This window comes from Schistosoma haematobium, chromosome 1, assembly GCF_000699445.3.
Source record: "Schistosoma haematobium chromosome 1, whole genome shotgun sequence".
Classification (NCBI taxonomy): Eukaryota; Metazoa; Platyhelminthes; class Trematoda; order Strigeidida; family Schistosomatidae; genus Schistosoma; species Schistosoma haematobium.
The window spans coordinates 52,286,768-52,358,856 of NC_067196.1; the positions used below are offsets into that span (position 1 = coordinate 52,286,768).

At 30.9% G+C, this 72,089-nt stretch overlaps 1 protein-coding gene across 1 annotated transcript; it reads right to left on the reverse strand.

The window, feature by feature from the left end:
- Window positions 1-3,814: 3,814 nt before the first annotated feature.
- MS3_00001562 (uncharacterized protein) lies at window positions 3,815-20,134 on the reverse strand (the record flags this gene model as incomplete). The annotated part of the gene is made up of 2 exons (XM_012942508.2): window positions 3,815-4,985; window positions 19,848-20,134. 2 exons carry the CDS (start codon window positions 20,132-20,134, stop codon window positions 3,815-3,817), a joined length of 1,458 nt encoding a protein of 485 aa, XP_012797962.2.
- Between the last annotated feature and the right edge of the window lie 51,955 nt (window positions 20,135-72,089).

Here is a 72,089-nt window from a genome sequence, read left to right on the forward strand (position 1 = left end):
AATCTAACAATAGTTTAGGCTATTAATAAAACTAGGCTAGTGTTTAATTTAATCATATTTACATTTTAAAATTGGCTCACGGGTTATGCCGTTGAAAAAATTCAGTATGTTCTTGTTAATTAAATAGTTGGATGTACTTTGTTGTTGATGGCTACAATGCTCGAAGTGAAAATGGGCTGATGTTAAGTACGTTTCTATCTATTTAATAAATTTATTTCTCAAGATGAAGCTGAATGGACCATGTTTTGTTTGTTCAGATATTTTAGTCTCCCGATATATAAGCGATTTCTGTCGTCATTCTTTTCTCCACAGGATGCAAATTTCTTCTGAAAAGTTTTGAACTTTGTGAATGTGTCTTGCTTCTTTTGAGCATAGTGTTGTCATATATTTATTCATACACTCTTATGCTTTCTAGGTATTCAGAAATGTGATTTAAACATTTTATTCCATATTCTTTACATTGAAGTTGTCTAGATTATCTACTTTTCATATACAAGCTTAATGAGATGATTAACTCACTTTGACTCCTAGAAACTATCATTATAGTGTAGATGATTTTTGAGTGAAATGATCATCTCAAAATAACTGTTGTTATCATCGTCTTGGATTAATCAGTCGAGAAGTACTGGTTTGTAAGTACTAGATATAACTTTCTTAGTAGAATGTTTACTCTCTGATATATTGATTTTGTTTTCAAAATGTTTATCTATTCCATTTAATTTAGTAACAACAAAAGTTCCAGTCAAAGTACGTCACATTTATGTAAGGCTTATAAATTTCATGTATTCATGATATATTGATTATTTATTACAGTTTACCAAAAGTGATAATAAAATATGAAAACTAAACAAACGTTTAAAATGTAGTTAAGTACATTAATGGATAAAACACATGATTAGTAAAATCTCTTCAGCTCTAGTTATGGATAATATAAAAATTATATTAGAAGAGCACGAAAGCAAAACTGAATCAGTTTAAGGCATGTGATAATTGGAGTGGTAGATAAGAGATAATAGTAGCAGAGAACAAATATAATGTTTTACTTGGTGTTAAGTTAATTGCTTTACTTATCTATGAGATAGAAATAGTTGTACATGGCGAATTACACATGGACTAAATATATATAACAATTATCACATCATAAAAGGATATTATAATTCTGCCAAAATATTAAAAAGGATTATTTCTGAGTAATAGAGAATACATATTTTTTTGATACAATTAAGTGACAGGATTTTTGAACTAACCGAACTAATCAAACCTTGATTGATGAAATCAAAGATAGAATCATCCATTTGAATGATGTAAAGTGGGAAGAATTACACATTATCACTTCATGAAGTTATAATGAAGTAAAAATTGTTTATCTGTAGAGTGATTTAATTAACAGGGTTAGTTAAATACAGAAATCTTTGAAAATATATAAACTGAACATTACTGTGAGTTTTAGAAACGTGGCTTATTATGTTAGTTTTCTTAGTGATCTACAGAAATACTGTCTACTATGTGATGGTCAGAAATTGAAATATAAAAATCTGATTACTTTACTGTATGTTGCATGAATATATGAGTAATTTGTCTTTATAAGCAGTTTGAAGATGACTTATATACAGTCAGACATGACTCTTTGTGGACGATATAGAAAAATAGGGGAAAATGTGGTACTAAGCAATGTACAAATATCAATTGTTCATGGATTGTAAAATTACCAAAACATACCGTGCTCGGAAATTTAAAGATAATGTTTTATAATTGCAATATGCGGTTAAACCAAAGTACTCTACTTGTTACAGTTGAAAAGTAGACATTCCGTGTCATCTCAACTATTACGAAACCTACAGCCTCGTTAATTTGGGATAAATCCTATCGAGTGTTAGTGTATCTACACAAATTGTATGTATTGCACACGCTCACTATCAGTGTTTTAAAATCAGGTGTCAAATAATGTTTATAACGCTTTATGTATTTTGGTCGGATGCATTTAAAATAAAGTATTTATGCACCAGTTCATTAAAAAAATTAGAGAAAAAGACCATAAAATATTAGATGACTAGTGAAAGTATCATCGGTATGTGTGTGGAATTCTGAATAATCCTCAGCAGGAGGATGTAAATTATTTGACAATATTGATAAATGTACTTAGCTGTCAAATTATGGTACTGTTATTAGTTTGGCTTATGAATGCTCTATTCCAGGATATTTATCGACTAGACTGACAAATCAATAATTTAAATTTGTATTTTCTATAGTTGAAAATGGTAAAATTCATTCTACTGACATTTTTCGATTTAACGTTATTACCCTTATCATCAAACCATTTAACCGATAAATTTACTACTGAGAATTTGATATGCCCATCAGTGATAACTTCTAATGAAAAAACAGTAAAAAGCAAAGTTGGTAGAAACGGTTGGTAAAACAAATTTTTTAAAAAGACGTATTGATACTTTGTACCTTGAATACGATAACAAAAACCCCTCATTTGTTTATATAATTAAATGATAGAATCAGAACTATTAATCAAATTTTAGGAAAAAGCAGGAAAGCATAAAATTGTTTAAATAGGTCGTTACCTATCATTTTGCAGACATTTTTTATAAATTGTGGCCTTGTACGAGGACAGAGTAGGTTAGAGAATGTTGGTCGGTGGCCTATGCACCATTGGGAGTAACAGGCGTAAGTAAATGGCCTTGTGCCCTATTAATGTATAACGTAATGATACCGCCAATTAGAGAACAGTGATTTACCGACCGGACCAATGACGCATAAAACCCGTACGAGCAATCTAGAGTCCTTATCGGTCCTGCTTCCTTCCTAACCCTGCCTGTTAAGTCCAGAACATCAATCTCAGCATCTGCGATATGAATCGTGTATTGCAAACATACTAGGTTTATAGATAAACCAAACAGACTATATCATACCACAAGATAGAAAACAACATTTGTACAAGATCTAGCCAAAAGTGGCTGTGAATGTGGGAGACTATAATTGATAGACTGGGCATAACTCAAGAACGGTAAATCGCATAATAATAGTCTATGAGTCAAAATGAAGCTGATGATAAGAGGAACATGAATATGCATAGTTTAGTTACTAAATAATTATACAATAAAAGTATATGTATCGTATTTATCCATAAATAGTTCTTAAGAGTTACCATTCATAATTGTCTTCGGGATATAACAACATTATTACGTGATCATTCAAAAATATGCTCTCAGTTATTCAGACAAAAATATTGTGAAATGAAGAAAATGGTTCTAGTTAGGGACAATCTATTTTGCTACTGTGCTCTGAAATTGCAACTTATGAATTTGATTACTAATGAATATGATGTGATATAAATCAATGAAGATGTGTAGAAGGAATGAAGTGTTCAGTGCCGGATCTTCACAGATTTTAGAAGGACAGTAACGTGATTGTAAAATTCGAATTACGAATTGTATGGTATTTTAAAAACACGTATCAGATTCTGTTTATCCCATAAAAGTAGGGTTATTTCTACATGTGATTAAGATCATTATACTTGCAATAAATGTTTTAGTGAAGATGCATGAGATAAGAAACAATGGAATCTTGATTAGGATGTTAAGTGGTTACTGTAGTCTATTAAAAGGTCAACATGTTTGGACAAATTTATTCTGACTCAACTTTTGCCTGACTCAAACAGGACAGCAAAAACAATCATTGTATTCAAACAACATTTATGAATAATTGAAATGACAGTAACAAACAAAATTATGCAGTATATATATCTAAGAAATTCCAAGTTGTTCAGTTAAACTGGAAAAAAGGTATATATATATATATATAGTTATTTCTGGAGATTAGGTGGTTCGCTAAGGTACTTTGTTTCTCTTAATAATCCTTGATTAGTTTCAGAAATTTTACAACATTTTTGACACAGACGACAATAAGTATACCTAAGTGTTTCTCGAAAATCTCTATTAAGAAATAAATAAAGAAAAAATGTTGATGCGAATGCAAATTGAGCTAAGTTAATTGTTATCATTCTATATAAATGATAAGTTACACATGTTTGTATTTGATCAATAGAGCATACACCAAGTGTAGTGAATACTCGAACATAAGCTAATGCTTGGGGTACTTGACCAATTAAAAATAATAAAATCACAGCTATTAACAATATAGTTAATTTTGTTTGGGCATTTTGCCTTCGTTGTTTAGAACGATCTTTCAATGTTGGTCTTTTGATTTTAATACTACTATTATTATTATCGTTACTATTATTATTATTATTATTATTATTATCGTGAGTACTCTTTCTGGAAGTCAACTCAACTTCATTTTTGTTATTCATTTTTTCTGGAATAGCAAGTTCATTTCCTTCAATTGACTGTAAATTAGATTCATTAATTAATTTTTGTTCACCGAAATAATTTATAGCATCTGTACAACTATCTTGTGATGCATCATCGACTTGAATTTGTTGTTTATGTGTTTTTGATTTGCTAAACATATTTCTAGATAATTTATTTTCTTTACTATTAGTATTATTCTTCATTTTATTATTGGTAAATCGACGATTATGATGTGATACAAGTATAAATAATAAACAATTTGAAACACATAAGAAACATAATGGAATAATTTGAACAAATACAATACGTAACCAAGAATAAAATGCATAATATGTTGAACGTGAAAAACTAGTTAAATCACTATGTAATTGTAATACACCATCAACATATTTTAATGATACTCGTTGAATTGCAAAATATGGTATATTAAAAATAAATGCTATTATACATATCGAAGCAATTAATTGACGTGTACTTTTACGTGTAAAATATCGTTTTGATAAAGACCAATGTTTCATACTGACATAACGTTCAATAGCAAGTGCTACAGTTAACCATGCACTGATATTTTCTGTCATATTTGATACAGGTGTTTCAACATATATACTGTACATATAAATATAGATAGCTGCATCCGTTGCATGATGATTCAAATGTGGAAGGCTAAAATGAAACAAAGTACAAAAAAATGTGATATACTCTTTTCAAATTCATAGTTATTCTTTTAAAAGAAAAGAAAATATGAAATGGGTTGTTCATAAAGGAAGATGCCCTTTATTGATACGTTTTGCTGAGAAAATTACTGCTTGCGATATTCTGATGATTCAATTCTGCGATTTCAATAGATAATTTCTCTTAATTAATAAATAGTCATAAAGACATTTATTTAAACTTCAACCAAAGATGTAAAATTTAAAAAAATATTTAAATGTGAGAATTCCAGAAGTTTTTGTTTATAACTTCAGTGACACTGCTCAATATATTCTTCAGGGTTTCACAAAGTTTAGGTGTTATGTGGAAGTTATCACACGTGCTTTGGATAAGTGTTTGGAATCAAAGTGATGATAATAATTAGAAGTAGAGTTTATGAATAAATGTAGTTAAGATCATCTTGGATTGCTTGAAGTCAGACATTAACACCGTTGGATGCCTTCTCAGTGGTTTAGAGGTTAAGCGTTCGCGAGAGACCGATAAGTCCTTGATTCGAATGCTTCGGGGCGGAGTCATAGATGCGCACTGCTGAGGAGTCGCATATTAGGACGAAACGGCTGTCTTCTGCTTCCAGGTTTTCCATGATGATCTAGCTTCAATCGACTCATGAATTGAACTATTAATTAAGAACAATTTATATTTCTGTGTTATAGAATAAAAATAAAATGTATGTGCTATAGTTACTATTAATCAAAATTAAGATAAAAGACGTTATTGGTTGTGTAATCTTTCAATTAGATCATATTTATATGTGAACATCAATACAATCATGCAAGAGATAAAATACTAAAAATTGCGAAAAGAAGGGGGTTGCAAAACACAAATAGAGATTATTTGATAAATAGTCAGTGACTATGGCAGAGAGAGGCTAATAACACTTTCCTTCCCTCTACAAAATTAATAAAATTAGTATTTTCTGTCTTTTGATTATTGTGAATGCATTACTTATATTCCCTTCATGTCCACTACTCAAAAGTAGCTTGACAACTATAATCGTAAAGACTTTACTCTCCTTCCAGATATAGGATCCTAGAAACAAGTTCATATAACTTAGTAGAAATCCTTCCTCTATACTTGCCACGTCGGAAGGGTAATGATCTACCTTTGTATGATGTAATAAACATTTTGTGTTATCTAGTGAAACCAGTTGAGTAGCAACGATGCTTCATTTCAGTACTGTCTTCATTCTTGATATGGAGAGCCAATCAGAAATGGCCTAATGCGAAGGTCAGTCGATGGCAATCAGAAGTTACCTCAATAACAAATGCATTTTATTGGCCAGGAAATTGTTCAATTTCCTAAGAATAAAGCGGTATATATGAATGAACATTTGTGGATTTTCTTCGGTAGTCCAATGCACTTTCTCCTTCAAATAATCAGTTGGATGGTTATTGCGTACCACACCGTGTATCACTAACAGATTTCGAAAATCGTCCGTCACAACAATTCTATCAAATTCATCTGAAATCTTAACTTTCTTGAACGAGAGACAGACAAGCTGAGGTTTTTTCAAACATTTATCTGTTTATCATTGCTAGTGTATTCTTTTGCATATTTCACAATAAATTCTTTCAAAATTCATTATTAAATAAAATACGTAAGAAAACGTAGGGTACTCTGGATCAAATATACCATTATTATTTACACATGATCTGGAGTAAAATAAACAGAAGTTTCAGTGAGATACATGTTACCCAATGGTATAAGTAAAGTAGTATTACTAGAAATGATTACAAAGGAAGTAATAATCATCAGGCATCTTAAATGGGAACCATTATATATCAACCTTTTTTTTCTATATTTCTTTATCATATATGGGAACAGTAATTATTAGTTAATTTTTTATTCTACTTAATCATATGTTTCATTTAAGGCAAAAATTAAGTCTATCATGGATTAACTTGTATGAAAAGTTTATTCAGTGTTATCTATTTCTATATGTGGGGTAATTTCTTACAGAAATGGTAAATAAACAAACAATTTCAATTTTCCACAAAAAAATTTTTAAAAAAAAACAGAACTAGTTTCTAATGTTATAAAACTATGGAAACTATTTTTTTTTTAATTTTATTATTTACAGTTCAATAACACTGACCTCATTTACACACCATCTTTGTATTTCCTAAGTATTATTTTATATAAACTAAATATTCTATTTTTCTTTAATAAATGTATTTTATTGTCCAATAATGAATCATGAAATAGATTGATCTTATATTAGAATAATAAATTTAGTTCTATTTAAATGATCGACATAATATAATGTGATCTGATTCATAATCTATTCTCTTTTTATGAACATAAAGTAGGTTCCATTCAAATGATAAATAAAACAAAAAAAAAGAGGGATTAACATAATCTCTTTGATGAGTTTATTGGTCATGATGAAGTATGAAAAAAAATATATCAAAAAAAAGAAAGAAAAATGGAAGTAGTTCACATTATCTATGATCTGATATACATAAGATTAAATAAGACAATTTTTATTTATAATACTTAAGTGTATGTACTTCATTAATTTAGTGAAAGACAAATGTTCAATTGATCAAGCCTATTTTCTTAAACAAGAGTCTCATTTCATCGATTGCGTTTGAAATTTTAATCATCTTTAAAAAAGAATAAATAAATTTCGTTGAATTCATTTACTTAATTATTTTCTTCAAATAACATTATAGAATAAATTCACTTGGAGTTCTTTTACTTGTATCTACCTTTTGTTATTTAGGACTGCAAATGATCAGTCTCTTATTGAAATATGTGCAAAGATGGATAGTGACTAATAGTGAAATCCAGGACTCGCGTTTCGTCATATTTGGGACTCGTCAGCTGGATGTACCTGCATCTCAACGTTGATGTTCAAACCGAGACTCGAACCCAGTACCGTTCGTTTTGAACGCTATTGCGTTATCCATTTAGCTACTGAGTCCTGATAGTCACTTGCTTGTGCAATGAGTGAGGTTTTAAATTCACCTGATTTTGCTTACTTGTATCTTCTCATTGATATTTATAGCTCGCCAATAAAAAGTGTTATTAGATTTTATGTATTACTTGATCAATGTGTTTTATTTAATCACATAAATATTTGTATAAGGCGGCACCAAATACGTATGCACTATCCTTCGTCATTCACTTTGTATGAGGGCTAGAATACCGCCCAGGTATACAAACCACTACTTATTTCTTAATCAAACGATAGGTCTTAATATAACTCATATAAGGAACTCATGATAATAATGTATCATAATAGTTTTATATAACTCTGATGAAGATGGTTTTTCCCCATACGCCACTGTTGTAAAACGCTTGGAACTTAAATAAAATCTGAAGATATTTGATTTAACTAATGAAACACTTAACTAAGGTATTGGAAATTTATAGAAAAATAAACAATTGTCATCGTTGATTTTTCCCATAAAGAAATAACGCAATGATATGTAATGTTATCATTTTTGAAAGAACAATTTATATGAATATGGAGCTTATTGAAGTATGTTTTACTCGAACTTAATATTCATCATACATAAAAGACATTCAATAGTGAACAAAAATTGTTTGATGATTGAGGAATTAGGAATTACAAAAATTATAAAATCTGTAATATAAATAGAATAAGAATAAAATTTTAATTAATATCAGAATGGGTTTTTTGTGGAGATTTTAGTAAATTCAGTAGTTGAGATCATGAGTCATTTGAAGCTAGACCACCATAGAAAACCTGGAAGCACTGAACGGTAGTTTCATCCCATTGTGAATTACTTGAAGTTAGACATTAACACCTTTGGATGCCGACTCAGTGGTCTAGTGGTGAAGCAAAATCGCACGAGATTGACGTCACGGGTTCGAATCCTGCTAGGCGGGGTCGTGGATGCGCCCTGCTGAAGAGTCTCACAATAAGACGAAACGGCCATCCAGTGCTTCCAGGTTTTCCATGGCGATCTAGCTTCGATTGATTCATGATCTGAACTACTAAAATTTAAATTGTTATTGAATAATAAGCACCAAAGTGAAAGTCTATCTTCGATGATAGAAAACTATCAAAATAAATGTGAATGCATGATTAGAAATAATTAATAACAAAAAAGATATAAGTAGCTATTTATTCATTATGCACAAGAATTCTATATATTCTAATTAAATGATAGTTGGTGGATATCAATATAGGTTGTTCTAAATATAGAATATTAAATTACAGAAACCATTTCAAGGGATATGTGATACTGGCAGCACATTATTTTAGATAGAATAGTTATATTTTGACTTATTGAAAAGATCTGATCACCAGTCTTTATAAATCATGGACATTTAGAAGAATTGATATTGGTTAATGCGGCAAAATAGCGGCAACATATGTGTTACGCCTGTTACCTCTCAAGGAGGAGTATCGGCCTCCCATCAGCACTCGCCATCCAACCCTGTCCTGGACGACCCTTTCCAGTTTTTCCAGTTGTTATTCTTCCTTTTCATGTCTGCATCCAATTCCCAAGGCAGTGTGTTCTTCGGCCTTCCTCTTTTCTGTTTTCCGTTCAGGATTCGTAGTTGGCGCTTGACTCATGATGTGGTTTGATGATTCCCTTAATGCATGTCCATCCACTTCCAACGTCTTTTCCTAATTTCTTCTTCAGCTAGAAGCTGGTTTGTCCTTTCCCATCTGTATCTCTCCTAGAGTTACTGTCTGTACCAAGCCTGGGTTAAGAAGTAGGGTTAGGTATGGGGTCGGCAACCCCGTCCGGTAGAAAAAGTCTTGCTAAAAAAACACCAACCAGATTAAACAAATTAAAAACGGCAACATATATAAAACATTTTATAAATATTTAAATTGAACAAATTTATTTACAAATGAAATACCTTATTATTCTTATTCTGATTCATAGTGTATAAACGTTCATGTGTGAAAGTGTAATATAGTAGGTTAAAATCATTTAAGTATACTACTTAATGGGTGAAATATTCTGTTCTACTATTCATCAGTTGGATTTTAGTTCGCATTATTAAACCTTGATATTCTATCACTTTCTTCCTTAATTTATAACGTTTAGAAATAAATCATTATTATAATCATTACCAAGGTTTGATTTGATAATTTCGAATAAATTGAGCATTAGGATAATTGTTATAAATAATAATAATAATCATATATTTGTGATATCCCAATGAATAGAAAAATTAAATTTTCTAAGTTTCGTGACTCAATGTAAGCCACTCCTTTAGAGAATAAATAAGCAAATTCATTGGGATATTGCAAATATATTATAATCATTTATGTAATGTATGTAATGTAGTAGTTTTGATTTTATTATTAAATATAAATATAGAAAAAATTTTTTGAATCGATGACAATCCTTATAGAATAAACAAAATTATAGATGAAATTCATCTATGAATCTGATTTGTATCACTCAGGAAATCAATCATTTGAATATGTGCTCTATTATTTAATTGATGAGCATATAATATTATATATTGAGTATATTTATACACATACTACTCATTTATATTAGAGAATTTTAGTGACATTTTAATTAACGATTTTCAATCAATTTATGATATAAATGAAAGATTTTTATAGGTTGGTTTCCTGTTTTTAATATTATAAAATGGTGAGTTTTCCAGAGATTGTTCTAAGCCAATCATATGATTTACTCTTCTAATAATTATAATATATGCCATTATATATATGCGAGATAAATTTACTTAATTTTCATTGAATTACACTATCCTCACTCATTTATGTAATTAACTTGTGAGAAGTAGAAAAATAAAGATAATATCTAATGCACAATTGTATGGATGAAGAATATTCTTTTCCAATAATTTCTCATCAGGTTCTACAATTATAAATCCAAATTAGTAATTCATAAAGTTGGCCAGATGTAAGGCAGGGTACATCATTTGGAAATTGTAATATATGAATTGAGAAATGTTCTTTGTTATATAAAATTAATGGTCTGAACTGATTATATTTAACAAACAACAATCCTTAATTCACATATATTACGATTTCCAAATGATGTACTCTGCTTTAAATCTGGCCAATCTTATGGATTATTAATTTGGATTTACAATTGTAGAACCTGATGAGAAATTATTGAAAAAGAATACTCTTCGTTTATACAAATGTGTTTTAATATAATGGGAATTTTTCAGCGATTAAACTATCTAGTGGTCAAATAAACGAAATTTTAAACTATAAATATTTGCATAAATTTACATGAGTTAACATGAAACTAATGAAGAAAAACTACAGTTTGAATGATTTCATTAAAACGAATGACTATAAAAACGACTAGTAAAGTAATTAACTAATGTTCTTAAAGATTCATAGGTCCTGTTGTTTATCAAAAATCTCTGAGCTTGGTATCTATATGAAACTCTTGATAGACTTCATATGTGTCACAACAATTATATCAACTGAATTACGTAATAGTATATTGAAGCTAACTCAATTTTAAATTAAAACCATTAAAATTATCGTTTAGGAAAAAAATGTAACAATGATAAGCTATGATGTATCATTATGAATTAGTCTTCCGATTGACAGATGCCTAGATGCTATTATATTTTTTTTTGTAAGAAAGTAACTATGCTCTATCAGCTAGATGAACACTTAATATAATCTTCAGAACACAACTTGGACTCAATTTTTTCAAATTCATGTTGGTGGTATAGAAACCAAAAGAAGTTTTCAACATCAAACTAACCTAAACTATCTTTTCGAATAGTCACATCAACTTGTTCATCTCTCATTCTGCTAACACACATTTACTAAATCACTTGTTTACTGTATAAATATCGCATTTTTTTACATCGTACATTTTCACCAATATACAAGAACATGTCCCGTATACAATAACCTATGACTTGAATAACATAACATTAACGTGATCAGACTAGTTGGTATGTATTGATTAATTAATTTGTCTCAAGTACTGATTAAGCTTGTCTTAGTTCTAAAAAAGTCATTTGTTATCTGAAAAGATAACTTATACTAAGTTGAGAAACCCCAAACTTTCAATTTTTGTCCAGGTGTTATAAATGTATTTCTTATTTATTAAATCACTGCCATATGTTCTGAAATCACCTAAAATTATATGGGACTTCTAATTGTCATATACTACATGCGGTCTGGTAAGCTATATTAGACTTAATCTGCTTCAGATTGCGGTGGTATTTGGTTTGAAACAGATGTTAATTCAAACATATCGTTATAACGTATGTTGTGTCCAAACCGGTAGTCTCAAGCTAGATTCAAAATAATTCCATTCTGCATTGTGTCATTGAAGAGGAATTAAAGACGATTCATATTTCTGATGCGTGAATTATTTTCGTCTGAAAAGTTTCTTTAACCTCAAGATCATTACACAACCTTCTCAAGATAGCTGAACTATCCGAAAACTTCAAGTTGTAATCTCTCTCCTTTTTTAGGTAGATCATCACAATTGTTGAATCACTAGAAATGCAATCAATTAACCTCCATGTATGATATTTTTGGAAAACGTCCCTGAACTATCTTTCGTTTTGGTAGACAATAAACTATATGGGTTTGACCCAGTGAAGATTTTGTTTGATTAGCAGTCAGAAAAAAAGCACATTCACTTCGGTAAATGCATATTTGATGTGTACTTCATCAAGTAAATAACTTCATTATATGGCATTATCATTGAAATCAATGAAACCCATTTTATCCTAATTAGAATTCATCAGTTTGAAATATTTACACCTAGTGTAGATAATCACAGTGATAGTTCAACACTGTTTTAAATAGAACTAAACATGAACTCTAAATTCCATTCCAATTTTAATTCAAGAATATACTAAAATTCTATATCTGTATGTACTACCATAGAGTTCAGTCAGTGCTCACAAGTTCTTATAGAGAATGAGCTATTGTCTTCCTGAATACGAAAAGGAGGATGATACAGAGTCCTAGATATATTAAGTAAGTTGTTTTCATCAAGCTAGGTCTTATGATACTGGAATGATTAACATTATGTAATCTGTACACATTCGTTTTGTTTCCCATCCCACTTGGATTTATTATGTGTCTCGTTCGAAAAGGTCGACATTACATTACTTTCAAATGATTATCTGAATCCAAAAATTGTCAGGTTTAGTCAGAACAAAAATCTCATTAATACTACTCTTCAATTGTTAAACGGTTCAATCGACAGAAATTCACTTTATTTCTAGTACATGAACACTGAACATTTAACTACCCTTAACCTACCCTTAAATGGGTGAGTTATTTATCAATAAAATTTCCTGCTGCACAAAATACAAAATGAATTCGAGTTATTTTCAGCATACCAATACTCACGTTAAAAAGACAATGAATTACATTTCATGAAAAAATGTTTTATTTTAAAGCGCCAGTGAATAATGACAATTCTAGATTTTGAGCGGTTTGCAGTGGATAGTGTTTCTAAAAATCTAAACCTTGATCATATTGATTGTACAACTACATATAATGAATAGAAAGTACAATTTGATAGTAAGAACACAAGTGTGATAGTTGCACTGATAAGATTAATAAATAATAAAAGTTCTAGTCAATAGTTCAATATAGGAAGTAGGCTAAACTTGGATAAATAGACATTAAAATAATGATAAAAAAACATTATAGAAATTACGTGATACGAAGTGTATAAACAAATAGACTGGGAAAAATCAAAATAGAAGGAGGAAAAGAAAGACAAACAATTACAGAATTTGAAATGTCAGTAAAATTGTTGATGAAGCCATATACCGCTGATGAAGGGACGGGGATGTCAAGAGTTTCTTCTGAACACGTGCTACTAATATAAGACCGGATTCCTATAACTTTTGCCATGCGTAGGAGATGGGGTTGAACGTTATTGTGACAGGACAAAGATATACAATCATTTGAAAGGAATTGATTATATGGAGCCGTGTATTGTCTAGTCATTTCCAAACCAAGATGTTAGACTTCCGCTTATTCATTGGATTACTTGCATGGTAGTACACCTAATATAATTATCGCTACAGCATCAGCTAAATTTATAGATGAATATCGAAGAGGTGAACCTGTATAACCTAACTTTCATTTGAGTAGGCATCATTGGTCGACTGGGAAATGCAAATGTAAGACCAGTTGCATAAAACGTCCTTTTAACTGCCTTCCGTAATCTATCATATGGAACGTTATTAGCTAGAGTAAAACCTGATGACGGTTTCAAATATTATTGTCCGCTTATATATGTTGTCCTCATTTTTACAATAAATTTCTTTTATACTCTGTAAATCTTTGTTAGCTATTATCTACTCCACTGACAGTGGGTATTGTTGTTGACAAATGCATGGAAAAGCTCAAACGATAACGAAGATACAAGAGGATATGAGGGATTTTCATTCAAGAGTAAGGACGTGATGACCGGAAACTTCAGAACAATATTTCTTCACGTTTACTTAGTAGCCGTGTTTATATTTCAGTAATCAACTGGACTGCCATTGTCAATGCGATCCCACCTTTTTAACATTTACGGTATTCCGAAATAGTGGTGCCTAATAGGATAAAAACGAAGCTTACTGAGGCTAGTTTTTCTTCTGGTTAGAGTTTTTGTGGCTAGTTTGTCTTCTACAACATGGAGTTGCTGACTCCATGCTCAACTCTCCTCCTTTAAGCAGGCTTGGGGCTGGCAGTAATCCTAGAAATGGTACAGGTGGAGTTTGGTGCATCCGCTGAGCGTCAAAACAGTTCTACTGTATGGAGCTGAAACTTGGAAAACAATTACAACCATCATTCAAAATGTACATGTATCTATAGCCAATTGCCTACGCAAGATACTCAATGTTTGCTGCCCGCATACCATCAGCAACAACCTATTGTCGGAGACAACAAACCAACTCCCAGCTGAAAAGGTAATTAGTAAAAGACGTTGGAGGTGGATAAGATATACATTGAAGAAATCATCAAACTACATCACGAGGCATGTACTAACTTGAAACTCTGAAGGAAAATGTATAAAAGGCATAACAAGGAACACAGTGAGTCGCGTATCGGTAACTGACATCAAAGGAATGGAAGACAACTTGAAACAACTGGAAAGTATCGCCTAGAACACAGTCTTACGAAGAATGTTGGTGGATGGCCCATGCTTTTCCATGAGGGGTAACAGGCGTAAGTAAATAAATAAATAAATAAATAAAAAGCCAGTTCTTTAATCTTCACCATCAAGATCTAGATAGTAATAAGAAATAATATTAACATTCGGAAACATAACACTAAAAATTTGATTAAACTTCTAACTAAAATTTCTATTCATTTCGGTCAGTTATCAGAAAAGTGTTTTAACACTACTTATTTTTTCCGATAGATTAGCATTGTCCTTTGATATATTCCTATAAATATTTCAATTTGAAATTAAAGCTGATTTTTTTTATTTAGCAATTCAATCAAGAAAAAGAAAATTTAGTATATTAAATACATTTTGCTACTCCGATGATCTGTAAACGAATGTTTTATAGAATGTTTAATTGTTTAGAATGTTTATCACTACCTTTTTTTATTTCAAAACGTTAAGAATCGTTTTTCTTTTATTTTGTTTAAACTCAACTTAACTTACCATGAATTTTAAAACAGTGCTAAGAAATAACGATAATTTCTAACTAATCCCTTACATATTATCCTACAACACTATAAAATGAAGAGTGTTTAGTTTGAAGTATCTTTATCATTAAAAAGCAACTCTTTTATTTATACGAATCATTTAAACAAAACGTTTCGTTATTTCTTCTGTAAAGTAATTTCTAAAAGTATTGGACGGCCGTTACGTCCTATTATGGGACTCCTCAGCAGTGCACATCCACGACCCCGCCTCGCGTGATTCGAACACAGGACATCAGCCTCGCGTGTGAGTGCTTAACCACTAGACCACTGAGCCGGCATTCAGCGGTGCTAATGTCCAACTTCAGCTTACCCACGAAATTGAATGACACATCCACCATGGTCATCGGTGAGTTACGATCTTACAACAAACACTGGTCACTGCTTCTCACTCGAACTACAGGATATACCACTTGAAACTGATAGGTCCTAGGTTCAAATCACGCGATCACAGGGTCGTGAATGCGCACTGTTGAGAAGTTTCACACTAGAACGAAACGGCCCTTTAGCGCTTCCAGGTTTCCCATGGCGGTCTAGCTTCAATTGACTCATGATCTCGACTATTCAAATTACTGCATTCTTCACAAAACCCGTTCTGATATTAATTTCTAAAGCAATCGTGATCACCTTACAACTACTAACCTAACCTAGATCAAACTAATAAGCTTAGAGTCTCGTGGCTATAAGAATGCTATGTTTCGAATCACTATACATCCGTTAATAATTGATTTACAATATAGCAATATTATTCTTCAACACTAAGCGATACGTATCTTACTTCTAACATGAAAGAATCAGTCCTTCATTGGTTCTAAGTTATATTTCTTGGATTCTTGCTGAACCTATTTATGTGCTAAATGACGATTATACTTTGCTCAATTTTAACTACGGTGCTTACTCAAGACACCATTTCTTTGCATAGCTAGGAGTAGAGAATGTTTCACAGCAGATATGAAAGTATTAATAACTCAAGAAAATTATTGACCCAATATAGTGTGTTATATAATTATGCAAGTAGCAATTATAAGCTAAAATTTCATTTACATTTGAAGTATACAGTTATGTTTTATTTGAGTAATTAACTGATAAGGAAAGAATATATAATTAGATCTATCACCGTATATGACTGAACAAAAATAACTATTATGTTGTACCAGGTCAAACTTATGTACCCAATTATCAAAGAAAAATAACAGAGAAAAAGATTATATATAGATATCTATGAGAACAAACAAAAGAATATTTTGATGTGAATTAGGACATGAAATATTTTGAAATAAACCCATATGTTCATAACCAGGACATTTATTTAATAGAGCTGTTAGGAGAGTATATTTAATTCATGTTTCTGAAATGTACAACAGTCCGGATAAGTACAAATATTTGTTTAAAGAAAAATATTTTTGATAAAAATAAAGGGAGAATTGTAGGTAAATGAGACAGGTCAAGGATGGAAATCAGATAAAAAATATAATTGAGGTAAGACAAATCGTATATCATATAAATAGAGAAATAGTGAGTATATTCGCAGGAAGCATTTCGAAAAAATAGATGCTAAACTTTACTATATTACTCTAAGGAACACAGATCTGACATTATGACATACTGAAGTTGAATTAACAGTAGTTAAAAAACTGTATCAAATTAACGATTTAATGATGAGTCGTGAAGAAGTGCGAACCTTCAGTGAAAAATCTCATAACAGTACTTAAGCTTTCCAAGCAACTGTCAAAGGTTAGGATTATAAATGATCAGTATCAGACTGTTCTAAGCAGCTTGAATAATTCACTGAAAACACTATACAGTTATATTCGTAATGCCACTGTTTTGTCAACTGTCCTACTGGTTACACATGAAACGGGAACCACTATAATTCCTATAAGGTTACTATGATCTAGTGATAATGAAAATCTATTGACTTCCGAAAACATGTACGTAACACAATAATATCACTAGTGGGGAAAAATACATAGAGTTACTAAAAAAGCACAGCGAATATAGTTCACCTGATTTGGTACAGAGGATATAAATATCACACTGAAGTTCATACATGTCATACTGAATGAATTCCTTACTGAAGTGATACAAAATATATTGGCCTGAAATATTATCTTTTTTTATCCCGTGACCTCATAGACACATTAATGGTTTTATGGAGCTTACTAGATTACTGTTTTTTTTCTACAGCATTTATTCTGTTTTATTCACTGATTGAAACTATTCCACAAAACTAGATTTTGATTGACTTGAGATTATTACAATATTATCTCAACTAAATCAAACCTTGTAAATTTCAGTATTTTTAAGGTTATTACTGGACATTAAGTTGAATAATATTCCTAAAGATTTTATTAGTGTTAGCCACTAGTTCCATCCTGTCTATCGTAATATTTTTTGCATAATTTACGAAAAACATCGTTAAGAAATCTACATATAATATAGTAACTAACCAGTATTTAATGAGAAATTGTAATGATTTGAATGTCTGTGTAAATTATGTTCCTTGATTTCCTGTTAGTTTCTTTTTGTAAATGTATTACTTCACTATTTTAATGGACAATAGAAAATTGGACATTTTGTATTGTTTATTTGAATTATCCCAATGATGTTTAGGACAGCAATTGATCAGTCTCTTATTGGCATGTGTACATTTTCTGTGAATTGCAGATTGTCTTAAGTCACAAACATTATAAGCAAAGATGGTCAGTGGCTAGCGTTGGAATCCAGGACTCGCGTTTCGTCATATTTGAGACTTGTCAGCTGGACGTACCTACACCTCAGAGTTGATGTTCACCCCGGGGATTCCAAACCAGTAACGTTCGCTCCAAACGCTATCGCGTTATAAACTTAGCTACTGAGTTCTTGTAGCCACCAGCTTGCGCAACGGAATGAAGTTTAAATTCATTCTGTACGGTTGGTTTCAATCCTCTCACTGATGTTTAGGATTGCAAGTACATCCAACTGACGAGTCGAAAGCGGTACGAAACGCACGTCCTGAATTCCACTACTAGCAATAATCCATCTTTGCTTACAATACATTTTTGGTTTTATCTTGCCGTGTCTATTTGGTTTATTCTGTGCACTTTTCAAAGTGTTCCAAACCAATAAATATCTTTTTCTTCTCTTGAGTGAAACACTCACCTAGTTTATAATATGCTCAGATTTTATAAGAAAATCTCATTCAAATAGGTCATAAGATAGATGTTTTATTTAATTTTCTCATTACTGAAAAACAGATTATTTATTACTGTATTTGTCTTATTTTCCTGTTGATGTACGTTCTCTCTCGATATAGTTGTATTGGCTGGGGATGACCGTTTAAAGGAGTCAATTTTAGTCAGTGAGTGGAAACCTATTCTCCGATTCAGAGAGAGCAAAACTAAGAGTGTCCATTGAACCGACAGAAAGCGCTGTTCAAATGTCAGCAAACACGGTCACTAGTCATAATCAAGAACTTCAAAATGCCGAATACACACAGAATTAGATTGCTGAATATAATAAAATCTAAGCAAGCAAATAAATTCACATAATAAACGAAAAGAACTTTAAAATCTACAATATCATAATTTTTACAGTTCTTAAATGCAGAAACTCATTAAACTGTAGGTTCACAAAGATAAATGAAGAATTGTTTAGGGATGCCAAAATGTCTCAAATAATACTACAAAAACGTTTTCTCAGAATTTCGTGGATAAGGGGCGATACAACAGGCGAAAAGTAAACCTGATAGACTCAAACTTCATTGGTTTTTGAATGACTCACATAAGCAATGTAAATCAGTCATCGTCATTTCTTATGAATTCTGATCTTGTTTTCTTTTTTTTATTAAGAATTCGTTACAAGCTTATCATTTTTTTGTTATTTAAAATGACTCATATTGCACTGACCAGCGATTCGGTGTTCAAATACCCGTTCGTTGTGAGCTTTGGTTATTTATTTAAAATCCTAGCAACCATTATCCGGTCATTATTTAGCTAAGGGATGGATAACACTAATCCGACAACCGATAAAATTCATACAAATCTTTCGATAACACTCATTTTCGTAATTATAAAGCAGTTATAAATACGTAATTGATCTCCACTTTTGAAGACTAAGTTAATTAAACTATAACAAACAAAAGAAGGTTTTATAATTTCGTTTAAAAATATCATACATAATAAGAACAAAATGAATAGTTTTAATCAACTTACAAAATACAACCTTGAGGTATCCTAACTCCTAATGTAATAGCATCAGCAAGTGATAAAACTGTCATTAATATATAAGCAGACGCTGAAAATTTTCTGCATATGAATATACTGAAATTAATAATATTCAATATGAAACCAATTGAACAAATTGTTGTTTGAATAAATACATAAGCAATAGCTACTATATATTGATAATCAATTGATGTTTTATATAATAATTTATTTGTTTGATATGAATTATTATTATTATTGTGAGAGGTAATTAAGATGGTCTCACTTGTATTCATACTTCGTAGATATGAAATTTGTTTTATTTTTTAGAATTGGCTTTTCGTAAACAATTTAATGTAAAACATTACATTGATTCTATTGTTCTTCCTGAAATTTAAATGTACAAAGAGAATAATAAGCAAAGAATAGGGAAACAATCATTTTTCATACTGAAGAGAAAAGAATATACTTCCTATTGCAAGAATCATTTATACAAAAAAATGTTTAAATAGATTTAGCATAGAAATCTATTTCTGAAGTAAAACTTAAATGAGATCATTTCAACGAATGTATGATCAAAAATAGAAGTTCGTAATAAGTTAAAGAATCTTTTTCAGTCATCTATCCATATTAACTTGATGGTCTGAATAAGGTATTTTTTTAAGTTACTTTCATACTACTACATTTCAATCAATTTTGAAATCCATAAAATGAAACGAGACTTCGGAAATTGATACCGTGAAGTGTTATTGCGGTTTGCGTTGGTTAGGTTAGTAAATTTCATATTTATTTTACATATTTTTAAATGGTCATTAATTCATATGTCATTTATTTCCACTTGTACAAATATCTACTTTAAATATTGTTAACGGTGATTGGATGACCTATTCAGTATACAGTGAACTGGAGAACGGTGTATCTATTTCTATTTGATAATTTTGATGTTTGATTATATTTCTTTGAAAAACTTGAAACAGATTGACTGGCGAAACGTTGAATTTACTTCAAATTCATTCGCTGAGATTTTACAAATACATTCTTCCTGTTTAATGTCTCATATCAACTCGGCGCCCAAATACTGTGAAGCTATTCAATCAAATTCAGACAAAAGTTCTTATATATAATATATGACTGATTGTATATTAAACATCGACCTGTTGTTAAAGCTTCTTATAGGGTAAGACTGAGTGAACTTAGTGCAATAACATATGATGGATATATGATTTTTCGTTGCTATTGTAAATGTTCTGCATAAAAGTTACTTCAAATTGTATGATAAAATAATACAAAGAAAATTAAATATTTTCTTCAAATAGAAATATTATGGCAGCAGAAAAAATACTCGGTAATGAACATACAAGATTATTCTAAAAACAACAAGCAAGCATAAGTCAGTACGCAGAGAGATAAATAACACACAAGTAAGATTGAATAGAAGAAAGCACAAAGCTATAAGTAAACCGAATGCCTCACGTTTGAGAAACTGTTATTCTGAGTACATCATTTCTTAGTTTACAATAATTAGAACGGACATTACTGAACTTCTATTTAAAGGATTATAAAGCTTGTACTAAATTAGATTAAAATTATTACGTGTTGTTCTTTAGTCATATATATATTCATCAAACATTCGTTATTCACTACTATTGAATGGTGTTTAAAAATCGGAACACTATGTAAACTATTTTTCCGTGTTCAGACCAATGAAAATCAATAAGTGGAAGCAACACTACTTGAATGTTGGGCAGGACATCACCCTGAGCTATGGTTGCACCACCGAGGAGTTTGTTCAACTCTTGGAAGATGATGGCGCAATATGTTGGATTGAATGAGTTTAGACGTTAACACCGTCGGAAGATAACCTAATGATCTAAAGTTTCAGTGTCCAATTCCAAGTGTCAGAAGCTGGTAAGTTCCACACTAGGACAAGACGACCGTCCAGTTCTTCCAGATTTTCGGCGGGGGTTTAACTTAGATCTATTAGTGATTTCAGTGAAACTCGATAATCTTGGGAATCCCATACTGACAGCCATGTTATTCAACTGCATTAGTATTGTTTAACGTAATGTATTAAGTTGACAAAAAAATTATAAGGAGATGCTTTTTATGCATAGATTTCCTGCAAAATACAACAGCATATTAATGAAATTTACTATCTTTTTGAGTATTTCTAGGTAATTGCCAGAAAATCTTTTGCCTACATTCCGTTCAAATTGATGCTAATCAGGAGGAAACGTCCGAAGACTTGATGCAAATGCTGCTCCCTTTTTGATTCGAACCATCATCATACATCTGTATGAGATTCTTCAAAGCGTAATAAAGTTATTCTTACCTATTCGAAAGAGGTGATACAAGTATCGATTTGTAAAATGTAACGAGTGATTTCAGATATTTGCTTTATATTAAGACATCATTATCCACATACATTCTTTACTTCAAAGTTATTCTATTTCAGTATTCCTACTTCGTTTCAAAAATTCCTTTCATTTATGTCATAGGAAAATTAAACTGGTAAAATTACAAGGACTTAAATTCAATTACTTTTTTTACATAGTAAATGGTTTATAGAACTGGATTTACAGTGAATGCAAATGTAAACAATAATTTTAAATCTTTCTGTTAAACATTTCGTCAACCTATTGTTTTTTGTTTGTTTATTATTTTCTCATTAATGTATCATATTTCATTCCAAACGGGAAAAAATGTAATAAGGAAGTTAAATTAGTCTTTCGAAAAGCGAAATATCAACAATACGTTTGTTATATTTTATTTGTTCAAATCTGTTGTTGTTTGTTATATCCCGATAAGAATAATGAATGGCAACCTTTGGGATCCATTTATGAACCAATGCTATGAGTATATTTTTATCGTATAATTGTTATGTAACTAAACTGTTCATATTCATGTTCCTCTTATTATGAGTTTTATTTTAACCTATGAACTATTATTATAAGATTTACCATTCTTGAGTTTATGGCCTGTCTATTAATTACTATCTCGATCATTCACAGCTACTTTTGGCTAAATATTGTACAAATGTTGTTTCATATTTTATGGTACTTTGTGGTCTGTCTGGTTGATATATAAACCGAGTATATTTGAAATAAATGATTCATATTGCAGAGGCTGGAATTAACTGGCTGGGCTAGACAGGAAGCGAGACCAATCAGGACTCTAAGCTGCTCGCACGAGTTTACGCGTCACTGACCCGATCGATAAGTCGCTGCTCTCTGATTGGAGGTATCGTTGCGTTATACAATAACAAAGCACACAGATTCACAAGTTATAACATTGTCATGGAACATTAAGAAGGTAAATTATGATATGAATTGGGAAGTTAAGATATTTTAGAATATTTAAAACTATGATGATAATATAACCTTGTTTTTTTTAGAAATTTTAATGTTTCGTAACAGTTCACTCTTTATAGATACGTATTACAGATTTAAATGTTTTACGTGGGAAATTATTATAGAGACCTTAATGGTTATTATTTTTGCCAATATTAGATAAACTGTCAATTTAAATTACTTATGAAATAAATGACATTATGAAAAAATCATGGAAAGAACTTTTTTGACATAACCTAACAGTCTTATTTAATTGCCAATTATTAAGCTGAAGATTTTTAAGAATTGGATTATAGAGATAGATCCTAAAGACTAATAGTTTGTTTTCAAGTGATCAAATTATATGATTGTTTTGTATGAACGCATGGAAATCGCTTTTACACTATGTCTGTTAAGTAGTAAATGTGCTTTTCAATGATAAGTGAAATACAAGTTTCTAATAGAGACACACAAAGTGCTAGATAAGTGGGCACTTATGTTATATTCTACACAAATTTTAAGTTTATTTTGATAACATGAATTACATTTCAAGAAAATAACCTATTTTTAGCGTATGTAAACATAAGATTCTATCTGTTGGGTAACTTATCGCCTTCATAGAATGTATTAACTAGTACATTTAATACGATACGAACTTTGATCTAGTAAGGTATATTTTCTAATAAAAGGTTTATATTCGAAGTGAATCTAACCGGTTTGCTTATGTAACTACTGAGTTTCATTGGTAAGATTATTTAAGCTGTTTACACCAATTTTTTTTTATTCCAGTAAGTTTCTAAATAATGAGACAAGAATGTTTGAAGCAAGCGGATTTTTTTTAATAATAATGTATAAGTATCATAAAACAATCATCAATGATTTAAAGTTTGTTTATGAATACTTTAATTTCTAGTTTTAATGGTAATTCAAGAATTTTCTACACTAGAGTGATAGTAACATACTTTTATCATGATTATATTTCAAAATATATTTACTGTGTTAGCAACCTAAGTAAAAAAAACAGGTTCAAATGTATTGGTTAAAATTTCGTTTTTATTGACAGTTATCTCATTAGAATGAAGGTTAAATAAATAATATCGTTACAGATTGTTTTTTAAAAAAACTATCAACTAGAATAAAACCTAATTCAAAAATGTAGTGAGTTCCGATCCTCATCAAGATGACTAACGATTCAATAATCCGAATCATCTATTGAAACAGGTGATTATTAATATTGTATTGTATATGCACGTTTCTGACAAGATGTTTGCAAATCAAAATAGGGAAACTTAGCATTAATAAGTAATGTTCGATACACTACTGTAAAACCATGTTATACTTGTACAGGTTCTTTTAAATGATTGATAACAACTAACATGTTGATGTAGCATTCCAGAAAAATCTTTTTATGTTATTATTTTAAGTCATTGTGTGCACTATACACTTTATTGATAGCTTGCTTGCTGTTTGACATTAACTTCAATAAACAATAAATATTCCTTAATTTTGTGCAGTGAAATGAAGATATAACACAAAAAATTAATTGTTTATCAATCTGTCACAAGTGATTAATGCTATCTTCAGTTAGTTTTCCCATAAAACCAATTGCCTAATCAACCGTTCATTGTTTATATTTGTTAATCACATTAATTAATAACGAAGTGTTTAATTCCAGTAAATAAATTTTGATAATCTATTGTTAAGAGTTATCGGCGTATTACTTGTTGGTCAATTATAATCTATGAATAAAATTATTTTTCTTCAAAGTGATTGTTTTTGATTAGTCAAAATCGGTATTACGATAGCCAAAAGGATTAGTAGTAAATAAATGTCAACTTTCTTTTTGTTATTTGTTATCCTTTACAAACTGTTAAGATGTTATTCATGCTCCCAAATGCCCTGATACGGACGAAGGTGGGGAGAGTTATCTCTCCATATCGAAATGCTCTCACATAGCCACACGTATACAGACACTGTCAAGGAAGTCCTACTCACTGCCTTTTCGTGACGGCGTTGTTGATTATCAACTCCAGATGTTGAAAAGAGAATATCCGGCGCTTTAATCTGGTTGGCAGACACGTAGAATCCACCTATGGGAGTTGGGAAACCCTGATTCCAAACGAATGATGCCCTTGGGTTCCAGTATCCTGGAGGAACAAATGGCATATGAACCAATCATTTGCCATCGGTTACTGGGAGACTGTATCCCCTGACGTTGCTCCACTGCCTTGATAACCAGACCTTTAGGTCGAAGGCTCCAAGTGTCACCCTCTGAGAAAACCACCTGCTTTAGTCTGGGCACCCGTGTAGTATCACAACCCACACACAAATCAAATGACTTGTATGGCGCATATGTATTCGGTGCCCCTTTGTACCAACATTATTGTGTTCAAATAAATAAATAATATAGAAAATAAAGAACGATTTCACATTGTTACTTCAAACGTTCAATATAACAAGTGAGTGAAAAAATATGCATGAATATAGTTGGCAACCCATTTAGATAATTCTTTTAAATTGATAAAAGCTAAGAGTAAAATGATTTTTATACAAATTTTTCTAGTTGATTTTCACATGCATGAAATATTAAGTAATTGCAAATAGACTGTAGAGATTTTATATTTGAACATTTTTGCTTTAATAATAGCTACATAAAACGATAGGGTGTGTTTGTAAAGTCAGTTTCAATAAATTCAACATGTAAATAAATATTCGTTGTTACTTTGGATTCATAAAACAACTTAAATTCTCAAATTCACTTGGTGTTGTTTTTACTTGTATCTTCCCATTGTTATTTAGGACTGCAAATGATCAGTCTCTTGTTGGCATATGTGCATCCTGTGCGGATCGCCTCGATATAGCCTTAAATCACAAGCTTTCTAAGCAAAGCTGGATTGTGGCTAGCAGTGGAATCCAGGACACGGTTTCGTCCTATTTCGAACTCGTCGGTTAGACGTACCTGCATCTCAGAGTTGATGTTCACTCTCTTTACTTATAATGCTTGTAAATACGCAATACGCATATAGTATGCACATATAACAGTAAGAGACTGATCAATTACAGTCCTAAACATCAATGAGAAGATTTAAGTAAACAACATCAAGCAAATTTAAACTTCCTACCTCACAATCAGGTGGCTATCGTAACTCACTAGCTAAGTAGATAAGACAATGGCGTTTTAGTAGAATGGCAATGAGTTCGAGTCCCAGAGTGAACAACTCTAGGATGCAGGTAAAGCCAGCTGACGAGTCTCAGATGGGGCGAAACGTGCAACCTGGATTCTACTGCTAACGACTGCCCATCTTTATCTTAAACCTTCATTTCTTTTTACTGAAGTAAATGATAATGGACAATGTACAATCTATTACACAAACTATTGTTGATCACAATGGAACTACATTTCGGATGGTCTTCTTAGCTAGAATTTTGAAATTTAAAATGAGCAAAATGTAAAAGCTAAATAACAAATCTGAAGAATGACCAGAAGTGAGATCAATGATTTTCATTATTTCCTCGATTTATCTCAAGGTTAATGAACGGAAATATGATCCCTTATTACATAATCACTTGATGACAAACAGCTGGAGGATTTAACAAAATAATTTTGAAAAGCATTCAACATTGGTGTTCAACTTTAACTTTGAGCAATAAAAATTTATGTCTCCATTGAATGAAAAATAGTATCGATTATATAAAACATTCTTCCACCTATAATATTTGCTTTTTAACGAACACTAAGAAAGCAATTTATTTATGATCAGAGTAAACAAAACGTGATTCGTTTAGCTTACTGCTGTTATCTTCCAAGAATTTTATGAGTTATACCCTCCGTTGGTTGCATAAGATGGATGTTAGTAAGTAACGTTAATCCGTTGAATTTATCAGATGATTTTACATGCGTGTAGTAAATAAAACCTAGAAGTAGAATACTGCGAAAAGTGAATTTATTTTAATTTTCTTAGATAAGAAGATTGTCTTTTGAATTGCCATATTTCCAAGACCTTTAAATACATAGTAAATAATATAACTTGAACTTTTAGTGATATAACTCTAGAATTAGTTGTCAAGCAACTTCAATAAAGTAAAACATGTTTACTATCTTTATTCAAGAATTAACCTATGAGTTAATCAAATTTACACTTACCGGAATTCAATATGTCAAACTAACCAATTTTATCGAACATTTTTAAATATTTAGATTGACATGCTGATGAATTTAACTAGATAACCGTTGTACAACTTTGTATATCAACTCAGTTGCAAAGCCAAAGTGTTCAAAATTAGATTTCTCAAGTGGTCAGTGTTGTTCACTAAGAGTTCTATACTAGAATAAAACAACTGTCGAGTGCTTCCGTGGCTTTTAATTACTGTCTAGATAAATTCGGTTCGTAGTGCAAACGATATTCAAAATCATCGTAAGTTTACTTTGATATGTAAAACATTTTTAATAACAAATCAACGTTTAAATCAATATCATGATAAACAATTCATATTCATAGAGATGTGTATTCGATTAACTAAATATATATTTAACAAAGTGTTATATTTGACAGAGAAGTATCATGAAAATGACAATAAAACTGTGAGAAAATAAACATTTAAACAACCTTTTTTGAACACAACATTTTTGAAGAATTTTTGGTGAAGTTTTGCTCGTTGAATTAAACAGTTTGTTCCATTCAGTTCAGAGAGCAAAACTCCACCAAATGAATCTACCTATGCTACAAATATTCTCCACCATTTTTGAAGCCTATATGTCTTTTAAGCATAATCTTTTTTAAAAGAAAATTCATTTATTTCATCGTCTTATACTGTCTGGGCAATCAATAAATTAGCCATTAACCTGGAGAACATTGACCTTAAACTGATAAATAACATTTCCGTATTAAATTTTTTTTAGGTTTGTATTTGTTATTTTTGTATTTTGTCTTTAAAAAAATTTTCCTTCCAGAATTTAGTAGAGAAACATTGGTAAGCTCAGTTAGTTACCAGCATTTATAGTTTACATTCACATTTATTTCAGTAAAAACCACAATATTATATTACTTAGTCTTCATGAAAACCTTAACCATCATCAAAGATAATAAAATGCTAAACATTTTCTATAAATAGTGTCTTGTAAATAGCTGTTGTTGTTTTTTATATTCTTCGATGAACAAAAGATTCAATCTTTTCAATTTTCGGTTATGTATGAAAATGTTCTTCATTTTCTCTAGAATTCAGTTAAATCTAAATGTTGTTCCTAAAGAGAGTTTTTTTTCTAATATAATTAAAATAGGACATAATAAGTGATTTATTAAGATAATGGAAAATGTACTAATTCAATTCTGTGTTAAAACAATCAATGGATAGTAACATTTAGTGAAAATTATGTACCCCACTGAAAATACATTTATCTTTATATCTTAATTCCTTTTTGACTGATTATTTTTATTTAGGATAGGTAAGACTATAATTTATGGACGACAGTAGACTAACCTTAAGAGTGTTCACCTAATCATTAGGATTAAATGAGGATTATAAACCTGTGTAATGAATTAGAATTATAATATACATTTGATGATTGAGGTTAGAAATTTGAATTAGGGTTCTTTTTTAATCACAAACTGACATTAATTATAATGCCGTAACTCTATTTAATCAAATAGATGAGTGAAATTCGCGTCAAAATCCGAGATCTGTTAACTTATACGTGATTGGTTCGTTCATAAATTATAGTCTCCCTGGTGTTTCCAATTAAAATATTATAATACACACTTGTAACATAAATGTGCTAATTATTTTAAAAGATGAAATATAGAATTTGATTGTCACAAAACAGAAATGGCGTCTTAATTGTAGGTTATCAAGTCGTTTATTCATTTTAATGAATTTGAAATCTTTAAATTGATTCTTCCTCAATTTCCATTCACCAAGTTCATTTCGGATATACTGAATAAATATTGAATAACCAAATGGTGAGTACAATTATTATATCAATTACCACTAACAAATGGATAGGAAACAGCAGTGCTTAGTAATTTGGCAAACATCTAGCGAGTTGTTTTTGCTTTTATTCTCCTTGAGTGACAGAAATACACTGAGCGAATTATGCAAAGGGATGATCATTGTTGAACCAACTCTAGCTATGCATGAAAAAAAAAATTTCGATTGATTAGGCCTTTTGATTCAACTAAGATTTGGTTACCAAATTGATAAGATATATACAAAGCCATTTGCCAACATATGAATTAGTGTTTTCTGACAAAAAAATGCTTATGCAGATAAAGAATCCATTAGTCAATTAGATCAAGATAAATGAGTACCGAATTGTCAAAATATTGGGTTTTTTTTAGCTTAATTGAATTACTTTTCTGTTACTACAATTTCCAGAAATATAACGTGATTTTATACTTAGTAGAAATTGTGTTATATTTCCCAATTAAGTCTACCATTTATGTTGAGAATTTTTATAACATATGCTGATAATGATTTTACGAATGATAGAATTTGAATAAGAAACAAAAATACAATGAGATAATCTAATATCATTATGAATTACCTTAAATTCAACTTTTTACATATGCATAACGGTTTAGTGGTTTTGATTTTGGTAACTAATAGAAATACAACATTATCAGATTTATTTTGCCATAGTAACTACGTATCACAAAACGATTGAGAAACAAAGATTATATTACTGTAAAATAAATTAACAGTAAGTAGCAAATTCTGTATATAATTTTCTTAGATAACTCTACAGACCAAGCCTTTAAAACAAAGCATAATTATTGCTTATCAGTTTCAGTTTGTAAAGGACAAGAGGCTTGATAGCCTGTGTTAGTCCTAGCAAAGATAGTCTCTCAGTTGACCCAACTTTTTTTCAAAAGAGTCGATGGATGGAGACTCAACCGCGTGCTGAGGTCATGAATTCCACTCGTTGATGATTCGATGAGAAAGACGAATAAACGAAAAACCTTAGCAATAAGTCAAGCAGCCCAATCATATGAGTTTAAAGTTCATTAGATATTTTCATCCTGTTCAATGTGAGGTTACTGTAATACTAGTAGGATAATAAAGTAAAAAGTAATAAATTGTATTTTATAATACGTAATTTAGCATATCAATCTTTAAACAAAAATAAGATACAAAGGAAGCGGTATAAATGAATCGAATGATACAAAGTAAATATCATCAATTCTCTTTTATTAGAATGTCGTGATTACAAATTATCTGGTTTAAATCATTTAAACTTATCTACTGATATAAATTATATAATAATATTGTCAATCACTGTCAAGATGCAAATGTTATTTAGAACTAAAGAAAAATCATATATTTCTGATAAATAATTTGTCATTCAGATTTGATAAATATCACTTTGTTTGTTTGTTTATTTTTATTATTTTATAATAATATATAATATCTACTGACACCGTCCTGAGTGTTGATGTCTATATGCAACAATACGAGGGAATTTTAAATAATAACCAATCCTATCATCACTATATATATATATGAAACGATGTATAGTTTCAGGTAATGCTATTATATCAAGTTTCATTAACGGACTACTATAATATTCACTCAATGAATTATGTAATATTAATGAAAAAAATATTGCGCAGACGATTTTAGCATGTTCATCACAAGTATTATTAACATACAATTTTATTTTTATAAACAAAGTTTTGTGGTGAGACAAGTTCGTTTTATATAACTTGATAGAAATACTTTATGTAAACCATCTAAACCTAAATCTGTTATTGTATCACACTTGTGAAGCTTTTGAGTAATTAAAATATACAAGTTTTATTTACGTTAATTATCAATGAAAACCGTATTTTATTTGGGTATTCAAAGCTAGTGTTTAGCTTGGGGTGATCGTCGAAAATATGTGAAAAATTTATAGCCGACGTTTGTTGTGATTATCTGTTCCCTAAAGAGATTTTAATTCGTTTGACCATGTAGTATATACCGAACGTTTTCGCTGATTTACTTCGATCAGGGCAGAGGATCAAATTTGAACTTAAACATACAATTTGTAACAAAACATATAAAAAATTATTTTACTAAAGTAGAACGTAATAAATTACTTCAGAATCTAGGATATGATGGTTTCCGATAATCACTTCGGTTCTTTGCTACTACCATAAGTATAAGGGCTGTATCACATTAACAGAAAGTATTTACAAAAACGACTGAATAACGATGAACAGCCAAACTAGTTAGGTTCTAGATAGAGAAATCAATGTTCAAAATTTGAATGTAAAACATGTAACTATCACGATTCGCAGGTGAGAGTGGATGAACCATTTAAAGACGTAGGTCACAAGAGATTTGTTGTAATGATAATGAAAGTCGACAAGGAATACATCATATTTCATTTGCTTTAATTAACCCTTAAATTAATCCATTTAATAATGCTGTATTTAATGAATAAATGGATACATCTAAATTTTTCCTCATAAATAGTTAGAACGCTTTAACATTTTATCAAACTTGTAAACAAGCTTACATAAAACGAAAGTATAGATTATCACTTGCCACCTTTAGAAGCCTTGTTGGGGATTAAATTAAATTGAATGCATATGGATAGCTTATCAGTATTGAAAATAACTCAGCTTTGATATTCAAATTTTAAGACTCACTAATCATGTAAAGTCGATGTAAATAATTGTAATTATCATCAAACTAATAGTCATATTATTTAAGCTATATGTGTTATCATTGATAATAAGTACAGAATTAACCCTAAAGGTCACTCTAAGAGTAGCTTATTTTCTCTAGAATAATATAGTTGTATAAATGAATTAACAATATACAATCAAACAACATTCATTATTTTATGTAAATGTTCTCTTTTTCTCTTCTAATTTCTTCTTCTAATATGCTGCTTGATACTATACATTTATCATATTAGTTGAAATTAAATAAGTTTAGTCAAATCTGACAGTTAAAATTTTCATTAACCTCATTCTAAAATATTTTGATGAATCTTGTCCTTTCGTGTTACTTATCTAATACATTGATTATTCAATGACATATTATATTAATTCATTTAACATCATAATTTTATATATTAAACATTAAAATACTAATGATTACCATAAAAACCATGTTAAATTGTTTAAAGTAAGTTTATCGGATTATATCTAATTACGTTAACAATCCAGATGTCTTAAACGTCTATCCGGTAGCTTGGTTTGTTTCGATTCTACTAACAAACATTAATATCAGTTAAAACTATTGACAATGATTATTTTATCTGATGACATTTTAATAACTGGTTATACTATTTTCAAAATATCATTTATAAATGTAATTTCTATTCGAAGAATATTCAAAAATGAACCATTAATGTTTAAAATTACGATCATTGACGATCATTATTATGTTTCAATCGTTTATATTAAACATAATACAAGGAGAGGTGTCGATGATATCATTCAGAAGAACAACCATGACCAAACCATCTAGTTCAAAGGACAAAACTGTCAAAAACGTTATAAAAGTCGATATATATATTGATGTCAACTAAGCCTTTTATAACATAATATACGAGTTGATGAATTATTTGATAGAAATAAACGATAATGAAGCTTACGAAAGGATCATTATGAATTTATTTAACCTTTTTTATGCATTTTTTAAATGTCAAAATTACTTGTTAAAAGATTTTTTTAAAACTATGCAATTTTCTTAAACTTATCAACTTTACTCACAATTCACATAACATTACGTAACAAATGAATTCGCTATTCATATATATATTGGTTCACATAGTTGACATAAAGTATCACTAAGGGATTATCTAGAATAAAACATTGGGATGAAGATAGTCCAATAAAATAAACATTTTACTAATTTTACACATCTGTACGTATTTATGCATACAAATCTTGATATCGTTAATGTAGGTAGATAAATTTAGCCTAATATATTTTTGCTACATTTCTACACAATCGAAATAAATTGGATCATTAACCATCAAATATATGCATAACCAGAACCTAAATACCTATATAGTTTCATAATAATAAATTAGTTTATTGGTTCCGCTACTTGTTACAGATATTTTGAAAACAGTGAACCTTTCCAATATATTTTGTTTTAAAAGTGATTCATCCTATTTCCGATGTTGATTGGTCAATGAAAGAACATAATCATAGATATACTTCATATAGCTATGAAATATCTAATTCACTGGGATTCTAAATGTTTATAATAGATATTAAGTTTAACGAACTTATAGAACTCAATATCTCTTATAATATGGTATGGCATTCATTCATAAAGTTCCTATCATCATAGAAACATTTGTACATTAAATTTAATTATATCAAAATATATTATTCAATAAAAGTTTCAGGCAGGGTAAATCAAACCAAAGAAATTAGATGAAATTTGTATGAGTTCATCTTTACCTCATTTACATTTTGTTTTTAATAAAACTTAGATCGGTTATATTTCAGACTGTTATATTTTTCAAATGCTTTCAAATGATAAACTTTGCTTCCCCCCCCCTCAAATTATATGATACACTACACTCTTAACAGTATCCAACACATGGAAAAATTTTTTTGTTATTCATTACTATGCTAACTAGTTTCAGCTGACTTAATAAAATGTGTATTAAATTATGCACAGAATTCACATAACTATCAATAGCTTATTAATAAATATATGTATCTATGTAAATTCTCTAAGGGATTTTTTAGTCATTTGTCAGAGTCGGTAAAGTAACCAATATTCTTTTTTCTTCTATCTCTCTTGAGATATTTTCAGTTATGGTTTCTTTCTTTCTTTTTATATCTGATACAGTGTTCAACAAAAATAACATACTGGTTTTCAGACATTTCAAACGACTGAACATTGAAATTTTTTAAAATTATATTTTCTTACATATACAATATTTTGAGTAAATTTGTTACATCACAGTCTGGTTTTTTTTATTTTACTTTAATTAAACAAGAACAAACTATCATTTGTTAGTTAGCTTAATTCATAAAGTTACAAAAAATGACTGATCATTAAATAATGTTAACAAACTGTTAAACTGAGTAACTGAGTCTTTATGAGGAAGTATTTTTATTGATGAATAGTTTTTAGTATCAGAAGGGGTTTTGTAGAGATTTCAGTAATTTCATTTGTTGAGATCGTGAGTCAATTGAAGCTAGAACACCAAGGAAAATCTGGAAGCACTGGACGGCCCATCCACGACCCCGGCTCGTTGGATTTGAACCTAGGACCTACTGATCTCGCGCGCGAGCAATTAAGCACTAAACCACCCTACGAGGTGTGATCGTGAATGCGCACTTCTGAGGAGTCCTACAATAGAATGAAACGGCCGTCCAGTGCTTCCAGGTTTTCTATGGTGGTCTAGCTTGAGTTGACTCATGAACTCAACAACTGAATAGTTTTTATTCAAATTTTGTATAACCGTATAACGTTATTTTTTGTACATTTAACAAAACATTTTCATCTTTAAGTTTATCAATTTAGGATTAACCTTTAACTTATCTACAGCAGAAAGAAGTCTTGTGAGAATTAAATCTTAGGATATAATATAAATCAACCAATTATCAGTATAACTAATATCAAAATGCATTACCTGTTCATTCTTCATACACGAAAACTGTTTGATTTATAGGTAGGCTTAATTATTATATAAAACAGACTATTGTTTATATATCTTCAAAGATTTTAAATTAACTGAGGTATCGTTCAGCTTAATTGTATTAAACATTGTTTAATTATTTAAACTTACTATTCTGAAACCACTTTAACTGAAGGTACTGTGATGATAAGGCCTATTATGCAATACTCTTAAATGGTAAGATTTACTCTGTAATACTGTGAGGATAATAATGTGATTTGGTTATATGTCACTGCATAATGTGTTTATATCTGTGCTAAAATTTAAAAAGCATAAATATCATTTTAGAAATAGCCTTGGAGTAAACACTCTTCCTATGTGGATAAAATAACTCAAAAAATATGCAGGCAGTTGTTTAAAAACATTGCATGGATTGGAATGTTACTGGCAACGTTAATCATATTACAAAACCGTCAATTTAAGAAAACAGCCATGTTTATACACTTCTGTGCGATTTTATAGATTTAAATCTTATTAAAATAAATATAACTTGATGAGAACTATTTTAATCCTATTCAGTAACTAAAAAGATATACGGAAGTACTGTGTAAATAATAGGTAGTGAAATTATGCTTATATGTGCTGTCGTGCCTGAGATGGGAAGGAGTACTTACTGAAAATATTGTAGTTTTATTTTTCAGATATGGTGAGTATCTAGATTCACAAACTGATATTTACATCAGATAGATTATATAGAAATTCGTTAAAATGAACTATGTTTAGTGTGTTTTATACGTTTCAATCATAAAAAATTAGTCCATTTTATACAGATATCGGTCCATGACTTCCAGTTTAAGTAAATTTGCAAAAACAGACATAGTTTTGAGTAAGGTTCTCGATCGATAAATTCTTAATTTGGAAAATATCTAAGGTACATCCGAGAGACATTTCGTGACGTTCTTCTTACGTGTTGCATCCGTAATTGTATCGATAAATGAAATAGTTTCAAACTCAAGTTATTATGTTATATTTTAGTGGTCTCACCAATATGTTACGCAAGTATTAAATAAGACGTTTAATCAATTTCTTTGATATTCTTTTCTGTTTTATAATTATTGATAAACCTCTATTGTCATTATTATTCTCATATTGCGCTTAACTTTTAACATTTCAGGTTAACTAGTTGAATAAGTATTTCATTCAAGTACAAGTTTAAAAATCAGTTGTTAGTGTACTAGAAAGTAAAAAGCATCCAAGAAAATGAAGAAATAGGTCGACAGGATTTGATCTGCACTAGGAAGGACCCGATTTCCATGACATTGATCACTACTTAATGATCAATCAATTGTAGATACATTTAGTCCTACAGGAAGTCAGTCGTGTCCCGAAAAGCTCAATGGTAGCGTTTCTAACTGTGAAGCTGAGTGACATGGGATCGAAACTCTCAGTGAGCACCAGTTTCATCAAGATTACAGGTACAGCTTGATGACGAGTGCCAAATAGGTCCGGAGTTTTCTTTTGATTACCTTCAACCACAATCTTATCTCAACATAGTGCACTCAATGTTGATGGCCACATTAAGGCTTGATCGATAGAATTAGATCTGCACTAAGAAGGATTTGACATTCACAACATTGATCAACACTCAATGATCAATCAATTATATAGAAATTATCCATTAACTTATTTATCTAAATTTGTCTTAAAAACTTTTTCATTTTTAAATTTCGTTCTTAAAAGTCTCTCTCCTTCATCTTTTGTATAAACTAATGTTTAATATATTATCTCGGTTCCAATGACTGAAATTCAACTACGAAATATAAGAATCATTTGCTTATTTTTTGAGAAATTTCTAGTTTATAAACTAATGACAAATCATACATTGTAAAGAAATTACTATCTTATATCCTTTGATTTATAGAAAGTTTTCAGCTAATATCAATTAAAGGCTATGAAAACTATATTCACAAATTGTGATAATTCAATCTTAAACCTAATTTTTTTTTTCTATTTTCATTTAGAGTATGTTTATTCATTCTTAAAATAAATGAAATGACTTCATTAGAGAGTGTGATGGTAACATTTAATATTCATTTCTTTCAGCTTCTAATTGAAATATATTAGTCATCTTGATCATATAAAAACAAATTTCTATGGAATGACTTTATACATTATTAGTATATCAACAATCGAAAATCGATAAATCACTGATATTGAATTATGAATAATCAATTGTAATGAAATAATTTAATTAATTTTATTAAAAAAAAACTATATTCAAATGAACTTACTAAATTAATTTTGTCAGTTTTTGATATCAAAATAAATCTTGTTAAATTATTCATCTATAGATTATTATTATTTCCAAATATTAAATAAAATACATTTAATTGTTGATGTACTTTATTAATTTAATCATTATTTACACTTTGTAAAATGATTCCATTGCAAAAAAATCAATAATCAATTATATAATGATAATTATTTGGTCAATAAATTCATTGTTACTAACACTTGGAATAAGAAATTTTATGATTTGGATTAAAATAAAGAAAAGAAAAAAAAGCCATAACAACAACAAAAAATTTAATAAATTTTTAATGAATTACAAAATAATAAAATGAAAAAATCTAACTATAGAGACTGATAGAATAATCCAATCAGAATGAAAGAATATGTCTAGTCAATAGAAAAATTATATTTACCAATCTATATGTTAGTTTATAGATTCATCATTATAAATTGAATAAATATTATGATATGAATTGAGAAGTCATAATAATAGTTGTGTGCTACTGATATAAGTAGAATGTATCAATGATAGAAAATAAAATGTCTGAAGATAGAAGGTTAAGAAGATTAAAGAAAAGAGAATGAGAACAATGAAGTCTGAAACTATTGATTGACATTTGTAGAAAAAACAGTCAAGTTTGAGATAACTGATTGGTATTTTGCAAATAAAGTATTTACTATATGGTATCGTTACCAAGGTTTTGAATAATTTGAGCATTGGGTAGATTGCTGTAAATAAGTAATATTTTTGTAATATCCCCAATGAGTAGAAAAATTCGATTTTCTGACGTTTCGTGACTCAGTGTAAGCTATTTATACAGAGAATAAATAACAAGGTCAGAATTAATGCACGTTTGAAAAAACCCGAGAAAAAATTGGATTAATTCTGAACTGGTGAGTCGCGAAACGTCAGGAAAATCTAGTTTTTCTACTCATTGGGATATTACAAATATATTACTTATTTATATTTACTATATGGTTTTCAAGATTTATTAAAATGTTCTGTAATTTTTGTATTCGAATTCATTTGAATGTCACCCCCCTTTTGTTCTCGTTCGCTACAATCCCATAGTTTTATAATAATAAGTCCAAAATAACTGAGAATATAATGTTTACTTATTGTTATACTGACGAAAAACCAATAATAACGGATAATAATTCTTTCTCAGTTACCATGAGAACCAATACTTTTTCTAATAAAACCAAAACAAAGAGATTTCTAATTATAATCAGTATTTATTACCTCTTTGAATGAGACTCACAATATAAGCACAGTATAAACAAAACTGATACAGAGTAACAAAACCAAAAACACTTTCATGGATGTTATTTAGATTAGGCACTTCATAAATTTCTACCAATTTAATTATGCTCCGAATTCTTATACTGACAATCTTAACAGAGTTTTTAATTTTACATAGCTTTGTTCACTCAGTTCTACGAATGATGATTAGATTTATACAATAATGGTTATTTAGTTATTATTCAAGACTAAGAATCAAATCATATTTCTTCACTTAAAGGATAACACTGTTTGAAAATTACATAATATGAATATGGGTTTGTTTGTAAAACACTAAAATGTAATACAATTTAGATCAAATGACACTAAGAAAATACGTTGATGAACTACATACTTAAAAATCACACCAAATATTTGATAAATGATTGGGTAGAAGGCAATAGATATGTGGGGAGAAAAATGATACTTCAAACGACCGTTATATTGTGACAGAAATATGCAGAATAATAATATTTCGTTAGTTTCTTTTTTTCTGTTACTCATTTCATGAAGATGAATGGTTGCTCAAGCGGAATTGAGTGGTAGCGTTTAATAATAAATCTCGGAAAATTAATAAACAGCTCAATTTTCTCACATTCTGTCAGTAGTTGACGTGTTGTCCATAATCCGGGAGCATTATGATACATTCGCTGGATTAAATCTAAACTTTATTTAGATACATATTACATACAACCGAAAATATGAATATTCAGACCAAAATAACAGCCGTTCCTTGTTCTATCTTTAATTATATAATGAAAAATGATCACTAGGCTGATGGCTTTATGAAATTGTGAAAGCTTTCACTTACATTTTATATATTTTTATTAGGTTACCTTAGATTTTGAACGTAAAATATATCTATTATTTTATCACTTATGACATGCATTTGTTTTAATAAATATTGTATTATCGGATTATACACTTATATTTATTTATGTATCATTATATTGTTAACATGACAAATGACACTTTGTAAGTAATCCGTTCAATACCATCACACAATCACGTACATAGAACACTAGATACGTTGATTGATGAGACAGTCGAGGTAGGACGCGTAGGGAAAATCGGACTTGAAACATTGTTAAACCAATTCCAACATCTGACATAATAATGTAAATTGATTTAAATAAACACAAATCACTAGATATGTTTATGAGAAAAATAAATCACTGGTATATGTGGACGAGTCACTTCCCACACTATCTATTTTGTACACGTGATGATTACCTCACTGTACAACTTACAACGAGTTCCCAACATTAATAGTACTGAGAATTTTATATTGTACTAAAATACAACACTGAATAAAGTCAATAATAATAATAACAATAACAATAATTACAATAACTAGAAGTTTATTCATCAACAAACAAGTTTAATAACCAAACACCATTCGATTTCTATTGTGTATTATTTCGTTGAACATCATCATGAAATCACATACTATACTACCCCACTCTGACATCCAACATTTACACGATTCAATATATTGGAACATCCGTTTCCATTCAAATTGTTTTGAATGATGACTGGTATGGTAACAAGTCATTAATATCGAACACAAGATTTCGAAAAGATGGAGTATTTGAGTTCTCTACTCAATTGTTCATCACAATTGGTTTGAAAAATCGGTTAAACCACAACAATTTTTTTGTTTTCAAGTTATTGTTTTCGTTTGTTTCTCGTTTTCCGACGTCAGTTATGTTGAATAATGCAAACATCAACTGTGGATCGGTAGATATGAGAACTGCATGAATTACAGAATATTTATATGGGAAATGTGGTTTTCGTAACAATAAGATCAAATCTGGAAGGGATATAATCTCTAATTGTCTATTTATTTATTTATTGACCAATCAGTACAGTAGTAGTAGAAAATTGAAAATAATTAACAATGCCGTGTAGATGAATATTGACAATGGGATTATTAATATTAATTATTATCACTATTTATATTTTATTATTATTATCATAGTTGTTGTTATTATTATTATCCAGCGAAAGTAAAAGTGTTTTGCACACAGACGTTTGTATATGTGTGACAAGCTTGCTTCATATCCATGTACATTAGAGTTCATTCATCAGTCTGTAATGACCAGATAAAATCTAACATGGTAATCGCTTAGATCTTCTAAGTGTAACATGCTAGATATTTTCAATAAATTTCTGTGAAACCGAATGCTTGTTATGATATATTTTTGAGATGCACATGCAAATATGTGAAAATAACTGTTAAATTAGATAGATTGCATCAACGATGAGTTCTCTTTTCCGCTGTGCAATTGCGAACATATATACTCATTTTTTCAGGATTATAATAAACTTCCATTAGACATGATGATAGTGAGATAGAATTAACAAAGGTATTAAGAGGTTGTTTGTAAACAGGGAAATTAATAATCGTTTAATTGTTAATGGCTTAAATAATCATCAAAACATAGATGGGGAAATTATCACTGGGAAATGATGGCTCAGCATGATAAGACAAAATGTTGAATTTGAAATTAAATGTAAAGAGGAGGATCATTGAAACAGAAATGAACCCGTTGTGGATTGAAGATTTAGGGAGAAGATGGAAGGGGAAGCAGATATCCAAAAGGGAAGAAGAGTATGAAAATGAAAATTAAATGACATTAAGAGATTAAGACTTTGCTGAAAAGTTCTGTTGAATCCTTATCATTTGTTGACTAGACCATTCAACTACAACTTGAAAGATTGATAGAGCAGTTTTCAATATGGAAACGTACGTACAGTATAGCTTACTTGAGCTGAGATTTGTCTCATGATGAAACGTGAGTGAACAAAAGTGTTTGTGAAGTGGTGATATAGATCTTCATGAGAACCGATCTCCTTGTGGGCCACCTGCGCATATGTTTCATCTTCTGACCTGTCCAGACCAGTGTGGAATAGACGAGTCAAATTTGTCAACCGTCTGTAGTTTGTGGTAAACCATACGCTGCATTATGCAGGTAAATTTCTACAGGGAATCAATGTCGACAAAGTAGATGAATAAATCCTTGGTAGAAATCCTAGTTTCAGTTTGGTCTAATAATGAGACTGGGTAACTACGACAAATGTCTAATGATTGAAAACATCCTTGTCTCACTCCAAAGAAATTTTAAAAATTATTACGGCATTCTGGTAAACAATGAATATCATTTACTAGTTCATAATGTTATTGACCTCATTGCTAATGATTATTTACATTACTTCATCATTGTTTTGATTATGAACGTGATTCAAACACGTCCTCTTCAGACAACTAAACAACAGATGGCAACCACTCGAAAAGGTCACGCATCACTTTACATAAATAAATGAGCAAACAACAATGGCTAACTCATTCATGCAATCGAAACACTATTCTCCAAATCAAAATCATATCTCTATATCCGAGTGATGTGTTGAATGACCATCATTAAACTGCTTGTTCGTTGTGATGTATATTTTCTTTGTGTCTTTTGATTTTATGCTTATTCAACTTCACAATGATAACAAGGACAAATGTTCGCAATTAGTTGGTTTTAATAACAATGCTCATAACTAACTGCGTATTGTCTTAGGAGAACAAGGCCAATTTCTGCACTAGGTTATTGTGTTTCACAAGTGATTTGTTGTGTGTTACTCCTCACTCCATGGATTTTCAAGCAGTAATTTGTGTGTTCAATAAATCTTTGTGGAATATGTCGATTCACACAAATTATCAAATTAGTCGATCGTTTTGATGTAAAATGAACGTTTGTCACTTCGAAACTGTTCAGACACGACAACTCACATACACACTGTGGATTTGTAACCGGTTGCGATAGATTCGATTAGATGAATGTTTATTTTCCGAAACATAAATCATCCTGAGCAAATATACCCGAATCAATCTAATCAGTCATAACAAGAGAATTCCATTTATTCGTTTATTAAGATATTCATAATCGTAAGGTTGACTCTATCGATCTCACCTCATAATTGTAATGATATGACTTGTGGTATTGTAAATTATGTGGTTCTACTTGAATGTTGACATCAATGATCAATAGGTGAAAGTTTAAGATGTGACATCACCATTTACGACTACGTGTAGTTGTGGTTTATAGAAAGAGGAAACAGGTATATAGATCTGTAAGGAGAGTGAGAAAAATACAGAGGGAACTAGACGTACATCGACATTGAGTGGAGGACACAAGCAATGAAATACGTTTCAAAGTTTTAGGCACTCCAAAGCATTTACATGTTGACAACCTGTTTTCTGGGACAGAACTCCTATAAATTCATCGAAACAATCAAAGAGTTTTTGTCACCAATAATCTCAGAGTCTGCACATGTTACAGTTCGAAAATCATCAAATATTTAATTTGTACTTGACACTTCTCGAGATGTTTGCCTTGGTGTTTTCCTTTGAAACATATCTTCATGAATTTAACTCATAGTTCTTTGAACAACCGAGCTTTTGAATATACAACACTGAAAAGTAACCAACTCTCGAAATTGCGTAATATTTTAATATAATCAACAAAGGCGAATAAACTTTATACATCATAAAACGGGGACAATTTGTGGGTGAGACTACAAATTATGGAGGACATTTGTGCAACGCTAAAATGACCTTGGAATGTCTACCTAACTACCAGGGTTGAATTAGTGCTATAGGTTAGCGTGAGGAATTGGGATTAGGATTTACATTTAATGTTTACATCACGAAATAATATCAGCCATAATGCTAAATGATATTTGACCAAATAAATGAACGAATTTCGTTCCAAAATTAGAAACCCGCTTTGTTAAATCTGAATGGTTCGTCCATTTATTATAGTCTAGCGGTTCAGTGATCAACTTCGAATGATCGGTTGGACAGGGTGTTGTCAGTTATTGCTATGTCGAGAGTGTGTGTGTGTGTGTCCTTCAATCATAAAATCAAGCTATTCTGAATAAGCTAGAAGTTATCAACGTGTATGTATTGGCTAATACATCTAACCAAATGAAGTACTTCGATCACAGTAAACAGGTATTCACGGAAACGAATGTTGTTGCAAGAGTAATCGAGCGATTGAATCATGTATTTTAAAATTCGAGATATTCAAAGCAAATCGTTCGACTGTTGTGAGAGTCCATGGACTGAGTGCGTTTGGTTGTTTGTCGTAGTAGAGGAAACTATTGTGTTTATGTTGAAAATGAAAGGTTGGATTCGATATAATGAAACATAGGGGACTTGCAATGATGTTCACGAGAACCATGATATTTTCACACATCAATTCAACGTCAAAAATCAATGGTTGAGGAACAAATATCAGTGGAAATGAAATGAGGAGTGACATCAATCCAAATACGACAACCAAATCAAGTTCATCCGATTCCCATTCACCTAGATGAGTTACCAACACCAATGTGGAGGGCAGTGTATAGCTCACCTATCGTGACTTTTGTTCTTTAAAATGAATTGAAAGATTATTCAGTTTGATATTCATTCGTTGTGGTTCAGTGTCTAGTAAATTTACATCAATCAGGTGTAAATCGAAAATGATAGTTCAGTTGAGAAATATCAGATGTATAGAAGAAGGGTTGTTCATCGCCTCCTTATCTCCAATAATGTATCATTTGTAGTCAGTTCGTGATGAGCACTACACTCCTGTCTGAGCTAAACAATCCACTGATTAAATGTTTGAAACACATTCAATGTGTGTCTAGTTTATGAGAAAAACGCTCTTATTTCAGAGTGAGACGATAGAAGACTGGTGCTTGCACATTGATTGTATTTACCCATCATCAATACAGTCTACTGACAATGTTAGCCGACTTCATACAAATAATATTTCATAAACACGTAAGTTTCTCCACTCACCTATTCACTAAGTACAGGATTTGTGTGTGTCTGATAAACAGTGAAATACAACATTGGTGAGTGGTGTTTATGTTCTATATCGAGCATTCGCACTGGTGTGTGGAAGAATATCCTCATCCGCTATGTTTCACACTAATCGCAATGCATGATGTACATCATCATTCACATTGGTGTTGTTATGTAAATCATAGTTATTGGATTTAATGGTGAGAAAAATCATGTATGGCAATTCGACCTATTTACTAATTCCGAATTTAACACACTGTTTTATCACAAATCTTATTTCGACCATCATTTATTACAGGTATCCCTATGACTATATGACTAAGCAAGTAGGTAATTAATTAATTAAAGGTCTTAGAGGCGTAGAAATAAATAAGGTGATATGATGAGCATTTACGAATAAAATAACGAGAATATAAGACATAAGTAAAGGGGGAATGCAGTAATAATAATAATAATAATAATAATAATAATAATAATAGGATAATCAAAATAATTAAGGCCAACTTAACGATAACGATAAGACGTACTTCTTTTCTACGCATAATTAATCAATTGATTGATTAATTACTTAATTAATTAAGTAGGTATCATGTTTACCATACACAATCTATTCAACAAAAACAAAGTGAGGTGAAGTTTTGTGAGTGTAGATTCAGAAGCGTTGATTTAACGAATGGACGTGTCATACAAATCAACTCCATATTCTGATAGTTTAGTTGGTGTGATTTTGTAGATAGATGAATTGTAAATCACTAGAATATTGCTAATAAATGAAGTAATAAGAGTAATAATAGCAATGATGATATATTTCGAGTTACACACTAAGCCTGATAATTTATAGATAAGTGAGTGGTGTTGAATTTACTGTAGACGTTTCAGTGAAACCTACAGAGGATTATCCTTTTTCATGTTTCACTATCATCTCACTTGTCCTACATTTGTCTATATATTGTACATTGGAATGTTGTCGTTCTGACGTCCAACAAGTAAGAATGTTGTCAAGAAATTGATCAACACTGATATTTGGACATTTTCATTTGCGCTGTTTGATTGCTGATAGCTGAAATATATCAGCATATGAGTGAGTATGGATCAGGAAGAGTTATCGATTGTTGAATTATGTTAGACAACTTTATTCACATAGATATTTATTTAATGTGACATTCGAGAATTGTCCTAATGAAACAATGTTTTTTCAGACTCAATCAAGAGTTCACACTTCACTTTTTGTAACTGAGAACCGGCTTGCGTTATTTCAGTGTGCGCAAGGTTTGATCAGCTCATTAGTTGCTGAGAAGAAAAACGAACATTTATTATATCATTCATTTAAACTGTTACACCTTCGAGGTCAGACGTCATAGTGTGCATTATCTGCTGAAAAATTGCTGGAGCTGATTTTACGCCAAGCGGTCAGCGGTAAAAATGATAGTCCATGGTGGGTATTAATGGTTAATAGCTCCTTTGAATCTTTGTCAACTTCCACCTGTAAGTAGGCTTCAGATAAATTGATTTTAGAAACGTTAGGTGCAACGTTGAGCTTTACAAATAAGTTCTATTTCAAAGGTAGTGGATGTGAATGATTTTGTAAACCATCATTTAATCGTGTTGAAAAATCTGCACAAAAGGAAATAGCTTCGTTCGCTTTCTGAACTACTACAATTGATGCTGCTCATGCCGAATAATTAACAGGTTGTATAATATCGAGCTTCTGGAAACAGTCTAATTCTCTGTCACTTTTGTCAACATGGAACTTGACGTTTTTGGCGGAAAACAGGTTTTTCATCTTGTCGTAAGTATAATCTTGCCTTCCCAATTGTGCGTTCCAACGTATTCTGAAATAAGTTTTTATGTTTCTGCAAAAGGTCTTCTATCGTTATTGACGATGAGTAGATCTCTATGACCATTTGTGCTTTTCGTCGTGCATATTTCGCCCAATGGCATATCCTGTAGATTTAGTTTGTCTATTCAATCTATACCAATAGGATCCAAATCATGTCTGTTCGTTAAATAACAATTTCCTGTGATGTAATTATCTCGGAATTCAAAATATCATTTTATTATTCCAACAAGCTTTATTATGCCTCCGAATGCATTCCGAGTTGTGTGTTCAATTCTAAATACTTGTGGACAACCAATTAAATTCTACGTTCGTTTAGAGATTACCGTGATATCTGATGCTGTATCCAAATGCAATCAAATATGAACACCACTAATCATTAATTCCACATATTTTTTATCTGCTGTGCTTAGAGCCAGTGTAGCATACGTACTGTTTATATACTCACACTCTATTACTTGCTCGTACACACTAATTTGCATGAAGAAATATAATGTTTTACAATATAATTGTGTGCAACCTGTTCAATGTCATTTAGTTGACGAATGAAAATAATCTGCAAATGCATTAAAGTTCAATTAATGGGTGAATCGATGCGGTCGGAGATTAAATATTTTGTAGTTGAGTACAAGCAACATGCGCAAATTGTTATGATTATTAAAGGCAGAACGACAAATGTGATAGTAACTGTAAATTAATCACTGTAATCACTGATAATATCAATAACAATAATAATAACCTAATTTGAGGAGATATCAGAATTCGGGAAGTTAAATAGATGAGGGGTCAAACATTCTACTGAACATGTTGAAATGGATTCAACAACCAGTATTGTTTGTCATATAATGCGAAACAAATGCTTTTTTAACGACGTTTAATATTAGGCATCAAAGGCAAGCTAAATGACCGTGTAATCTGTCAAACAAAGAAATAAATTAGTAGGTAAACTTTCAAACATTTCGTATTATATGGAAACTTAGCGACACGGTACATATTTGTGTAAATGAATCAATTATTCACTAAATGTGAGTAGTATATTGACTCTTCAATTTTGTTTTCATATTTTGCAAACATGACATATGAATATGTAACTTTCACTGTTTCATCTTGTTCCTATCAATCATCGCTCTTCAAAATATGAGTGAGAATAAAGAGAATGTTATCACTTTATGCTGTTTACAAATGTTTCAATTGTTTGATTATGAAAAGTGAATATTATTGAGTGAGTATTTCATTTGATCTTCTTCTTGAAATTCTCTCATGCATCAATCTTTTCCATTAATTTGTTGTTGTTTTTTCGTTTCTTCGAACAGTGTGTAAATTTGTTCAAGTAATGTTACTTCCGCTTGCTTCATTCCAAATGAATATTATCGTTAAAATCTTATAAAAGACAGAAATAACATCAACAACGTAAAGAAATATATTGAAGTTAAATATAAGATATTTTTTCGACGCCTGTTTTTGCTTAAAGTAACGAGAACAACTGAACGACATAGGCATCAAGTATGTTAACTAACACTAATCTCTTTATCGAACAAGTAATGTATTCAATTTTCTCAGTAAACCATTCGAACTGATCAGTGGAATCAATATATTACAATTTTATCTGATTTTTATTATGAATGTCGTGATGATTGATATGTGGTTGGATCATTTGATCTGATTTAGCAAGAAGTAGTGGCGTTTCTTGACTTTGTTAAACGGTGACTGTTACTGAGTCTTATTTTATACATATAAGTCGGAAGCTACTGATAATTTTTGTGTAGTTTGGAATATTGCCTGCGAATTGGTTGTTTTTGCAAATGATCCACGTGATGGTTTATTAGAATTATTGCTTGTTTTTCAGCATCTTAGGTGTAGTCAAGATGATTTTAGCATCCCAAATGATCTAATCCAATAAACTAAGTTCAATTCAAACAGATTAAAAAGTCAATATACATGGTTTATTTTAGTCTGATTAACTATTTATCACCATACTGACGCGAACTATCAGTATGCAAAATCTTTGGAAGTCGGATACCATCTAGAAACCGAAACTATGCAACCAGCAGCAGTGTGCTCAAAATCTTCAACATCTTTCATAAAGTGATTTACGTGAAAACTATGCAGAGTTGCTCGTTGATTCAATGTGCTCGTCCTAATTTCTGGATATTTATGTTAAACAACAAAAAGGCTCACTAAAAAAGAAGGTTAACTAAATTATCTTGCTTGAAAGTTTCATTCTCTGATTTGTAAACATTATTTAACTAAAAATAAACAATTCCAGTTCGTTAAATTATTTACGGTCAAAACTGTTCAATAGGCTATGAGATCATTGAAATCATGTGTACCATTTACTTATTCGAATTGATTTATTGATCAAACTAACCATATTGTTCTGTATAGCTAAACTCCATTGTTATGTGTTATGTGTTCTAAAACTTATGCGAACGTCGTATCATAGCTGACTTATCAACTTCATTAGAGCGTTTCTCTCACTATCCAATTGTTTTTCACCTTATTTCCAATTCATTGAATGTCGGTAAGCACCGAGAATAACTTGACTTACATGACATTGTCCAATAAATATAGTGATGAAATTGTAAATAGAATAGATTGTCATCCTAGTTTCGTGGTCAATAATTTAGTGAATATCGAGTGATTGGAATGCATCTAATAATGGGACCGAGTTCACACGTTTCGTCTTATTTAACACTGGTTAAGTGAATATAGTTGCACAGCATGAATTGATTTCCACTTGGAGATTCGAACTGAGTAATAAATTTGTTGTGTAACTATAGTGACTCACGTACAATTGAGTTCATTCTCATTTAGCTCAGTTAAGCCCTTTTGACAAAGTCATCCGCACTATAACAACTTACTGTACCCTTATTATTTTGTGCTTGTATGAAATACGTATGCTTGAATATTGCTTACTGCCTACGCATTTATTCACTCTGCTAGGCTTACTACTAACCGCTTATTTGATTCGATTACTCATTCATTTCACATGGTATATATATGTCCATGTTATTCATATTCAACACACACACACATACTCTCGTCTCGCTCTTGCTCTGGCTCTGGATCTCACTCGCTTGATTGTATTCGCTTACTCATATTCGCTCACTCGCTCGATCGCTTGCTTGCCTTTCGGCACAACTCTTCTATGCTTGTTTAACGCATCTGTACATTTGGATATATGTGTGTGGTCTCGCAATAAACGTAATCAACACTTTGTATTTGCCTTCTGATTAATATACCGTTGGGGCGTTATATAGAACGGTTATCAAGACGAACTGTATACGAAGTTAAGGTTTATATCGGATACCGACCACCACATAACTCCGACAGGTTATGCACGTAGTTAATGAGTCTAAATGTCCACTAATCTGTTCAACGTATAGGAATTTTAATTCAATTTGAAATTGAATGGGTCATTCCGTTGTTTATATATTAACTGAAACAACGGTATAATTCAAGCCATTAAACACTGTATAAGAAACATAGAATACTGTTTCACCGCTATTTGAAACATTTATCGTTTTAGGATCAGCTATCTTCGGATTGTCACTGCTAATCATTCATTCTTTACCATTACAAAGTGTTTACTTATCCGTGATTGTTAAACAACAAGATTATTTATATATGCAAAACTCTTTCTTTATTTGTTACTCATACATAAATCTGTAAGATGAGAGTGTTAATTATTAGATGTATGACCTTCCGTACAATAGACGAAACAAAATATCAGTGAAATACATATAGACCTGTTATAGCTATCTTCGTAGTCATTATCTGTATGAAAAGATATTTTGACTAGGAATTTTGTGTACATCTAACCATCCACTTTCTCATTTAATCCTTTATCTTTTAAATGTTAATTAAACGAATAAAAAAAGCTTACTTTTACATGTTATACAAAGCGATATATGTTATTTCTTGACCTTGTTTTACTATAGACAGTTATAGAAAGCTAGCAGTTTAGTATTTTTCTATATAATCTATCTAATTTCAGGATTAAGTTTGTAATTAAAATGATATTCATATCAATAGTTTATCATATTTTATTACTTTTGAAGTTACTGACTTCTAGTTACTGTTTCTCTAGATTTACCAAAGTATCGCTATTATTCATTTTATAGGGGTTAATAACTTTATTAGATGATTGATAATCTTTTTTTCTTTCTCCTAATGCATTTAACTATAAATGTAACAATATGTAGTGTATTTATTGTAACTTATTTCTTTGTATTTCTCTTCTAATGAAATGAATAATTATTCAATATTGACTTTATCATTTACAACTGGCAGACGATCCAGTGAAATGAAACAACATTTGTAGAAATGATTACCTTATTATTAAAAAGAACTAGGTAAAAGTGAATTGCCCTATGCCATGTTTTAGAATCTCACGGTTTATTGTCTAGAAATCGGAACACGTGACATGAACAAGCCGATTGTTCCAAAATAAATAATCTATAGGATTTGTAGTGTCTATGTAAACCAATGGATATAAATGAAAAAAGAAATAATGATAATCCAGTAATAAAATTTTCCTTTCGTAGATATCATTCATTAAGATTGTGTAATAATATTCATAGTTAATTGGAATACATCAGACTATAATAAACTAATAGAATAATGCACTATCTAAAATGTCATTGGAAAGATTTTCATGTATCTATAAAGTACGTAATAAACCAAAGTGTAAATAGGTTATGAATAAATGATAATTCTCTAGTTAAACAATTTTGACATATTGTGAATAAATTATTTATGATATTTATCCATTATATGAATGGAGTTATGTTATGGTTAAGAAGAAGAATTGCATTTTTGATGGATATGAAGAGCAGAGCAATGAAATATTATAATAATACAACTTGAAATAGATTAGATTATTCTAATGTTGACTTTTTTTGACTGACATTTGATCAGTCTTGATTGAGATATTTGGATCCTGAGTAAATTGCCGTGACTAACTATTGAAAAACAAATTAGTATAGAGTGAATGCAACGTGATTGACAGTGGGATATAGGATGCACATTTCGTCCTATTTTGTAGTCTTCGACTAAAAATTACCTGCATCGAAGCGATCCACAGAGCATACACATAAGTCAACTGAGTCCGGTCAAATTTAGGTCAAAAATAAAGACAATGAAATGACCCATTCAATTTCAAACTGAATTAAAATTCATATACGTTGAACAGATTAGTGGACATTTAGACTCATTAAGTACGTGCATAACCTGTCGGAGTTACACAACAAATTTATTACTCAGTTCGAATCTCCAAGTGGAAATCAATTCATGCTGTGCAACTATATTCACTTAACCAGTGTTAAATAAGACGAAACGTGTGAACTCGGTCCCATTATTAGATGCATTCCAATCACTCGATATTCACTAAATTATTGACCACGAAACTAGGATGACAATCTATTCTATTTACAATTTCATCACTATATTTATTGGACAATGTCATGTAAGTCAAGTTATTCTCGGTGCTTACCGACATTCAATGAATTGGAAATAAGGTGAAAAACAATTGGATAGTGAGAGAAACGCTCTAATGAAGTTGATAAGTCAGCTATGATACGACGTTCGCATAAGTTTTAGAACACATAACACATAACAATGGAGTTTAGCTATACAGAACAATATGGTTAGTTTGATCAATAAATCAATTCGAATAAGTAAATGGTACACATGATTTCAATGATCTCATAGCCTATTGAACAGTTTTGACCGTAAATAATTTAACGAACTGGAATTGTTTATTTTTAGTTAAATAATGTTTACAAATCAGAGAATGAAACTTTCAAGCAAGATAATATTTGCTTTAATAGGTTGAAATACAAGTTACGCATTTCATTTTCAGCGATATTCCTTTTATTTTTTACTAATCCTTCTCAATAAGTAATCCGATAAAACTCACATTTTTGTGCAATTTAACACTACACTGACAAATTCCGTTTTCTTTCCATTATTATATAGCTTAGAGATGTCAGCATTGTTCAGCCTTCGGTTTACTGATCAAGTATTAGGAATTTTCTATACCTCAATTTTATTACCACATGTACAGCTATAAAAAGGTATCGGTCAAAATGCTGCTTTATGCGTTAAAACGAATATGTACTAATAAGAAACCTGCAGAATTGATGTAAGTTGAAAATGTTTACGAAACAAATGCTGCTCAAAAAAATTCACTGATTAAATAAAATGACTAAGGAAGGCACGTCGGTTGTAGGTACAGTTACTAAGAAACCAATATTTATTTTTCTCAATTTCAAAGATTGTTATACTGTAACGACAATATGATTAGGCTTTAGACTTAGTTGGTCAGAACATACACTTTATCCAAACTATTAATCTTTTGTAAAACAACATGAATAATGATTAGGTCAAAGGCCGACTAGCTTTTATATCACCGCCAAGAATGTCAATAAAATTTGACATGTACCTGCCAAGGCAGCTGCATTGACTGAACAGAAATGAAGGGATGTCATAAGTTTTCTGAATATATTCCAAAAAGCCTTCGGCAAAGAGGAAGTATTCTACAATGCAATTATTAGACATATTTAAGATACAAGACATCAAGTCGATACCTTGAAATCTCTCAAGCTGATTAATAAACACAAAAGCACCAGTCTTCCGAAGTTTGTTGAAGCAATCACTTACAGCCGCAAGAAACCTAAACTGTGTGTTCAAAAGGAGTCTGCTGTTATTATTTCTCTGCCTTGATGACCCAAACGTTTTGTCACATTTTAATCAACTCTTTCAATTGATTGCCTTATCGAATCTTTTCTTCTGATCTCTTCTAGATCGGTAATCTTGTTTTTAACCAATTGAGCTTCAAAGACTTTATTTTTATTAACGATTAGCGCTTTTTCCTTACGTGCTTATTTCTTCCTATCACTTTGGTTTCATTTTACTATTACTTTTGTCGAAGGTTTGTTCACATAAAATATGTATTTGTAAAATTTTATTTATTCTCATTAGGTTTTTCCAAGACACTGTGATTTTGCATTAGACAATAAATTGATTATCCTCACTAAATTTTCGCTCACTACAGAACGACTTTATTTGAATTTACTGGTTTTAAAGGAAAACTCGGGATGGGAAACATGACCAGTGTTTATGAGATGTTCTCAAATTGATTTGTTGACTAAGTTTCTCAATCCCTTCGATAACCAAAGAAGGAAATACTCGGAGATTACTTGTGTGAGATTTCGCTTCATTCGGGTTGGTATAATCTGCTCCAAAGAAACAAGCAAACCCATAAATAAACTTTCATATGTAGAAAAGCTAAAGCTTCTTCTCCATAATCCATCAATCATAAGGTGGCTAAGGAGATTATTCAAAGGTCAGATGAACAAAATGTTTCTTAAAAATATCTTGAAAGTCAATTTTCAGGATCTGTGCTCCTGTAACTACTTTAACTTGGTTGTCCATTATTGAGATTAACTTTAGAACTATAGACAGTTTTTCATGTGACAGTGTTCGATTAAAACTTCTGTTAGGAAATCTGGATGGACATTCATTACCGATAAATATCCATTGTAGCATAGAAAGTTCAGTTTCGGTTATCATTGATTAGAATCCTTCAGAAGATTACGGACAGAGAGCAAACCATGCCTTTTTCCAGGTCAATTAGACCCAGTTCTTTAATTCATATATTTACCTTTTTAGATTGGCTTTCTGTGCATTGATTTTCTCAGTGAACTATCAGGTTACGTTCGAACAAAGGGTTCAAGAAATGAAATCCGGAGTATAATTTTGATTCTTTATAAATGTGGTTGACATAGTAGCTACTGAATTCATACGGTATGTCACAGAAATCAATATTTTCATCCCAAACTATGTGGGTGTCATCCAAAGATCCTTAAATGTACGGGAACTTTTTATTATGAGTTTAGGTATAGTACTTTCTTGAGTGAACGTAAAACAATGAGCCAGAATTTAATAGAATGCTAGCCCAATCTCTACTCTATATGTTTGTCTATAAATCTCATAACTAAATCTAAATTGAACATCAAAATTTAGTCGAAGTGATTTTCCCGATACTATCTAGAAAAAATAAAGTCGAGGTTTTATTTGTTAAGGTACGGAATAAACAACTTATGAGGAAGGAAACTAAGACCAAAAAAGATGAATTTCCGTAAAAGTGAACTATTCAGTGTGCATTCGGCTCATGGAGTTTTAATTATTTTTACTGTTTTGTAGTTTTAGTAACAAATACGCAGTTCGTTATCATTGTAATTGGTTAGCGATTGATGACCTTAAACGTCATTTTACGTATACTGCGGCAACCATCAGGAAAACAGACGTTACAAAACTGGCCTTCTTATTCTGGTTAGAGCGATAAAGAAAATGAAGAATCAAAGTACTCTAGCTCACCAGTTTGAAATGGAAGATGCGAATATTAGCAAAGCGCAAAACATATCACATTTATTCAAATCGGTATACGCATAATCAGAATTACATGTAAAATGACATCTGTGTGTTAGATTTTGTGACACAAAAAACCTATATTCAAGTCCAGTTGACCAATTTGTTGCTTGATTTGAGGATCAGTAGATCAATACAAATGCTAAAAACCACTGTCGCACATTGGACAATATCGAAATCCATGTCGATCGACCTGTAATTTTTTTTAAGCATACTAGATTCCACACTCTGTCCTACCATTATCTGATCTCAATTTGCATAGAATAATTTTGTGTTAAAAATAAAACATTGAAAATTTTAGAAGTAACTAATGTCAATCATATTATCATCATTTAGATAATATAACGAGAAATGCGAGTTATACACGCTATCCAATTTCGGATACTTGTAATGGTTAGTAGGGTAAGGTCATTGTGAGATGTCTATAGTTTAGGTTAATTCACCTGAAAACTTGAGTTGTCAATAAGACCATGAAATCAGTAGTAAATGTGGACGAGTCACTTCCCACACTATCTATTTTGTACACGTGATGATTACCTCACTGTACAACTTACAACGAGTTCCCAACATTAATAGTACTGAGAATTTTATATTGTACTAAAATACAACACTGAATAAAGTCAATAATAATAATAACAATAACAATAATTACAATAACTAGAAGTTTATTCATCAACAAACAAGTTTAATAACCAAACACCATTCGATTTCTATTGTGTATTATTTCGTTGAACATCATCATGAAATCACATACTATACTACCCCACTCTGACATCCAACATTTACACGATTCAATATATTGGAACATCCGTTTCCATTCAAATTGTTTTGAATGATGACTGGTATGGTAACAAGTCATTAATATCGAACACAAGATTTCGAAAAGATGGAGTATTTGAGTTCTCTACTCAATTGTTCATCACAATTGGTTTGAAAAATCGGTTAAACCACAACAATTTTTTGTTTTCAAGTTATTGTTTTCGTTTGTTTCTCGTTTTCCGACGTCAGTTATGTTGAATAATGCAAACATCAACTGTGGATCGGTAGATATGAGAACTGCATGAATTACAGAATATTTATATGGGAAATGTGGTTTTCGTAACAATAAGATCAAATCTGGAAGGGATATAATCTCTAATTGTCTATTTATTTATTTATTGACCAATCAGTACAGTAGTAGTAGAAAATTGAAAATAATTAACAATGCCGTGTAGATGAATATTGACAATGGGATTATTAATATTAATTATTATCACTATTTATATTTTATTATTATTATCATAGTTGTTGTTATTATTATTATCCAGCGAAAGTAAAAGTGTTTTGCACACAGACGTTTGTATATGTGTGACAAGCTTGCTTCATATCCATGTACATTAGAGTTCATTCATCAGTCTGTAATGACCAGATAAAATCTAACATGGTAATCGCTTAGATCTTCTAAGTGTAACATGCTAGATATTTTCAATAAATTTCTGTGAAACCGAATGCTTGTTATGATATATTTTTGAGATGCACATGCAAATATGTGAAAATAACTGTTAAATTAGATAGATTGCATCAACGATGAGTTCTCTTTTCCGCTGTGCAATTGCGAACATATATACTCATTTTTTCAGGATTATAATAAACTTCCATTAGACATGATGATAGTGAGATAGAATTAACAAAGGTATTAAGAGGTTGTTTGTAAACAGGGAAATTAATAATCGTTTAATTGTTAATGGCTTAAATAATCATCAAAACATAGATGGGGAAATTATCACTGGGAAATGATGGCTCAGCATGATAAGACAAAATGTTGAATTTGAAATTAAATGTAAAGAGGAGGATCATTGAAACAGAAATGAACCCGTTGTGGATTGAAGATTTAGGGAGAAGATGGAAGGGAAGCAGATATCCAAAAGGGAAGAAGAGTATGAAAATGAAAATTAAATGACATTAAGAGATTAAGACTTTGCTGAAAAGTTCTGTTGAATCCTTATCATTTGTTGACTAGACCATTCAACTACAACTTGAAAGATTGATAGAGCAGTTTTCAATATGGAAACGTACGTACAGTATAGCTTACTTGAGCTGAGATTTGTCTCATGATGAAACGTGAGTGAACAAAAGTGTTTGTGAAGTGGTGATATAGATCTTCATGAGAACCGATCTCCTTGTGGGCCACCTGCGCATATGTTTCATCTTCTGACCTGTCCAGACCAGTGTGGAATAGACGAGTCAAATTTGTCAACCGTCTGTAGTTTGTGGTAAACCATACGCTGCATTATGCAGGTAAATTTCTACAGGGAATCAATGTCGACAAAGTAGATGAATAAATCCTTGGTAGAAATCCTAGTTTCAGTTTGGTCTAATAATGAGACTGGGTAACTACGACAAATGTCTAATGATTGAAAACATCCTTGTCTCACTCCAAAGAAATTTTAAAAATTATTACGGCATTCTGGTAAACAATGAATATCATTTACTAGTTCATAATGTTATTGACCTCATTGCTAATGATTATTTACATTACTTCATCATTGTTTTGATTATGAACGTGATTCAAACACGTCCTCTTCAGACAACTAAACAACAGATGGCAACCACTCGAAAAGGTCACGCATCACTTTACATAAATAAATGAGCAAACAACAATGGCTAACTCATTCATGCAATCGAAACACTATTCTCCAAATCAAAATCATATCTCTATATCCGAGTGATGTGTTGAATGACCATCATTAAACTGCTTGTTCGTTGTGATGTATATTTTCTTTGTGTCTTTTGATTTTATGCTTATTCAACTTCACAATGATAACAAGGACAAATGTTCGCAATTAGTTGGTTTTAATAACAATGCTCATAACTAACTGCGTATTGTCTTAGGAGAACAAGGCCAATTTCTGCACTAGGTTATTGTGTTTCACAAGTGATTTGTTGTGTGTTACTCCTCACTCCATGGATTTTCAAGCAGTAATTTGTGTGTTCAATAAATCTTTGTGGAATATGTCGATTCACACAAATTATCAAATTAGTCGATCGTTTTGATGTAAAATGAACGTTTGTCACTTCGAAACTGTTCAGACACGACAACTCACATACACACTGTGGATTTGTAACCGGTTGCGATAGATTCGATTAGATGAATGTTTATTTTCCGAAACATAAATCATCCTGAGCAAATATACCCGAATCAATCTAATCAGTCATAACAAGAGAATTCCATTTATTCGTTTATTAAGATATTCATAATCGTAAGGTTGACTCTATCGATCTCACCTCATAATTGTAATGATATGACTTGTGGTATTGTAAATTATGTGGTTCTACTTGAATGTTGACATCAATGATCAATAGGTGAAAGTTTAAGATGTGACATCACCATTTACGACTACGTGTAGTTGTGGTTTATAGAAAGAGGAAACAGGTATATAGATCTGTAAGGAGAGTGAGAAAAATACAGAGGGAACTAGACGTACATCGACATTGAGTGGAGGACACAAGCAATGAAATACGTTTCAAAGTTTTAGGCACTCCAAAGCATTTACATGTTGACAACCTGTTTTCTGGGACAGAACTCCTATAAATTCATCGAAACAATCAAAGAGTTTTTGTCACCAATAATCTCAGAGTCTGCACATGTTACAGTTCGAAAATCATCAAATATTTAATTTGTACTTGACACTTCTCGAGATGTTTGCCTTGGTGTTTTCCTTTGAAACATATCTTCATGAATTTAACTCATAGTTCTTTGAACAACCGAGCTTTTGAATATACAACACTGAAAAGTAACCAACTCTCGAAATTGCGTAATATTTTAATATAATCAACAAAGGCGAATAAACTTTATACATCATAAAACGGGGACAATTTGTGGGTGAGACTACAAATTATGGAGGACATTTGTGCAACGCTAAAATGACCTTGGAATGTCTACCTAACTACCAGGGTTGAATTAGTGCTATAGGTTAGCGTGAGGAATTGGGATTAGGATTTACATTTAATGTTTACATCACGAAATAATATCAGCCATAATGCTAAATGATATTTGACCAAATAAATGAACGAATTTCGTTCCAAAATTAGAAACCCGCTTTGTTAAATCTGAATGGTTCGTCCATTTATTATAGTCTAGCGGTTCAGTGATCAACTTCGAATGATCGGTTGGACAGGGTGTTGTCAGTTATTGCTATGTCGAGTGTGTGTGTGTGTGTCCTTCAATCATAAAATCAAGCTATTCTGAATAAGCTAGAAGTTATCAACGTGTATGTATTGGCTAATACATCTAACCAAATGAAGTACTTCGATCACAGTAAACAGGTATTCACGGAAACGAATGTTGTTGCAAGAGTAATCGAGCGATTGAATCATGTATTTTAAAATTCGAGATATTCAAAGCAAATCGTTCGACTGTTGTGAGAGTCCATGGACTGAGTGCGTTTGGTTGTTTGTCGTAGTAGAGGAAACTATTGTGTTTATGTTGAAAATGAAAGGTTGGATTCGATATAATGAAACATAGGGGGACTTGCAATGATGTTCACGAGAACCATGATATTTTCACACATCAATTCAACGTCAAAAATCAATGGTTGAGGAACAAATATCAGTGGAAATGAAATGAGGAGTGACATCAATCCAAATACGACAACCAAATCAAGTTCATCCGATTCCCATTCACCTAGATGAGTTACCAACACCAATGTGGAGGGCAGTGTATAGCTCACCTATCGTGACTTTTGTTCTTTAAAATGAATTGAAAGATTATTCAGTTTGATATTCATTCGTTGTGGTTCAGTGTCTAGTAAATTTACATCAATCAGGTGTAAATCGAAAATGATAGTTCAGTTGAGAAATATCAGATGTATAGAAGAAGGGTTGTTCATCGCCTCCTTATCTCCAATAATGTATCATTTGTAGTCAGTTCGTGATGAGCACTACACTCCTGTCTGAGCTAAACAATCCACTGATTAAATGTTTGAAACACATTCAATGTGTGTCTAGTTTATGAGAAAAACGCTCTTATTTCAGAGTGAGACGATAGAAGACTGGTGCTTGCACATTGATTGTATTTACCCATCATCAATACAGTCTACTGACAATGTTAGCCGACTTCATACAAATAATATTTCATAAACACGTAAGTTTCTCCACTCACCTATTCACTAAGTACAGGATTTGTGTGTGTCTGATAAACAGTGAAATACAACATTGGTGAGTGGTGTTTATGTTCTATATCGAGCATTCGCACTGGTGTGTGGAAGAATATCCTCATCCGCTATGTTTCACACTAATCGCAATGCATGATGTACATCATCATTCACATTGGTGTTGTTATGTAAATCATAGTTATTGGATTTAATGGTGAGAAAAATCATGTATGGCAATTCGACCTATTTACTAATTCCGAATTTAACACACTGTTTTATCACAAATCTTATTTCGACCATCATTTATTACAGGTATCCCTATGACTATATGACTAAGCAAGTAGGTAATTAATTAATTAAAGGTCTTAGAGGCGTAGAAATAAATAAGGTGATATGATGAGCATTTACGAATAAAATAACGAGAATATAAGACATAAGTAAAGGGGGAATGCAGTAATAATAATAATAATAATAATAATAATAGGATAATCAAAATAATTAAGGCCAACTTAACGATAACGATAAGACGTACTTCTTTTCTACGCATAATTAATCAATTGATTGATTAATTACTTAATTAATTAAGTAGGTATCATGTTTACCATACACAATCTATTCAACAAAAACAAAGTGAGGTGAAGTTTTGTGAGTGTAGATTCAGAAGCGTTGATTTAACGAATGGACGTGTCATACAAATCAACTCCATATTCTGATAGTTTAGTTGGTGTGATTTTGTAGATAGATGAATTGTAAATCACTAGAATATTGCTAATAAATGAAGTAATAAGAGTAATAATAGCAATGATGATATATTTCGAGTTACACACTAAGCCTGATAATTTATAGATAAGTGAGTGGTGTTGAATTTACTGTAGACGTTTCAGTGAAACCTACAGAGGATTATCCTTTTTCATGTTTCACTATCATCTCACTTGTCCTACATTTGTCTATATATTGTACATTGGAATGTTGTCGTTCTGACGTCCAACAAGTAAGAATGTTGTCAAGAAATTGATCAACACTGATATTTGGACATTTTCATTTGCGCTGTTTGATTGCTGATAGCTGAAATATATCAGCATATGAGTGAGTATGGATCAGGAAGAGTTATCGATTGTTGAATTATGTTAGACAACTTTATTCACATAGATATTTATTTAATGTGACATTCGAGAATTGTCCTAATGAAACAATGTTTTTTCAGACTCAATCAAGAGTTCACACTTCACTTTTTGTAACTGAGAACCGGCTTGCGTTATTTCAGTGTGCGCAAGGTTTGATCAGCTCATTAGTTGCTGAGAAGAAAAACGAACATTTATTATATCATTCATTTAAACTGTTACACCTTCGAGGTCAGACGTCATAGTGTGCATTATCTGCTGAAAAATTGCTGGAGCTGATTTTACGCCAAGCGGTCAGCGGTAAAAATGATAGTCCATGGTGGGTATTAATGGTTAATAGCTCCTTTGAATCTTTGTCAACTTCCACCTGTAAGTAGGCTTCAGATAAATTGATTTTAGAAACGTTAGGTGCAACGTTGAGCTTTACAAATAAGTTCTATTTCAAAGGTAGTGGATGTGAATGATTTTGTAAACCATCATTTAATCGTGTTGAAAAATCTGCACAAAAGGAAATAGCTTCGTTCGCTTTCTGAACTACTACAATTGATGCTGCTCATGCCGAATAATTAACAGGTTGTATAATATCGAGCTTCTGGAAACAGTCTAATTCTCTGTCACTTTTGTCAACATGGAACTTGACGTTTTTGGCGGAAAACAGGTTTTTCATCTTGTCGTAAGTATAATCTTGCCTTCCCAATTGTGCGTTCCAACGTATTCTGAAATAAGTTTTTATGTTTCTGCAAAAGGTCTTCTATCGTTATTGACGATGAGTAGATCTCTATGACCATTTGTGCTTTTCGTCATGCATATTTCGCCCAATGGCATATCCTGTAGATTTAGTTTGTCTATTCAATCTATACCAATAGGATCCAAATCATGTCTGTTCGTTAAATAACAATTTCCTGTGATGTAATTATCTCGGAATTCAAAATATCATTTTATTATTCCAACAAGCTTTATTATGCCTCCGAATGCATTCCGAGTTGTGTGTTCAATTCTAAATACTTGTGGACAACCAATTAAATTCTACGTTCGTTTAGAGATTACCGTGATATCTGATGCTGTATCCAAATGCAATCAAATATGAACACCACTAATCATTAATTCCACATATTTTTTATCTGCTGTGCTTAGAGCCAGTGTAGCATATGTACTGTTTATATACTTGTTTTGATACTGATAAGAACACTTCGTTTACTTTGATTTCCAAATTTCTCTAGTTCGGCAGACTGTTTCTTTATGAACGACTTTATTACATATAGTGCACCTATGATTTCTAAACTGGCAAATCTTTGTGAATTGCCACGCACCACAATACCAACATTTAATTGAAGGTTTAGGAATTTTCGAGTGTTATTTATAAGTTTCGGTAGTATTTTGTCTTCGAACTGTCTTAACATCATGAACAGAATGATTAAATGGCAACACAATTTTGATTTCGAGCATAGTTGAATCCTGTTTTAAGTTTGTTAATCGTTGGCATTCAGCAGTAACGGCTTGTAGCGTCGCTTCATCGTCATGTTCCATACGGGATAACGGCTTCATGAGAAAGTCAGCATCGATGAGAGGGTTCAGACCAGAAATGAATAATAAGCATTTAAATTGATCACCCGTTAATACATTTAATTTAGATCATTCTGCCAGTAAATTTAATCTTCCGATGTACTTAATGTAGTCTTCATTAGCTTCTCTAGTCAGCTGTAGACAGTTATACCGGATACGAAGTAAGGACATCTGTTTACAGAACATTTTATTTAAAATGTTAACAGTTTCATCGAAGTTAACTTCTCGTGGATGTTTTGACAGGATATGGTTTATATAATTTTGACACTCGTTAGGACCAAGCGTCTGTAACAGCAGCCGGACTATCTTTGAGTCATCTATAGAAGCAAATTCTACTCGGAAAATACCTTCTATCCTGATAAATCACGCTTCAAAAGTGTGACCACTGTCTGCATCAAAACTAAATTCTGGAATAGATATAACTCTATACCTTTATGTTATGGAATATCTTGTCTAATAGCAAGTCTCTCCAAAAGTGTTTCCAGGAGTTGCTGTTGAATAGCTGCAGTCTGCTATTGTAATAGTAAATGCAACTGTTCTGAAGAAGTGCCACGCTTTTTTTACTGCTAATAATAATACTGACTCCAAAAATCACCGGCAATTATTATAGCTTATTTCTTTCCAAAATCCACGTCACTAATTGTTGTGTTTCTTTCCCAAAATCTTCGTCGCCAATTTGTTGTGATTTTAGGTCTGGCTAGTCATCACTTGACTTATTCGCCAATCGAAATACGACTTATTCAATCCTAGTACTGTGCTGAACAATGACGTTCGACCAGTAATAGCAGCCTAGCGTCCTTATTGGTCGTTTGCTCACCTAATCCGTCCAGTTAAGTCCAGAACGTCAAAAATAGCTACCACTTTGCGAATCATTTATTTCAAACATACTTGGTTTATATACAAGCCAAACAGACCGCATCACACCATAAAATAGACAATCACATTTACACAAGATCGAGCCGAAATGTGGCTGTGAACGTGGGAGACGGTAATCAATAAATTGGACACAATTTAAGAACAGCAAATCGTATAACAATAAGCTGAAGGTCAAAATGAAATCTATAATAAGAGAAATATAGATATACATAATGTAGTTACTGAACAGTTATACAATAGGAATATATATATATAGATATATATATGGGCTAGATTTACTTACTGTTCATTTCTTACATTTAAATTAGGCCATTAAAGGTTCACAGATGTTACCCGTAATTTGATCTTCACTAGGATATAACAGAACCTTAGTGACCGGGTGCATATTGTGTGAATGAATGAATTCTTCACTAAATGTGAGTAGTATATTGACTCTTCAATTTTGTTTTCATATTTTGCAAACATGACATATGAATATGTAACTTTCACTGTTTCATCTTGTTCCTATCAATCATCGCTCTTCAAAATATGAGTGAGAATAAAAAGAATGTTATCACTTTATGCTGTTTACAAATGTTTCAATTGTTTGATTATGAAAAGTGAATATTATTGAGTGAGTATTTCATTTGATCTTCTTCTTGAAATTCTCTCATGCATCAATCTTTTCCATTAATTTGTTGTTGTTTTTTCGTTTCTTCAAACAGTGTGTAAGTTTGTTCAAGTAATGTTACTTCCGCTTGCTTCATTCCAAATGAATATTATCGTTAAAATCTTATAAAAGACAGAAATAACATCAACAACGTAAAGAAATATATTGAAGTTAAATATAAGATATTTTTTCGATGCCTGTTCTATAGTTTAGTAAATGATCCGATATATGTTTTCTGTTCATTTTTTTAGTTTATTTGGTCGTGATGAATATAAAATCTATAATCTTTTTAATAAAGAAATGTATATTTATATATGCATATATATAAAGCTGTTTATCACTGCATTCTTTGTGGCCATTTCTTCGATATGGCATTATTAGCCTAAACTTAGTTTAATGAGTCTTTAATAAATACATTGTTTTTTCATTTGATGGTCTTTTTGCTCGCCCTTAATCTTCACTTTTGTTGCGTCCTTGATCTGTCTACCTACTACTACACAGAGGATAACTTGTCTAAAACCTAGGTTAAGACTAATTGGCCTCACCTTGAGGCTAGTGTGCATGAGTTTGAAGTGAGACTAGTTGCCCAGTGTAGAATGAAGAAAACTTTACTATTAACTGATTGGCTGAAAAGTACACAAGAGAGACAATTCAACTGGAATACTACTCAATTTATTCCCAATTCCAATCTTGTTCCCCATTCAGATTAGCGTAAACAGATGACTAACACGACCATAACGCACAAACAATCAGGAAGAAACAATGACGTCTATAACTGGGGATTAGATTAGAAAATAGAGTACAGAAGATTACGTTTAAATTACAATAGTTTTGGAGTAGAAAAGGATATGGCAGTGAATCATGCACCAAACTAAAGCTTATAGTTTATGCAAGAAACTAGGAACAAAAATAAATTTTACGTTTTTACAAGCCTTGAGCTAAATAAAATAAATAGCTTTCGTAGTTTGTCGTCGCGTTTTGTCTCTCTGTTCACATCAATTTCGTTGGTTGAGTTATGCATAAGAAGAAATAGATATTCATTTTAGCTTTACAGTATATTTAATGGGAAAATAACGTTTTTTTGTACTTTATCGTGTACCTACTTTTTATGAATATGTAAGTTGAAAATTTATCATATTAAAATTTGTTTCATTACTATGGGAGAGTTGACCAAGAATGTCCCGGTAAACATTTTAGATATTTAAGAAGTAAACAGTGTATTTATGTTGTACTATTCTTATGAATACTAGCAAGTTAAATTATTACCATTAGTCTGAATAGTTTAATCTACAACGAGCTTAAGTGATTATTTTGTTATTGTAATAATTGTGTCCAATAAATTGGTTACTCTTACCTTTCGTATTTATATTACTCAATCATGTAGAAAAAAAATTAAAAATTTCTCATAACTGGAATGCTTTCAGTGTGTTTGGATAATTTCTTGTGAATTGTACAATCCCGAATTGATCGATTTCAGTAGTTTTTTCACAGTCTATCTAAATCTTCAGAAGTGCTTTCTATCACCATACTTTATTTAGGATTCAGTCTTTGTAGTCTGGCATAAGCTAAGTTACTCTTTAACAAGTACATGTCACAAGTTATAGGTGTATCAAACTCAACACTATGTAATTTTATCGCTAATGTCGAACTACAATAATAGAATTGCATATAAAATTGTAGTATTTCACTAAACATCTTAGTTTTATCTTACGAGAGCAATAATTCAGGCCACCCAGCTTACAAAAACAAACAAGATTAGTGTTATGTAACTGCATGAGAATGAAACAGATTTTTTAAAAATCTAGTTTAGTTAATTATAATCCGATTTCACTAAACAAAATCCCATTCACAATCTTGTTCAAATAAATGGTTGTTCAATATTGTGATTAATGAATTGTTTTCAAATGTCTAATCATGTGAATTCATAAAGTTTTCAGATAAACTGTACTACATCTATTATGAAAAAAGAACCTATAAAGCATGGTAATCAAAATAACATTAACGTTTGTTGAATATTAAACAACAATGAAAATAGATGAGATAGTTCAGAGATTTGTTTTTACAGGTTGACTGAAAAACCAACCGAAATTAAAACGATTGTCAGATACTCTAGTCTTTCTTGTATATACGGATCTTTAAAAGGAAAAGCTAAGTGGATAACTAACTCCCGTAATGTCCTAGTGGATAATTTTCTTAGTACACTGAACGAGTAGTTAATAAGTCAGCTTAAACTGATTGATGTAAGCAAAGATGGATAATGGCTCGCCGTACAATCCAGGACGTGCATTTCTTCCTATTTGGGACTCGTCAGCTGTATGCACCTGCATCTCAGACAGGTCCCAGATTGAACCTCAACTCTTGGATGCAGATGCATCCAGCTGACTAGTCCCAAATGGGGCGAAACGCACGTCCTGGATTCCTTTGCGAGCCACTATCCATCTTTGCTTATAAAGCTTGTGACTTCAGACAGCATCGAGCCAATACGCACAGTATGTACATATGCCAATAAGAGACTGATCAATTGCAGTCTTAAACCTCAATGGAAAGATTCAAGCAAACAATACCTAGTGATTTATGTAAGTTGACTAAAAAATTTTGAGAGAAATTAAATTGGCTAGTTTTCTCTAATGTCCTCGAAAATTACAACATTAACAGTTAAAGGTTAAAAAACAGAAAATGTTTTGCGAGAAGTAACTCCACTATAAAATTCAAATGACAATTATTGGTTCCAAATATCTTTTTCCCTTGTTACACAACCTGACAAATCTTAACGAATAAGCACCAAACCGTATTGAAAACCCTTAAAAAATTGTTAAGTGAAGTATGTACAACTCTGTGACATACCATTCTATCTCAAACATATTTTGAGTAAGTGACTCTCACATTATTCAAAGATTATCTAGTTAACCAAGCAATTCCCATTCTATTTAAGATGAAGGTCAGTTTTCGACCATAAGCACGATTTATTTCTCTTAATGTTAAGTGAAATAAATCGTTTCATTAATGCAAATATTAATTCCTTGGCTTCATGTATGTTTAAACAGAAAAAGTATATCGCTTTTTGGTAGTCAGTGATTTATTTAAAACAATGAATTCAATAACTAATGTCATGAGCAGTTGTAAGAAAATACAGCGAGAATTCCAGTCACCTTAACCACTAAACGAAACTCCCTAGGGATTAAACAAAATGAACTCAATAAGCATGAAGAAGGTTCCTATTGAAAATTATTATTTTTACTTTTTACATTACTAAAATATACAATATATTATCCCAACTTCATTAGATGCAAATTAAGTTGATAACGTTGACTAGCCTCAAAGTCCATATTAGCTTTCCACGGCAAAGTTTCATCACACTAAAAGTGGCAACATATAATTCATATTGTTTCATAATATTTACATGCTTTGAGTTACATATGATAAAGCAGGAATATTGGCCGCTAAGCTTCCATACGTTAGTAAACCTTAACCGGTAGACGTCTTTGTCTAAAACCGATACATAGTTAAATACCATCCATATTTGAAACTGTCCAAGGTTTTGTTCATTATAAAACATCCAATCTGTCATACTGGTAAAAGATGTTCAAAATATTTTTCGAGAATTTATACAAATATTCGGTTGGTTTTTAAAACATGATTTTGGCTTATATTCAGTGATTTTTATAATGAATTTCAAGGATTCGGCTTTAAAACAAATTTACTTACAACGTTAATTCACTCAAATCCATCGCTTCTGAGTATTTGAGATCAAAACACTTGATTGTGAGATATATGTATCCATGGTTAGATGACATATTCTGCAAATGATTAACTAGTCCTTATATATACGTACTACTATATAATTAAACAGTAGTTCAAAACGAATATTTAAAACATCCCCTTCAGAAATTGAATCTTGTTTTAAAAATCGTTTAAATAATAGTTATGACTAACTACCCTTCCATGGGTTTTGGTATAAACGTGTACATTTTCATTGAGTTCTATTTAAAACATTTTTCTATTGATAAATATATTGTTTTACCAGTATGTGGAGGCTTCAGGTCTATTTTTACAAATATTGTGATTCGATATCAAATACCTTGTTGTTAAGTCCATCATATAGTTGAGGAATTCTCTTTGTGCTTACTTAAACGTTTAATGCAATGGATAATACAGAATTGAATCTCTACATGAAAAGTGACGACGATTTATTGAACACTAAACTATGATTGATATCATGTCTGCCTAGATTTTCTGGTTCTAACAGAATTTTATCGAACTGTTTGTATTGAGGCCCCTAGCTTAAGTCACTAGACAACGCGTAGACTATGTTGGGAACTTAGGTATTTGGAGATGATCACCAAGCAACTCTGTACCTTTTTTCCGTGTCTGTTAGCATTCATCGGCTAGGAATAACTGTAAACTTGATAACTGGTACATCGTCATCGATTTGATGAAGTGATCACCCGGTTTCACAGTCTGAGACGCAACCACTGAGCTATTCGTGCAACAAATGACTTCCTATTGAACAAAAGTATTCAAAAGTGCCGGGATATTAATCAGTGACAGATATCAGTTTTGTCTAATCCTATTACGAAGATCGAGTTCGATTGTTTAGAAAGAGGTCTGTTTTAGCTTGTTAGTAACTTTTACGATTGTGAATCTGGGTAATGCTGATTCAAGTTAGCCAGGTGGTAACAGTTCTTTCCATAATTTTGGTTTGCTTTGCTAAAAAGTAACACAATGAACGAAACCTAGACTCAGGTATTCTTGTTGACTACTTCCAACCGCCAAACATGTACAATTGACTTGCTTGTCAATCTTCTCTATGAATTATCTCATTTATCATTTGTACCTATGTTTCAGTAACTTGTTTATGCACTGTGTTTGATCCAGATAGAATCATGAAGTCGTAATAAAACCAAAGTCGAAAAAATCAGTAAATGATGAAAGGAAACATGAAATAGTTATATTACTAAATAATCTTATGTTACAGTTGAGTTAAAACTAGAATTAAAAAGCGTTAAAGAAGTTCTAATATATTAGATCATTTTCATCAGTAATGGTTTACATTATTTTCTTATAACCTCCAAAGATGATAAAGGTTTAGTCCTTAGCATTGAAATAACCATTGATTCATCATTACAGTTTATATATCTGTGGTTGTCACATAAACAGGTGTCACACATAAAACCATCCTCAAGTTCATAGATAACTTCTAATTGTACGTCAAGATGACTTCTTTTTAGAAATCTATGATTTTCAGACTAAATGAATTTAAAATTCAATTAAATGAGTGACCATATAGGAATTAAACTAAGAATAACCTCTTTTGAACATGATTTTTATTATTATATCATTCCTATTCACAAGAAAACATTGTTACTGACCAACAAACATAAAACTACGTTGATTGTAATTAAATTAAATCTAACAGGACATCGTTTTCAATAACAATAATAATAATAATAATAATAATAATAACAATAATAATAATAGTAGAAATCTCAGAGAAAAAAAACCATCAGTAATGATGTTCAGGAAATTGCAAATAATCGTTAGGTAGGGAATTATGTACTACTATAGGATTACAGGAAATGAAAACTTGTATTTATGTTTACGCCTTTTTTGAACAGAAAAAATATAAACGACAATCAAATTATAGAGTCTCTGTATAAAAATAATTATCTTTTGATAAAATCAATGTAGTAATAATAATATATTTAACTTCATACGCACAATAATCTATTTTCAGTTGCTTCATTACACAATCATTTAATGTTTGTTAACTTTTAAAATTCTAATCACTAGTTCAATATTCTAGAACTCTCCCTCCCAAACTTTAATTATCTGAAACTCAATTGAAATCTTCGCTATATCATGATACATATATTCATCTTTAATCACCTTGGCATTCATAAACATGTCAATATCTGTTATAAAGTTGATTTTCAAATATTTTAAGTTGTAACCAGCTGATGAGAACTTAACAAAATAAAATGAATTCATACTATTCTTGCTCGTTTTAAGACAATAAAGAGAACTATGTGTATGAAATGGTTGATAGTCTTTTAACTAAAATTGTATATCACAGAAATACAGTACTTTCTTTGTTATTTATTGGCAAGACTTTGTGAATAGATCTTAGTGATCTACAAAATGGATAGTTATAATTCTTTAACCTTAAACGCTAGTGAAAATGCACAATAAAGAAAATTTGATTCTTATTTGATTGAACAGTTTTTAAATGCTGCAGCAATAATGATAATTATTTGTACTAATTATTAGGGTATGGTTTAATTGTAATAGATATAGGAGTTCTTCGTTTGAATTCTGCATTAGACGCTTGTAGTTTTGTGATCTAAAATTGAACAGTAGTTTACCACCATCCATTAAAAGCTACGATCTGATGAGAACTATTAAAATTAATGTTCATGAATTCTTATCATCAGTTAGTAACAGACATTCAGATAATTTCCATAATCATTCTTTAATGAAACATTTTCCTTTAAATGTAGTGTTTGAATCACATGGCTTTCGCCGTAGTAACACCAGATGATAACAGTCAATAATATCAGCTCAGATTTTTAAGATAAACGAATTTCGGTTGGAATTTCTGAAGAATATGAAACAAAATAACCACTTTTTACTAGTATACATTGTGCAAATTGAATTGCTTGAGATATAATATAACTTCGAATGGCGCATTTTTAAATAGATGTTCAAAGTTACCTTGTTGATATGGTCTGTCAACCTTTGTATAACAAGTTCGTCTCAATTGTTCCAGCAATATGAGGTGAACAATAAAGTTTGGTAAAAAAAATTTAACAGCTTGATAATTTTATTAATTAAAAACCTGATAAAATAAGTAATGAAGGTCGTGGAGCTATCATCGTCCTTCTGAACGACATCATCAGCACAAACTTCAGATAGAAGTGAAGTGTTCGAATTTCTCCATATGTTTTTCACAGCTTGTTCTGTGCACCTCGATGTTGATTGGTTCTTACCGACCTTAAATTTGTCATTCTTTACTTATTTGTTTTGGTTGTGTCTCCCATTGGTTTGATTCTTGTTCCTATATTTGTGCATGACTTTCCTGATTGGTTGGTAAATTGGATTGATTTCAATATGCTTGTTGATTGCTGATTGACCTGAGTGCCAGGCTTCTAAAAATCCTCTGGTGTTTTTGGAGTTCGTTCAGAAGAACGATGAAAGCGCCACAACTAAGCCATCCAGCTCAGAGAACAAAACTCCTGAGCTACAAATCTTCTCCACCATTTCATAAGTAATGAGGGTTTTATCAACCATGTATCGCAGTTAGTATAGACATAACACTGATAGTTGACGAGTAAAACCTTAAATGGAGTTGAGTAACACATAAGTAGTTGATCATACACTTAACATAACTTTTAATGTTGTTCATATCAGGATATCACTATATACCCGTTCTAAGTAACCTTTAAAGTTGAAATTTATTCTGAAAAAAATTTATTTATATGTGCTATTAATTAGGATACTGAACACACGAGTACTGTGAAACGGGATGATTAGTCTGTACGATTCCCAGTAGATGTAGGATATTTTCGTTTAATAAGACAAATATAATTTTGTGTGAAATAGAAAATGACCAAAGAACTTCATAATAATTACCCTAAGATACAAAATATCAACTCAATGATAAACGGAATTAAAAGCAGTAGTTAAAAATAGAAGTGAAATTGATCTATAAGTCACTGAAATACCTTTTTACAGAGTTTTTTTTAAAAGTTGTTAATACGTTTATAAAAATACAAATGTGATATTTTTATCTGCCTTTAATGACAAGATTACAGTCATATTTGAAGAATGATAAAAGACAACAACGTTTAAAGCTCAGAAAAACTATCTGTTAGCACTAAGAGACTGTTGAATTGAAATAATAATAAAAATATCTGATGAGTCAGTTTTAATCAAAACAAAAAAATTTGATAAACGAAAGCGCACATTTAGAAGAATGTTGTAAGAGGATAAAGCTGATAATACAATTTAGTTGAATGTCCCATATAACTGTTTCTGTAAACTATTCCGTTTTAGTTCTATTCTAAGTGTTTATAAATAATGAATATTCATTCATCTCTTAAAATAGATGTTTAGAATTAGATGATTTTAACAAATGATCAAAATAAACTATCTTGTACAAATTTAATTATGGTTAGGTAAATGGCAGTTATGAAGTTACTATATTACCTATGATAAAGTTAATATAAGTTCACGGTCACTTGTTGTACTTTTTACATGCTAAAATATCAGATATTCACAGCTGGTAATATATAAATTCATTGATTATTTCTTTGTA